Source organism: Phyllobates terribilis, unplaced genomic scaffold (genome assembly GCF_046119375.1).
Source record: "Phyllobates terribilis strain yellow unplaced genomic scaffold, ASM4611937v1 Scaffold_4__5_contigs__length_816908805, whole genome shotgun sequence".
NCBI classification, from domain to species: domain Eukaryota; kingdom Metazoa; phylum Chordata; class Amphibia; order Anura; family Dendrobatidae; genus Phyllobates; species Phyllobates terribilis.
The window spans coordinates 30,360,985-30,429,311 of NW_027362764.1; the positions used below are offsets into that span (position 1 = coordinate 30,360,985).

The window sequence follows — 68,327 nt, forward strand, 5'->3', positions numbered from 1 at the left end:
TACAGGGAGCTCCCCCTAGTGGTGGCTGCAGACAGACTCTTATTATGTATCTCTGTATATAGGGAGCTCACCCTAGTGGTGGCTGCAGACAGGATCTTATCATGTATCTCTGTATACAGGGAGTTTCCCCTCGTGGTGGCTGCAGACAGAATCTTATCATATATCTCTGTATACAAAGAGCTCCCCCTAGTGGTGGCTGCAGGCAGAATCTTATCATGTATCTCTGTATACAGGAAGCTCCTCCTAGTGGTTACTGCAGACAGAATCTTATCATGTATATCTGTATACAGGGAGCTCCCCCTAGTGGTGGCTGCAGACAGAATCTTATCATGTATCTCTGTATACAGGGAGCTCCCCCTAGTGGTGGCAGCAGACAGAATCTTACCATGTATCTCTGTATACAGGGAGCTCCCCCTAGTGGTGGCTGCAGACTGAATCTTATCATGTATCTCTGTATACAGGGAGCTCCCCCTAGTGGTGGCTGCAGATAGAATCTTATCATGTATCTCTGTATACAGGGAGCTCCCCCTAGTGGTGGCAGCAGACAGAATCTTATCAAGTATCTCTGTATACAAAGAGCTCCCCCTAGTGGTGGCTGCAGGCAGAATCTAATCATGTATCTCTGTATACAGGAAGCTCCTCCTAGTGGTGGCTGCAGACAGAATCTTATCATGTATATCTGTATACAGGGAGCTACCCCTAGTGGTGGCTGCAGACAGAATCTTATCATGTATCTCTGTTTACAGGGAGCTCCCCCTAGTGGTGGCTGCAGACAGAATCTTACCATGTATCTCTGTATACAGCGAGCTCCCCCTAGTGGTGGCTGCAGACTGAATCTTATCATGTATCCCTGTATACAGGGAGCTCCCCCTAGTGGTGGCTGCAGACTGAATCTTATCATGTATCTCTGTATACACGGAGCTCCGCCTAGTGGTGGCTGCAGACAGAATCTTATCATGTATCTCTGTATACAGGTAGCTCCCCCTAGTGGTGGCTGCAGAGAGAATCTTATCATGTATCTCTGTATACAGGGAACTCCTCCTAGTGGTGGCTGCAGACAGGATCTTATCATGTATCTCTGTGTACAGGGAGCTCCCCATAGTGGTGGCTGCAGACAGGATCTAATCATGTATCTCTATAGAGGGAGCTCCCCCTAGTGGTGACTGCAGACAGAATCTTATCATGTATCTCTGTGTACAGGGAGCTCCCCCTAGTGGTGGCTGCAGACAGAATATTATCATGTATCTCTGTATACAGGGAACTCCCCCTAATGGTGGCTGCAGACAGAATCTCATCATGTATCTCTGCATACAGGGAGCTCCTCCTAGTGGTTGCTGCAGACAGAATCTTACCATGTATCTCTGTATACAGGGAGCTGCTCCTAGTGGTGGCTGCAGACAGAATCTTATCCTGTATCTCTGCATACAGGGAGCTCCCCCTAGTGATGGCTGCAGAGGGGATCTTATCTTGTATCTCTGTATACAGGGAGCTCCCCCTAGTGGTGGCTGCAAACAGAATCTTATCATGTATCTCTGTATACAGGGAGCTCCCCCCCTAGTGGTGGCTGCAGACAGAAACTTATCCTGTTTCTATGTATACAGGGAGCTTCCCCTAGTGGTGGCTGCAGACAGAATCTTATCCTGTATCTCTGTATACAGGGAGCTCCCCCTAGTGGTGGCTGCAGACAGAATCTTATTATGTATCTCTGTATACAGGGAACTCCCCCTAGTGGTGGCTGCAGACAGGATCTTATCATGTATCTCTGTATACAGGGAGCTCCCCCTAGTGGTGGCTGCAGACAGGATCTTATCATGTATCTCTGTATACAGGGAGCTCCCCCTAGTGGTGGCTGCAGACAGAATCTTTTCATGTATCTCTGTATACAGGGAGCTCCCCCCTAGTGGTGGCTGCAGACAGGATCTTATCATGTATCTCTGTATACAGGGAGCTCCCCCCTATTGGTGGCTGCAGACAGGATCTTATCATGTATCTCTGTGTACAGGGAGCTCCCCATAGTGGTGGCTGCAGACAGGATCTAATCATGCATCTCTATAGAGGGAGCTCCCCCTAGTGGTGACTGCAGACAGAATCTTATCATGTATCTCTGTGTACAGGGAGCTCCCCCTAGTGGTGGCTGCAGACAGAATATTATCATGTATCTCTGTATACAGGGAGCTCCTCCTAGTGGTTGCTGCAGACAGAATCTTACCATGTATCTCTGTATACAGGGAGCTCCTCCTAGTGGTGGCTGCAGAGAGAATCTTATCCTGTATGTCTGCATACAGGGAGCTCCCCCTAGTGATGGCTGCAGAGGGGATCTTATCTTGTACCTCTGCATACAGGGAGCTCCCCATAGTGATGGCTGCAGAGGGGATCTTATCTTGTATCTCTGTATACAGGGAGCTCCCCCTAGTGGTGGCTGCAAACAGAATCTTATCATGTATCTCTGTATACAGGTAGCTCCCCCCTAGTGGTGGCTGCAGACAGAATCTTATCCTGTTTCTATGTATACAGGGAGCTTCCCCTAGTGGTGGCTGCAGACAGAATCTTATCCTGTATCTCTGTATACAGGGAGCTCCCCCTAGTGGTGGCTGCAGACAGAATCTTATTATGTATCTCTGTATACAGGGAGCTCCCCCTAGTGGTGGCTGCAGACAGGATCTTATCATGTATCTCTGTATACAGGGAGCTCCCCCTAGTGGTGGCTGCAGACAGGATCTCATCATGTATCTCTGTATACAGGGAGCTCCCCCTAGTGGTGGCTGCAGACAGAATCTTTTCATGTATCTCTGTATACAGGGAGCTCCCCCCTAGTGGTGGCTGCAGACAGAATCTTATCATGTATCTCTGTATACAGGGAGCTCCACCTAGTGGTGGCTTCAGACAGACTCTTATCATATATCTCTGCATACAGGGAGCTCCCCCTAGTGGTGGCTGCAGACAGAATCTTATCATGTATCTCTGTATACAGGGAGCTCCCCCTAGTGGTGACTGCAGACAGGATCTTATCATGTATCTCTGTATACAGGGAGCTCCCCCTCGTGGTGGCTACAGATAGGATCTTATCCTGTATCTCTGTGTACAGGGAGCTCCCCCTAGTGGTGGTTGCAGACAGACTCTTATCATGTATCTCTGTATACAGAGAGCTCCCCCTAGAGGTGGCTGCAGACAGACTCTTATCATATATCTCTGGATACAGGGAGCTCCCCCTAGTGGTGGCTGCAGACAGAATCTTATCATGTATCTCTGTATACAGGGAGCTCCCCCTAGTGGTGACTGCAGACAGGATCTTATCATGTATCTCTGTATACAGGGAGCTCCCCCTCGTGGTGGCTGCAGACAGGATCTTATCCTGTATCTCTGTATACAGGGAGCTCCCCCTAGTGGTGGCTGCAGACAGACTCTTATTATGTATCTCTGTATACAGGGAGCTCCACCTAGTGGTGACTGCAGACAGAATCTTATCCTGTATCTCTGTATAAAGGGAGCTCCCCCTCGTGGTGGCTGCAGACAGGATCTTATCATGTATCTCTGCATACAGGGAGCTCCCCCTAGTGGTGGCTGCAGACAGAATCTTATCATATATCTCTGTATACAAAGAGCTCCCCCTAGTGGTGGCTGTAGGCAGAATCTTATCATGTATCTCTGTATACAGGAAGCTCCTCCTAGTGGTGGCTGCAGACAGAATTTTATCATGTATATCTGTATACAGGGAGCTCCCCCTAGTGGTGGCTGCCGATAGAATCTTATCATGTATCTCTGTGTACAGGGAGCTCCCCCTAGTGGTGGCAGCAGACAGAATCTTACCATGTATCTCTGTATACAGGGAGCTCCCCCTAGTGGTGGCTGCAGACTGAATCTTATCATGTATCTCTGTATACAGGGAGCTCCCCCTAGTGGTGGCTGCAGATAGAATCTTATCATGTATCCCTGTATACAGGGAGCTCCTCCTAGTGGTGGCTGCAGACAGGATCTTATCATGTATCTCTATAGAGGGAGCTCCCCCTAGTGGTGACTGCGGACTGAATCTTATCATGTATCTCTGTATACAGGGAGCTCCCCCTCGTGGTGGCTGCAGACTGAATCTTATCATGTATCTCTGTGTACAGGGAGCTCCCCCTAGTGGTGGCTGCAGACAGGATCTTATCATGTATCTCTATAGAGGGAGCTCCCCCTAGTGGTGACTGCGAACTGAATCCTATCATGTATCTCTGTATACAGGGAGCTCCCCCTAGTGATGGCTGCAGACTGAATCTTATCATGTATCTCTGTATACACGGAGCTCCGCCTAGTGGTGGCTGCAGACAGAATCTTATCATGTATCTCTGTATACAGGTAGCTCCCCCTAGTGGTGGCTGCAGAGAGAATCTTATCATGTATCTCTGTATACAGGGAGCTCCTCCTATTGGTGGCTGCAGACAGGATCTTATCATGTATCTCTGTGTACAGGGAGCTCCCCCTAGTGGTGGCTGCAGACAGAATATTATCATGTATCTCTGTGTACAGGGAGCTCCCCCTAGTGGTGGCTGCAGACAGGATCTAATCATGTATCTCTATAGAGGGAGCTCCCCCTAGTGGTGACTGCAGACAGAATCTTATCAGGTATCTCTGTGTACAGGGAGCTCCCCCTAGTGGTGGCTGCAGAAAGAATATTATCATGTATCTCTGTATACAGGGAACTCCCCCTGATGGTGGCTGCAGACAGAATCTCATCATGTATCTCTGCATACAGGGAGCTCCTCCTAGTGGTTGCTGCAGACAGAATCTTACCATGTATCTCTGTATACAGGGAGCTCCTCCTAGTGGTGGCTGCAGACAGAATCTTATCCTGTATCTCTGCATAAAGGGAGCTCCCCCTAGTGATGGCTGCAGAGGGGATCTTATCTTGTATCTCTGTATACAGGGAGCTCCCTCTAGTGGTGGCTGCAAACAGAATCTTATCATGTATCTCTGTATACAGGGAGCTCTCCCTAGTGGTGGCTGCAGACAGAATCTTATCCTGTATCTATGTATACAGGGAGCTTCCCCTAGTGGTGGCTGCAGACAGAATCTTATCCTGTATCTCTGTATACAGGGAACTCCCCCTAGTGGTGGCTGCAGACAGAATCTTATTATGTATCTCTGTATACAGGGAGCTCCCCCTAGTGGTGGCTGCAGACAGGATCTTATCATGTATCTCTGTATACAGGGAGCTCCCCCTAGTGGTGACTGCAGACAGGATCTTATTCTGTATCTCTGTATACAGGGAGCTCCCCCTCGTGGTGGCTGCAGACAGGATCTTATCCTGTATCTCTGTGTACAGGGAGCTCCCCCTAGTGGTGGCTGCAGACAGACTCTTATCATGTATCTCTGTATACAGAGAGCTCCCCCTAGAGGTGGCTGCAGACAGACTCTTATCATATATCTCTGCATACAGGGAGCTCCCCCTAGTGGTGGCTGCAGACAGAATCTTATCCTGTATCTCTGTATACAGGGAGCTCCCCCTCGTGGTGGCTGCAGACAGGATCTTATCCTGTATCTCTGTGTACAGGGAGCTCCCCATAGTGGTGGCTGCAGACAGACTCTTATCATGTATCTCTGTATACAGAGAGCTCCCCCTAGAGGTGGCTGCAGACAGACTCTTATCATATATCTCTGCATACAGGGAGCTCCCCCTAGTGGTGGCTGCAGACAGAATCTTATCATGTATCTCTGTATACAGGGAGCTCCCCCTAGTGGTGACTGCAGACAGGATCTTATCATGTATCTCTGTATACAGGGAGCTCCCCCTCGTGGTGGCTGCAGACAGGATCTTATCCTGTATCTCTGTATACAGGGAGCTCCCCCTAGTGGTGGCTGCAGACAGACTCTTATTATGTATCTCTGTATACAGGGAGCTCCACCTAGTGGTGACTGCAGACAGAATCTTATCCTGTATCTCTGTATAAAGGGAGCTCCCCCTCGTGGTGGCTGCAGACAGGATCTTATCATGTATCTCTGCATACAGGGAGCTCCCCCTAGTGGTGGCTGCAGACAGAATCTTATCATATATCTCTGTATACAAAGCGCTCCCCCTAGTGGTGGCTGCAGGCAGATTCTTATCATGTATCTCTGTATACAGGAAGCTCCTCCTAGTGGTGGCTGCAGACAGAATCTTATCATGTATATCTGTATACAGGGAGCTCCCCCAAGTGGTGGCTGCCGATAGAATCTTATCATGTATCTCTGTATACAGGGAGCTCCCCCTAGTGGTGGCTGCAGACTGAATCTTATCATGTATCTCTGTATGCAGGGAGCTCCCCCTAGTGGTGGCTGCAGATAGAATCTTATCATGTATCCCTGTATACAGGGAGCTCCTCCTAGTGGTGGCTGCAGACAGGATCTTATCATGTATCTCTATAGAGGGAGCTCCCCCTAGTGGTGACTGCGGACTGAATCTTATCATGTATCTCTGTATACAGGGAGCTCCCCCTCGTGGTGGCTGCAGACTGAATCTTACCATGTATCTCTGTGTACAGGGAGCTCCCCCTAGTGGTGGCTGCAGACAGGATCTTATCATGTATCTCTATAGAGGGAGCTCCCCCTAGTGGTGACTGCGGACTGAATCTTATCATGTATCTCTGTATACAGGGAGCTCCCCCTAGTGATGGCTGCAGACTGAATCTTATCATGTATCTCTGTATACACGGAGCTCCGCCTAGTGGTGGCTGCAGACAGAATCTTATCATGTATCTCTGTATACAGGTAGCTCCCCCTAGTGGTGGCTGCAGACAGAATCTTATCATGTATCTCTGTATACAGGGAGCTCCTCCTAGTGGTGGCTGCAGACAGGATCTTATCATATATCTCTGTGTACAGGGAGCTCCCCCTAGTGGTGGCTGCAGACAGAATATTATCATGTATCTCTGTGTACAGGGAGCTCCCCCTAGTGGTGGCTGCAGACAGGATCTAATCATGTATCTCTATAGAGGGAGCTCCCCCTAGTGGTGACTGCAGACAGAATTTTATCAGGTATCTCTGTGTACAGGGAGCTCCCCCTAGTGGTGGCTGCAGACAGGATCTTATCATGTATCTCTATAGAGGGAGCTCCCCCTAGTGGTGACTGCGGACTGAATCTTATCATGTATCTCTGTATACAGGGAGCTCCCCCTAGTGATGGCTGCAAACAGAATCTTATCATGTATCTCTGTATACACGGAGCTCTCCCTAGTGGTGGCTGCAGACAGAATCTTATCCTGTATCTATGTATACAGGGAGCTTCCCCTAGTGGTGGCTGCAGACAGAATCTTATCCTGTATCTCTGTATACAGGGAGCTCCTCCTAGTGGTGGCTGCAGACAGGATCTTATCATATATCTCTGTGTACAGGGAGCTCCCCCTAGTGGTGGCTGCAGACAGAATATTATCATGTATCTCTGTGTACAGGGAGCTCTCCCTAGTGGTGGCTGCAGACAGGATCTAATCATGTATCTCTATAGAGGGAGCTCCCCCTAGTGGTGACTGTAGACAGAATCTTATCAGGTATCTCTGTGTACAGGGAGCTCCCCCTAGTGGTGGCTGCAGAAAGAATATTATCATGTATCTCTGTATACAGGGAACACCCCCTAATGGTGGCTGCAGACAGAATCTCATCATGTATCTCTGTATACAGGGAGCTCCTCCTAGTGGTGGCTGCAGACAGAATCTTATCCTGTATCTCTGCATACAGGGAGCTCCCCCTAGTGATGGCTGCAGAGGGGATCTTATCTTGTATCTCTGTATACAGGGAGCTCCCTCTAGTGGTGGCTGCAAACAGAATCTTATCATGTATCTCTGTATACAGGGAGCTCCCCCTAGTGGTGGCTGCAGACAGAATCGTATCCTGTATCTATGTATACAGGGAGCTTCCCCTAGTGGTGGCTGCAGACAGAATCTTATCCTGTATCTCTGTATACAGGGAACTCCCCCTAGTGGTGGCTGCAGACAGAATCTTATTATGTATCTCTGTATACAGGGAGCTCCCCCTAGTGGTGGCTGCAGACAGGATCTTATCATGTATCTCTGTATACAGGGAGCTACCCCTAGTGGTGGCTGCAGACAGAATCTTTTCATGTATCTCTGTATACAGGGAGCTCCCCCTAGTGGTGGCTGCAGACAGGATCTTGTCATGTATCTCTGTATACAGGGAGCTTCCCCTAGTGGTGGCTGCAGACAGGATCTTATCATGTATCTCTGTATACAGGGAGCTCCCCCTAGTGGTGGCTGCAAACAGAATCTTATCTTGTATCTCTGTATACAGGGAGCTCCCCCTAGTGGTGGCTGCAGACAGAATCTTATCCTGTATCTCTGTATACAGGGAGCTCCCCCTAGTGGTGGCTGCAGATAGACTCTTATTATGTATCTCTGTATACAGAGAGCTCCCCCTAGTGGTGGCTGCAGACAGAATTTTATCTGTATCTCTGTATGCAGGGAGCTCCCCCTAGTGATGACTGCAGACAGAATCTTATCATGTATCTCTGTATACAGGGAGCTCCCCCTAGTGGTGGCTGCTGACAGAATCTTATCATGTATCTCTGTATACAGGGAGCTCCTCCAAGTGGTGGCTGCAGACAGAATCTTATCATGTATCTCTGTATACAGGGAGCTCCCTGTAGTGGTGTCTGCAGACAGAATCTTATCTTGTATCTCTGTATACAGCGAGCTCCCCCTAGTGGTGTCTACAGACAGGATCTTATCATGTATCTCTGTATACAGGGAGCTCCCCCTAGTGGTGGCTGTAGAAAGAATCTTATCATGTATCTCTGTATACAGGGAGCTCCCCCTAGTGGTGGCTGCAGACGAAATCTTATCATGTATCTCTGTATACAGGGAGCTCCCCCTAGTGGTGGCTGCAGACAGAATCTTATCATGTATCTCTGTATTCAGTGAGCTCCCCCTAGTGGTGGCTGCAGACAGATTCTTATCATGTATCTCTGTATACAGGGAGCTCCCCCTAGTGGTGGCTGCAGACAGATTCTTATCATGTATCTCTGGATACAGGGAGCTCCCCCTAGTGTTGGCTGCAGACAGAATCTTATCATGTTTCTCTGTATACAGAGAGCTCCTCCTAGTGGTGGCTGCAGACAGAATCATATCAGTTATAGATTCATGTCGTCTTAAGCTCTATCAGAAAAGCAAAACTCCAAGTCCTATGAATATGTCAGGATGTAAAGTGACTGCAGGCGGTAGCCATGACCGAGCTGCTGCTCTATATCCTCTGGCACTGTAAAGGAAAATTGTGTCCCAGTCCCAATGTGCCATCATGTGTGGGCTGGATCACACTCACTTGTAAGCCGCAAACTTTCGGCGTCTCCAGGCCTCCATCTTCAGGAGCCACCGCATATAAATCAAGGGACACCCAGTTCGTTTCAATAACCAAAAGTTTACTGGTCAGCTGATGTTCATCAGATTCCAACATTGGGCAGCACACTTCCCGTTCATTGTTTCCTTAGCACAGCACGCCCTCAGTATTGCTATCCGCTCCTCGTGGACTATGACCTGACCCCAGACTGTTCCAGGTTGGCTTTCAGGTCTTTGGATGTTTGACGTGGAGTTTTTTCCACCATTTGCACCAACCTTCGAAGACATCTCTTGTCAATTTTCCTCTTTCCCCCACGTCCAGGGAGGTTCTTGACGGTTTCATGCTGGGAAAACTTCTTAATAACATTGCACACTGTTGAAACTGGGATACCAAGGTCTTTGGAGATGGCCTTACACCTTTTGGAAGTTTTGTTTTTGCTAATAATAGCAGTTCTGATGTCCTCAGACAGCTCCTTTGTCTTCACCATTGTGACAAAGGAACAGGGCCTACCATGTGGCTTTCTAAAACACTGAAGTCATCATTCTTTTTTTCTGGAGATTATGCACTTAAACTGCATGGAGGCCAATGATGAGCAGGACTGTACCGCTCACATTTCGGAGGTCTCAGGGCTGGCAGGTCGGGCCGTCCATCTAGTACCCAAATTATTATTTATGGGGCCAGTGCACATAACAGGTTGTAGCATTCGAACAACAGAAGTAATGCAATAATTTATTCTCACTCGTGTTGGATTTAAGCCAAGGGGAAAAATGTACAATGCAGATGTGTGACCTCCGCTTCCAAAACTTCAAGTTCACATTTATAAATACCTTGAGCTTGTAACCCCCGGGGATTTCTGCCAAACATTTGTGGGAAGCGGAAAAGTTTTCCTACTCTACAACGAGAGGGCACAGGATGGTCTGATACGGGCGCGGCTGGCAGCCGGTCATGAGGATCGCAGCGTCCTCTTCACATGACAGATGAAGCATGAGCTCAGAAGAAAACAATTTCGGTCCTAAAAATCAAAATAAAAAGTCCCAAATCCCATAAATGTAACAACTTGAGTCAATAATTAATTTTTATTTAATTTTATATTAAATTCCAGAAGAAAAAAAAAGTGCAAAACTGTTTATTGTCACACAGAGTGGCATAATTAATTATGAAGCCAAACGGTGGCACATATAGCGAAACAATGAGCAGGGAGCGCCACACTGTGCACACCTGCGGAGAGCCACCGGCTGCACACTGGTGTTTTTTGCCAACATAGTGTTAAAAAATGTAACACTTTTGCGACATTATTTATTTCTATAGCACCATTGATTCCATGCACAGAATCACATCATGCCCAGACAGTGCTCTGTAGTGCCCAAACTGTCTATTATGATGCTCATATAGTGCCAAACATTGGCCATATAGTGCCCACAATGGGAAACATTGGCCATATAGTGCTCACAGTAGAAAACATTGGCCATATAGTGCCCACAGTGGCAAACATTGGCCATATAGTGCCCACAGTGGTAAACACTGGCCATATAGTTCCCACAGTAGCAAACATTGGCCATATAGTGCCCACAGTAGAAAACATTGGCCATATAGTGCCCACAGTGGCAAACATTGGCCATATAGTGCCCACAGTGGCAAACACTGGCCATATAGTTCCCACAGTAGCAAACATTGGCCATATAGTGCCCACAGTAGAAAACATTGGCCATACAGTGCCCAAAGTGGCAAACACTGGCCATATAGTGCCCACAGTAGAAAACATTGGCCATATAGTGCTCACAGTAGAAAACATTGGCCATATAGTGCCCACAGTGGCAAACATTGGCCATATAGTGCCCACAGTAGAAAACATTGGCCATATAGTGCCCACAGTAGCAAACATTGGCCATATAGTGCTCACAGTAGAAAACATTGGCCATATAGTGCCCACAGTAGAAAACATTGGCCATATAGTGCCCACAGTAGAAAACATTGGCCATATAGTGCCCAAAGTAGAAAACACTGGCCATATAGAGCCCACAGTGGCAAACATTGTCAGTATAGTGCCCACAGTAGCAAACACTGGCCATATAGTGCTCACAGTAGCAAACATTGGCCATATAGTGCTCACAGTGGCAAACATTGGCCATATAGTGCCCACAGTAGCAAACACTGGCCATATAGTGCTCACAGTAGCAAACATTGGCCATATAGTGCCCACAGTGGCAAACATTGGCCATATAGTGCCCACAGTGGCAAACACTGGCCATATAGTGCCCACAGTAGCAAACATTGGCCATATAGTGCCCACAGTAGAAAACATTGGCCATATAGTGCCCACAGTAGCAAACATTGGCCATATAGTGCCCACAGTAGAAAACATTGGCCATATAGTGCTCACAGTGGCAAACATTGGCCATATAGTGCTCACAGTAGAAAACATTGGCCATATAGTGCCCACAGTAGCAAACATTGGCCATATAGTGCCCACAGTAGCAAACATTGGCCATATAGTGCCCACAGTAGAAAACATTGGCCATATAGTGCCCACAGTAGCAAACATTGGCCATATAGTGCCCACAGTGGCAAACATTGGCCATATAGTGCTCACAGTAGAAAACACTGGCCATATAGTGCCCACAGTAGCAAACATTGGCCATATAGTGCCCACAGTAGAAAACATTGGCCATATAGTGCCCACAGTGGGAAACATTGGCCATATAGTGCCCACAGTAGCAAACATAGGCCATATAGTGCCCACAGTAGCAAACATTGGCCATATAGTGCCCACAGTAGCAAACATTGGCCATATAGTGCCCACAGTGGCAAACATTGGCCATATAGTGCCCACAGTAGCAAACATTGGCCATATAGTGCCCACAGTGGCAAACATTGGCCATATAGTGCCCACAGTGGCAAACATTGGCCATATAGTTCCCACAGTAGCAAACATTGGCCATATAGTGCTCACAGTAGAAAACATTGGCCATATAGTGCTCACAGTAGAAAACATTGGCCATATAGTGCCCACAGTAGCAAACATTGGCCATATAGTGCCCACAGTGGCAAACACTGGCCATATAGTTCCCACAGTAGCAAACATTGGCCATATAGTGCCCACAGTAGAAAACATTGGCCATATAGTGCCCACAGTGGCAAACATTGGCCATATAGTGCCCACAGTGGCAAACACTGGCCATATAGTTCCCACAGTAGCAAACATTGGCCATATAGTGCCCACAGCAGAAAACATTGGCCATACAGTGCCCAAAGTGGCAAACACTGGCCATATAGTGCCCACAGTAGCAAACATTGGCCATATAGTGCCCACAGTAGCAAACATTGGCCATATAGTGCCCAAAGTAGCAAACATTGGCCATATAGTGCTCACAGTAGAAAACATTGGCCATATAGTGCTCACAGTAGAAAACATTGGCCATATAGTGCCCACAGTGGCAAACATTGGCCATATAGTGCCCACAGTAGAAAACATTGGCCATATAGTGCCCACAGTAGCAAACATTGGCCATATAGTGCTCACAGTAGAAAACATTGGCCATATAGTGCTCACAGTAGAAAACATTGGCCATATAGTGCTCACAGTAGAAAACATTGGCCATATAGTGCCCACAGTAGAAAACATTGGCCATATAGTGCTCACAGTAGAAAACATTGGCCATATAGTGCTCACAGTGGCAAACATTGGCCATATAGTGCCCACAGTAGAAAACATTGGCCATATAGTGCCCACAGTAGCAAACATTGGCCATATAGTGCTCACAGTAGAAAACATTGGCCATATAGTGCCCACAGTAGCAAACATTGGCCATATAGTGCCCAAAGTAGAAAACACTGGCCATATAGTGCCCACAGTAGAAAACATTGGCCATATAGTGCCCACAGTGGCAAACATTGGCCGTATAGTGCCCACAGTAGCAAACATTGGCCATATAGTGCCCACAGTAGCAAACATTGGCCATATAGTGCTCACAGTAGAAAACATTGGCCATATAGTGCCCACAGTAGAAAACACTGGCCATATAGAACCCACAGTAGAAAACATTGGCCATATAGTGCCCACAGTAGAAAACACTGGCCATATAGAACCCACAGTAGAAAACATTGGCCATATAGTGCTCACAGTGACAAACATTGGCCATATAGTGCTCACAGTAGAAAACATTGGCCATATAGTGCCCACAGTAGCAAACATTGGCCATATAGTGCTCACAGTAGAAAACATTGGCCATATAGTGCCCACAGTAGCAAACATTGGCCATATAGTGCCCAAAGTAGAAAACACTGGCCATATAGAGCCCACAGTAGAAAACATTGGCCATATAGTGCTCACAGTGGGAAACACTGGCCATATAGTGCTCACAGTGACAAACATTGGCCATATAGTGCCCACAGTAACAAACATTGGCCATATAGTGCTCACAGTGGGAAATACTGGCCATATAGTGCCCAAAGTAGAAAACACTGGCCATATAGAGCCCACAGTAGAAAACATTGGCCATATAGTGCTCACAGTGGGAAACATTGGCCATATAGTGCTCACAGTGACAAACATTGGCCATATAGTGCCCACAGTAGCAAACATCGGCCGTATAGTGCCCACAGTAGCAAACACTGGCCATATAGTGCTCACAGTAGCAAACACTGGCCATATAGTGCCCACAGTGGCAAACATTGGCCATATAGTGCCCACAGAGGCAAACATCGGCCATATAGTGCCCACAGTAGCAAACACTGGCCATATAGTGCTTACAGTAGCAAACATTGGCCATATAGTGCCCACAGTGGCAAACATTGACCATATAGTGCCCACAGTGGCAAACACTGGCCATATAGTTCCCACAGTAGCAAACATTGGCCATATAGTGCCCACAGTAGAAAACATTGGCCATATAGTGCCCACAGTAGCAAACATTGGCCATATAGTGCCCACAGTAGAAAACATTGGCCATATAGTGCTCACAGTAGAAAACATTGGCCATATAGTGCTCACAGTAGAAAAAAATGGCCATATAGTGCCCACAGTGGCAAACATTGGCCATATAGTGCCCACAGTAGAAAACATTGGCCATATAGTGCTCACAGTGGGAAACATTGGCCATATAGTGCTCACAGTAGAAAACATTGGCCAAATAGTGCCCACAGTAGCAAACATTGGCCATATAGTGCTCACAGTAGAAAACATTGGCCAAATAGTGCCCACAGTAGCAAACATTGGCCATATAGTGCTCACAGTAGAAAACATTGGCCATATAGTGCCCAAAGTAGAAAACACTGGCCATATAGAGCCCACAGTGGCAAACACTGGCCATATAGTGCTCACAGTGGCAAACATTGGCCATATAGTGCTCACAGTGGCAAACATAGGCCATATAGTGCCCACAGTAGAAAACATTGGCCATATAGTGCCCACAGTAGAAAACATTGGCCATATAGTGCCCACAGTGGCAAACATAGGCCATATAGTGCTCACAGTAGAAAACATTGGCCATATAGTGCTCACAGTGGCAAACATAGGCCATATAGTGCTCACAGTAGAAAACATTGGCCATATAGTGCCCACAGTAGAAAACATTGGCCATATAGTGCCCACAGTGGCAAACATAGGCCATATAGTGCTCACAGTAGAAAACATTGGCCATATAGTGCCCACAGTAGCAAACATTGGCCATATAGTGCCCACAGTGGCAAACACTGGCCATATAGTGCTCACAGTGTGAAACATTAGCCATATAGTGCCCACAGTGACAAACATTGACCTGATTTGCCTTATAATGCCCTCACAGCGATGTTCTGTTCCTGTTTATATAAAGCAAAACACTGCCTAATAGTGCTGAGCCAGTGCCATACATCCTCCAGGGTGCGCGCGCCTATAGCGCTCCCCATCCAACTGCTCCTTGGGAACGCAGGAGAGTGATGCTTCCCCCTGCTGGCCATATTGGGTAAGACATGACTTACAATATCTGGCTGTACAATTCTGCAGATTTGTCCCTAAAGCTTCACCAGAAGAAGAGAGAGGAGAGAACCTGACATCTCTTCAGTTCCAATGCATATGAGATGCTTGCATCATTCTGGCAACAGTCTTATTTCTGCACATTTCACCTATAGTCCCCACTTTATTCCAGGTGCAATAATCAGATGTTAATGCACAATCTGTGTCAAAAATTTAAGTTTTTATCGAGTAACTTGGCAAATATTTTTTTTCTTTCTATTTTATTCTGAAATCACATCCAGAGCTGTTTGCAAAAATTTCCTGGAACCACCTTAAGGTTTTATCTTTGCTCCATAGCCTTTATACCGACATAAATGTATCTCTCCCCTGAGCATCCAGCAGAATTGTGAATGCAGCTCTGGACAGGACCAGATTATAGAACATAAAGTACCTGAAGATCAATACACGGTCAGTCTTGCCGATCAATGGTTTGGAGTAAGATGCGTCAAAGGTGCCATTTTATGTTTTTATAAAGTATGCCGATTTTCCACCATCACCAAAAATGTATGGCAGTCATGCCAGTTATGCCAGTTTGGGACTCAAGTGCAATTTTTGCGTAATTTACACCACTTTTGTGGCATAAATTATGATGAATGTTTTGGCCATGCTCTTACGGTCAAGCCCTGTTTGATGAATCAGTCCTTGTCTTTTCTCATATTTACCTCCCACATACAGTCATGGCCAAAAGTGTTGGTATCCTTGAAATTATTCCAGAAAATGAAGTATTTCTCCCAGAAAATTATTGCAATTCCACATGTTTTGTTATTCACAGGTTTATTTCCTTTGTGTGTATTCAAACAGCACCAAAAAAAACAGAGAAAAAAAAGGCAAATTGGACAGAAATTCAAAAAACTTCAAAAATGGGCCGAACAAAATTGTTGGCACCTTTCCAAAATTGTGCGTAAACAACTTTGTTTCCACCATGTGATGCTCGTTCAAACTCACCTGTGACAAGTAACCGGTGTGGGCAATATGAAAATCACACCTGAAACCAGATAACAAGGGGAGAAGTTGCCCACTCTTTGCATTGTGTGTCTGTGCCACACTAAGCTTGGAGAATAGAAAGAGGAGAAGAGAACTGTCTGAGGACTTGAGGACCAAAATTATTGAAAAATATCAACAACCTCAAGGTTACAAGTCCATCTCCAGAGATCTTGATGTTCCTTTGTTCACGGTGCGCAACATAATCAAGAAGTTTACAGCCCATGGCACTGTAGCTAATGTCGCTGGACGAGGATGGCAGAGAAACATCGATGAAAGGTTGCAACGCAGGATAGTCCGGATCGTGGATAAGCAGCCCCAATCAAGCCCAAAGAAATTCAAGCTGTCCTGCAGCCTCAGGGTGCATCAGTGTCAGCATGAACTATCCAGCATGAATTAAATGAAACGTTATGGCAGGAGACTCAGGAGGACCCCACTGCTGACACAGAGACAAAAAAGTTAGACTGCAGTGTGTCAAAATGTATGTGAGTAACCAAAATCCTTCTGGGAAAGCATCTTGTGGACAGATGAGACCAAGATAGAGCTTTTTGGTAAAGCACATCATTCTACTGTTTACCAAAAACGGAATGAGGCCTACAAAGAAAAGAACACAGTACCTACAGTGAGATATGGTGGAGGATCACAGATGTTTTGGGGCTGTTATGCTGCCTCTGGCACTGGGTGCTTTGACTGTGTGCAAGGCATCATGAAATCTGAAGATTACCAAAGGATTTTGGGTGGCAATGTAATGCCCAGTGTCAGAAAGCTGGGTGTGCGTCCTAGGTCATATGTCTTCCAGCAAGAAAATGATCCCAACCATACTTCAAGAAGCCTCCATAAATGGATGGAAACCAGGGGTGGGTTAAGAGCAGCCAGGGTCCCGGGCAGTTTAGAAGGCGTGGGCCCCCCGTCACCCTGGTACCTGATGTATCACGTGACATGTCACATGATCCCCCTTTGATAAATCATGTGATAGTTCATGTGAGTAACGTACAGGTGCTCTGGTGCAGATCTGTAGACGGAAAAAGATTGCGCCGCGCTGTGCGAGACTTGCAAATTTTTTCGTTGTGTTCAGGGCTATACATAACATAGCGCTATACAAAATAGAGCAGGGTGGGAGATTAATTTTCCCAAGGGGCCACATAAGAGACCATGACTGTTGTGGAGGCCGAATCAAAAGGCTGAAATTAATTCTGCTCAATATTAATATATTAATTATAATTATTTTTTTACATTAATTGTGGCGCATTGAGAATGGGGTCCCCGCGCGTGCGCCATGAATTGCAGCTCCTGTGCATGTGCTCAGTCAGTGAAGCTGTGAGCTCAACACAGCTTCACTGCGCATGCGCAGAAGCCACAATTCACGGCGCACACGCGGGCACCCCATTCTCAATGCACAAGCGCTTTATCCATTACCTGCGCTTGTGCAGTGGGGGAAAAAGAACGCTGGTAAACACATTGAAACTGCGCGTGGAATAAACATTCAAATTCAATGGCCGGCGACTAGGCTGACTGAATACCGAAAGGAACACCCCTATGCCTGAACGAACAAGTAAAATTATAAGTATATAAAGTGACTTTATTAGGCCATTATAGCAGTGATTTGCATGGGAAAAGCATGTTAGTGATGCACATTGCATCACTACCATGGACCTGGGGACAGTAAGTTATAGAAGTGACATGACAGGTTCCCTTTAAGTATGCTGACATCCCCCTATATAGAGTATGAGCCCCCACATACAGCATAAGCCCCCACAAAGCCCTCTACAAACAGTATGAGTTTCCACATAATGCTCCTATATACAGTATCAGCCCCATGTAGCCTCCTAGACACAGCATGAGGCTGCACATAGCCTCCTAGATTCAGCATGAGGCCGCACGTAGCCTCCTAGATACAGCATGAGGCCGCACGTAGCCTCATAGATACAGCATAAGGCCGCACGTAGCCTCCTAGACACAGCATGAGGCCGCATGTAGCCTCCTAGATACAGCATGAGACCGCACGTAGCCTCATAGATACAGCATAAGGCCGCACGTAGCCTCCTAGACACAGCATGAGGCCGCATGTAGCCTCCTAGATACAGCATGAGACCGCACGTAGCCTCCTAGATACAGCATGAAGCTGCACGTAGCAATCTATATACAGCATGAAGCCGCACGAAGCCAACTATACACAGCAGGAGGCCGCATGGCCCTCCCCAGATACAGCATGAGGCCGCAAGGCGCTCCCCAGATACAGGAAGAGGCCGCATGCAGTCATGCACACACGCAGTCAGACACCAACAGGCACATATGCACATGCAGTCACGTTTACACATGCAGACTTGCACGTATAAGGGTTGCAGAAATGTGCACACACACAAACATATACAGACATATGCAAAGACACATACATACACGCATAAATATATTTGAAACACAAAAATACATATAAACAGACATATCACACATACATAGATAACACAATGATATCTGCATACACACACACCGTGTCACACACACACACACATCACTCACCATCCCCCTGCTTAGCTCCCGTCGTCCAGTTCCTCTCCTATGGTAAGTAGCAGTGCACGGCGGGCCAGCACACAAGGAAGTTAACAGGTGCAGTGCTGGCCCGGCCGAAGAAGAAGCAGAGGCCCTGCGCAGCTGCTGGAGGACCGGCCAGCCTCTGCCTGCCGGGATATGTGCGCCGCATTGGTGCCACACATATTATAATGAGGGCAATCTTGCCATGGGCCCCCCTGGAGCTTAGGGCTCTGGGCGGTAGCCCAGATTGCCCTCATTATAATCCGCCTATGATGGAAACAAAGCGCTGGAGAGTTCTGAAGTGGCAGCAATGAGTCCGGATCTAAATCCCATCGATCACCTGTGGAGAGATCTTACAATTGCTTTTGGAAGAAGGGTTTGTGTGACATTATGTCCAATTTGCCTTTTTTTTTCAGTTTTTTTTGTGCTGTTCCAATACACACAAAGGAAATAAACCTGTGCATAACAAAATGTGTAATTGCAATAATTTTTTGGGAGAAATACTTCATTTTCGGGAACAATTTCAAGGGTGCCAAAACTTTCGGCCATGACTGTATATCAATATGATACCATCTATATGTATATGAATGGGCACTATCAGGTGAATTCAATTATTCGTGCTCATATTCCACCACCTATGACCCCCACATACTTGTTTCATGCCCAGAACAATAGCTGGGCACATAACCACATACCGCTAAGAAGGAGCCTCATCTTTGGCCACATAGAGCTAAATAGTGCTCAAATTCTGCTATTATCTGCTCACATAGAGCCAGATGGCGCCCAATAGTGCAACACCACTGCACAGTGCTAACATAATGCCAAATGTTGCCTGGAAAGCGCCATAGCGTGACTAGATAAATATAAGACTGACGTGCCGTCAAAAACCTGGACCCCCCCAATGCGCAGAGTTCCAGGAGCTACATTCCTGCTCTGTGATAATTGTCCTCCAGGGGGTCCTCCACACCGTGTACCCACTCTGCCCTCCTGAAGGGAGGCACAGTGTGTGAGCAAAGCTTCGGGCTTACATTGATTAGGGGGTAAGTGGCTCAAAATCATTGCTGTAGAGAACTCGTCCCTCCTGAACGCTGTGACTTTGAACGTATCTAGGGAGTATAAAGTTTCTGGATAAAATGAGTTTCCTCTGAAATGATTCCTAAAGTTGGATCTGAAATTAAAGACTATTTTCGGAATCCTATATGACTCAGATCCACCTCCACATTATAAGACGTCTCCAAGGGTGTAACCAAAATGACACGGAAAACATAAGGATACAAAACTGCAAGAAATGTACATAAAAAAAAAAGATTGTCCTCCTGGGGGTAGAAAAGAACGAGGACAAACCTCGAGGAGGTCCAACGTGAAGTCAAGTCTGGACTCTTGGGCGTTCTTCCAGGTCTCCATCTATCATGGGTCTGAGGTATCTATAAGGATGGAATAGTCTGCGGTGAATCAGTCGAGGAGCCGAGGAATCCTCCTCCATCTCCGTCAGTATCTAGAAATAGCTCAGACACATCACAGCGAAAACCGAGAGACAATGGAAAAAGTAACCAGTGCGATGACTCGCTGCTGGCAAAGGCCCTGCCAATAGCCAAAAGGGACAACTGTTTTATATAAAAACTTCTCCTACTATAGATAAGAAGGTCTACAAGAACATTACAGTAATTTTTTGTTTTTTTACTTCAGGTTTTTACTTTTTTTTTTTATTATAGGCAATGGACTTCACATTGATAATTTATCTAAATTCTCCAATTTATTCAACATGCATCTCTCTCAACTATTCCAACATCTCCGTAGGTTGGGTCACTGAAGGCATGAGATCCTCAGTGGTCTAACATTTCTTCATCCTCCTATGCAGATACGAGATCCTCCATGGTTCAACATTTCTCCATCCTCGCTCCCAGGTATGAGATCCTCAATGGTCCTACATTTCTCCATCCTCCCTCCCAGGTACGAGATCAATGGACCAACATTTCTCGATCCTCCTTCCCAGGTAAGAGATCCTCAATGGGCCAACATTTTTCCATCCTCCTTCCCAGGTGTGAGATCTTCAATGGTCCAATATTTCTCCATCCTCCCTCTCAGGTACAAGATCCTGAGTGGACCAACATTTCTTTATCCTCCTAGCAGGTACAAGATCTTCAATGATCCAAGATTTCTCCATCCTCCCTCCCAGGTATGAGATCCTCAATGGTCCAACATTTCTTCATCCTCCCTCCCAGGTATGAGATCCTCAATGGTCCAACATTCCTCCATCCTCTGACCCAGGTACGAGATTCTCAATGGACCAACATTTCTTCATCCTCCTCCCAGGTATGAGATCCTCAATGGTCCAACATTTTTCCATCCTCCCTCCCAGGTACGAGATCCCCAATGATCCAACATTTCTTCATCCTCCTTCCCAGGTACGAGATCCTCAATGGACCAACAGCTCTCCAACCTCCCTCCCAGGTACGAGATCCTCAATGGTCCTACATTTCTCCATCCTCCTTCCCAGGTATGAGATCCTCAGTGGTCCAACATTTCTCCATCCTCCTTCCCAGGTATGAGATCCTCAATGGTCCAACATTTCTCCATCCTCCCTCCCAGGTGCGAGATCCTCAATGGTCCAACATTTCTCCATCCTCCCTCCCAGTTATGAAATACTCAATGGTCCAATATTTCTCCATCCTCCCGCAGGTTTGCGATTCTCAATGGTCCAACATTCTTCCATCCTCCGACCCAGGTACGAGATCCTCAATGGACCAACATTTCTTCATCCTCCTCCCAGGTACGAGATCCTCAATGGTCTAACATTTCTTCAGTCTCCTTCCCTGTTCCCTGAGATACTCAATGGTCCTACATTTCTCCATCCTCCCTCCTAGTATAGGTCCTCAATGGTCCAACATTTCTTCCTCATCCCTCCCAGGAATGAGATCCTCAATGGACCGACAGCTCTCCAACCTCCCACCCAGGTTCGAGATCCTCAATGGACCGACAGCTCTCCAACCTCCCACCCAGGTTCGAGATCCTCAATGGTCTTACGTTTCTCCATCCTCCCTCCTAGGTATTAGATCCTCAGTGGTCCAACATTTCTTCATCCCCCTTTCCAGGTACGAAAACTTTTGTGAAGAACCCAAAAGGGTCGAGAAACTGAAGAGTCACAGTTCAGATCTAGATGATGAATCCTGCACATAGCTACAAAGACTTTTTGCAAATTTTACATTTCGGTTTGCAAATTTCTGCCCTATTATTTATGAATAAAATACCAATTATCTTGATTATAGGAATGTTTTGTTTGTCACAGTTGATTAACAAGGATGTTTTTGCCTCGTCTTTCCTTTGAGGAACAGGATCTCCATCATCGCTCGATTCTCTCGAGGTGTCACCATCCCCTGATCAGAAATCAAAAATACCAGTTAGCCATTGAAAATGATTTGCAGCATTGTCACACAATGTGTCAGGAAATATATCGTGCTATCAGCTAGCGAAAACCAGTTCTACATTCCCAGCATTTCCATTGTTTCTGCATTTATCATGTGGGGTCACATCCACGCCCATTTCTGAGGAGTGTGAGAATTGATCCAACAATGACTTTCCCTCGCGGGAGATATTTGCAACATTTAGGTCCATTTCAATCATACGAAACTCAACATTAAAATATATATATAACTAGTAATTAAATATTCCAAACAATTAATGAATCTAATAAAAAATTAGAAAATGCATAAAAAATTAAATATTTTTATCTTCCCAAAAAGAGTCATGAAATGTGTATGGGACATAGAAAATAAATGTAAAAATTTTATGTGTGAAACTTACAAAAAATCCTGACATAAAAAAAGTCCTCTTTTTTGGAACGATAGTTCTACCTAATATTTTGCATGCTGGTCAGAAGACCGTCCCCTTACAGAGGTTTCACTGTATAATGTACATGTAAAGTGCTTAAAGGGGTTGTCCAATCTGCAACATTTATGGCATAAAAGTGGATCGAACCGCTGAACCGCATCAATCTTAAGGAAGGGAGAGGTGGTCTGACGTGTGCGGCTCCCTCCATTCTATGAGAGCTCTGAAAATGTACGAGTGGGCGAATGTCAAGATAGATACGGACACATTTACGGTATTTCCTATCAGTTAGTCATAATGTCCCGATGGGAATACGCATTAAAAAATAACTAAAAAAAACAAACATATTTGTGCAGAATTTATCAGAATGGGAACTTTTGAAATCACCTTTTCTTGTGACTTTGTTGCTGTTATTTGCGCTATTTTTTTTATTAAGGTTTAATGTGATACATTTAGTGCCTCGATAGATACAGCGCTTCTCTCTAGAGGTGATTTTTACATTTTTACTCCACGCCTCCACTTTTTCAAAAAGTCACAATTCACAAATCAGACTTAAACCTTATCTGCGCTGCTCACCACAACTACTGTTCTTTCTTTAAAAAAGTGTCGAGAACAAGATAAAATAGCAAAAAGTTGCAAATGTCTGCAGAAATGAAGCATGAATACATATATATATACATATATGTATGTATATATATATACATGCAAATATATATATATATATATATATATATATGAAATAAAAAATATGCCTACATGAAAAAAATAATATATATAGATATTATGGTACATGAAAAAAATATATGTATCCATAAAAATATGTATACATGAAAAAAAAAATATATATATACATAAAAATATATACATATACATGAAAAAAATATATATACATGAAAAATATATAAATACTGTATATACATGAAAAAAGATATATATATATATATATATATACATTCGTTAAAAAATATATACATGAAAAATATATATACATGAAAATAAAATATGCATGAAAAAAATATATATACATAAAAAAATGTATATACATGGAATAAAATATATATATATATACGTGAAAAAAAAAATATACCGGTATATGAATAAAAAAATATAATTGAAAAAAAAAAAAAAATATATATATATATATATATGTATATATATATATATAGATAGATAGATAGATAGATAGATAGATAGATAGATAGATGGGAAAAAAATATATGTAAAGCGCCATGGAATTAATGGCGCTATAATAATAAATAATTATATATATATAAATATATATATATATACACACACACACACATGGAAAATAAATAAATGCATAAATATATATATATATATATATATATCTTTGTGTGTGTGTAATATGGTATATATATGTATATATATAGTGTATAAAACTCTAAAAATATATACAAGGTAAACAATATTTTCTGAAAAGAGACAGAACAGCAAAACAAGACAAACTGTTATCTTCTTGGAGCAAAAAAAAAGTTACAAAAGTTTTCTTTTAAAAAAAAGTTTTGTAAAATGAATGCGCAAAGAACAGAAAAATAAATAAACAAAAAAACCCAAACGATTGTGTATGAACAACGCTACAACCCCCTGAGCTGCAGCCCGCAGTGCAGCGTCCTATGGGGCTGGAATGTGCTGCTGTACAGTGAGGGATCAGGGCACTGAATGCATTTTTTTTCTCTATTTTTTTTTTTTTTTAACTGAGAGAAAGACAGGAGGGAAAGAAGAATTGATGGAAAGTGCTGGGAGAACTTGGCAGCCGGTGGTGGCAGTTTTTTTTTTTTTTTTTTTTTTTTTTTTTTTTTTTACAAGGGCCTCTATGTAAATGTTCCTTCCTTCTTTTGTGGAACACCCCTTTCCTCCGACCCAGACCACCCAACCCCTATAAATAACACAACACTATAACTTTTCCCTCACATTCCTTCTTCCACTTTCTAAGGCGCAAACAAAAACTTTATCCATTAGAAAAATTTTATTTTTATTTATTTATTTTTATTTATTTTTTTTCATTTTGAAAAAAATAAAAAAGTTTTTTTTTTTTCCTAATTAGATAAAAAATAAATAAATAATAATTTAAAAAATGGCCAGCGAATTCAAGAAGAAAGCGTTCTGGAGGGCGGTGATCGCCGAGTTCTTAGCTATGATTCTGTTTGTTTTTATTAGTATTGGCGCCGCTCTTGGGGTCAATTTTCCCATCCAAGACAAAAGCAATGAGACGGCCGGCCGGACACAAGACATCGTGAAGGTGTCTCTAGCTTTCGGGTTGTCCATTGCCACCATGGCGCAGAGTGTGGGGCACATCAGTGGTGCCCACCTGAACCCCGCGGTGACCCTGGGCTGCCTCCTCAGCTGTCAGATCAGCATCCTGAAGGCGGTCATGTACATCATCGCGCAGTGCCTGGGCGCCGTGGTCGCCACCGCCATCCTGTCCGGCATCACCAGCAACCTTGAGGGAAACTCTCTAGGGCTGAACGGGGTAAGTTGTTCTTCACCTCCCGACATTCATGAAATAACGTCACGTTTTCCATCGTTTCATGTTATTTTGTGCTGGTTTATAGGATCTCTTGTATTGTAATATTTTCTATCGTTATGTTGTAACATTTTCTATATAATGTTTCTGCAGAAGTAACAGTAACAAATGTCCGGGTGTAACAGAGCGGAGACTGTAGATTGTAACTGCTCAGTACCCTATCCTGATGGTTTTACATAGGACTGCAGGTGAACCTGTCACTAGTGATGACAATTCATGACATTAGAGGGCGGCTGTATTCTGAAGCTTTTATCACGTTTTTAGGTTCAGATGTTGGACAAAAAGGAAATTGCTTCCGTCATGTGGCAAAGCGGAATCCTTATATAATGACACGCCGTATGTCATGTATTGTACCGACACAGCAGAGCTGAGCGTGTCACTGAGCACTGCTTCTGCTCGTATTGCCATATGCTATAGGTGGTGTTACATAGGACTGCAGGTGACATCTACTACATTATCTGTACTCAGAGAGTTATCACTGTGTTATCTGTGGTGTTACATAGGACTGCAGCTGACATCTACTATATTATCTGTACTCAGAGAGTCATCACTGTGTTATCTGTGGTGTTACATAGGACTGCAGGTGACATCTACTACATTATCTGTACTCAGAGAGCTATCACTGTGTTATCTGTGGTATTACATAGGACTGCAGGTGACATCTATTCCATTATCTGTACTCAGAGAGTTATCACTGTGTTATCTGTGGTGTTACATAGGACTGCAGGTGACATCTATTCCATTATCTGTACTCAGAGAGATATCACTGTGTTATCTGTGGTGTTACATAGGACTGCAGGTGACATCTACTACATTATCTGTACTCAGAGAGTTATCACTGTGTTATCTGTGGTGTTACATAGGACTGCAGGTGATATCTACTACATTATCTGTACTCAGAGAGTTATCACTGTGTTATCTGTGGTGTTACATAGGACTGCAGGTGACATCTACTACATTATCTGTACTCAGAGAGTTATCACTGTGTTATCTGTGGTGTTACATAGGACTGCAGGTGACATCTACTACATTATCTGTACTCAGAGAGTTATCACTGTGTTATCTGTGGTGTTACATAGGACTGCAGGTGACATCTACTACATTATCTGTACTCAGGGAATTATCACTGTGTTATCTGTGGTGTTACATAGGACTGCAGGTGACATCTACTACATTATCTGTACTCAGAGAGTTATCACTGTGTTATCTGTGGTGTTACATAGGACTGCAGGTGACATCTACTACACTATCTGTACTCAGAGAGTTATCACTGTGTTATCTGTGGTGTTACATAGGACTGCAGGTGACATCTACTACATTATTTGTACTCAGAGAGTTACCACTGTGTTATCTGTGGTGTTACATAGGACTGCAGGTGACATCTACTACATTATCTGTACTCAGAGAGTTATCACTGTGTTATCTGTGGTGTTACATAGGACTGCAGGTGACATCTACTACATTATCTGTACTCAGAGAGATATCACTGTGTTATCTGTGGTGTTACATAGGACTGCAGGTGACATCTACTACATTATCTGTACTCAGAGAGTTATCACTGTGTTATCTGTGGTGTTACATAGGACTGCAGGTGACATCTACTACACTATCTGTACTCAGAGAGTTATCACTGTGTTATCTGTGGTGTTACATAGGACTGCAGGTGACATCTACTACATTATTTGTACTCAGAGAGTTACCACTGTGTTATCTGTGGTGTTACATAGGACTGCAGGTGACATCTACTACATTATCTGTACTCAGAGAGTCATCACTGTGCTATCTGTGGTGTTACATAGGACTGCAGGTGACATCTACTACATTATCTGTCCTCAGAGAGTTATCACTGTGTTATCTGTGGTGTTACATAGGACTGCAGGTGACATCTACTACATTATCTGTACTCAGAGAGTTATCACTGTGTTATCTGTGGTGTTACATAGGACTGCAGATGACATCTACTACATTATCTATACTCTGGGGGTTATCACTGTGTTATCTGTGGTGTTACATAGGACTGCAGGTGACATCCACTACATTATCTGTACTCAGAGAGTAATCACTGTGTTATCTGTGGTGTTACATAGGACTGCAGGTGACATCTACTACAGTATCTGTACTCAGAGAGTTATCACTGTGTTATCTGTGGTCTTACATAGGACTGCAGGTGACATAGACACTATCTGTGCCCAGTTATCACTGTGTTACATAGGACTGCAGGTGACATCTACACTATCTGTGCCCAGTTATCACTGTGTTACATAGGACTGCAGGTGACATCAACACTATCTGTTCCCATGTATCACTGTGTTACATAGGACTGCAGGTGACATCAACACTATCTGTTCCCATGTATCACTGTGTTACATAGGACTGCAGGTGACATCTACACTATCTGTACCCTGTTATCACTGTGTTACATAGGACTGCAAGTGACATCGACACTATCTGTGCCCAGGTATCACTGTGTTACATAGGACTGCAGGTGACATCGACACTATCTGTGCCCAGGTATCACTGTGTTACATAGGACTGCAGGTGACATCTACACTATCTGTGCCCATGTATCACTGTTATATAGGACTGCAGGTGACATCTACACTATCTGTGCCCAGGTATCACTGTGTTACATAGGACTGCAGGTGACATCGACACTATCTGTGCCCAGGTATCACTGTGTTACATAGGACTGCAGGTGACATCGACACTATCTGTGCCCAGGTATCACTGTGTTACATAGGACTGCAGGTGACATCGACACTATCTGTGCCCTGTTATCACTGTGTTACATAGGACTGCAGGTGACATCGACACTATCTGTGCCCAGGTATCACTGTGTTACATAGGACTGCAGGTGACATCGACACTATCTGTGCCCTGTTATCACTGTGTTACATAGGACTGCAGGTGACATCGACACTATCTGTGCCCAGTTATCACTGTTACATAGGACTGCAGGTGACATCGACACTATCTGTGCCCAGGTATGACTGTGTTACATAGGACTGCAGGTGACATCGACACTATCTGTGCCCTGTTATCACTGTGTTACATAGGACTGCAGGTGACATTGGCACTATCTGTGCCCTGTTATCACTGTGTTACATAGGACTGCAGGTGACATCGACACTATCTGTGCCCTGTTATCACTGTGTTACATAGGACTGCAGGTGACATCGACACTATCTGTGCCCTGTTATCACTGTGTTACATAGGACTGCAGGTGACATCGACACTATCTGTGCCCAGGTATCACTGTGTTACATAGGACTGCAGGTGACATCTACACTATCTGTATCCAGGTATCACTGTGTTAAATAGGACTGCAGGTGACATCGACACTATCTGTGCCCTGTTATCACTGTGTTACATAGGACTGCAGGTGACATCGACACTATCTGTGCCCAGGTATCACTGTGTTACATAGGACTGCAGGTGACATCGACACTATCTGTGCCCAGGTATCACTGTGTTACATAGGACTGCAGGTGACATCTACACTATCTGTGCCCATGTATCACTGTTACATAGGACTGCAGGTGACATCTACACTATCTGTGCCCAGGTATCACTGTGTTACATAGGACTGCAGGTGACATAGACACTATCTGTGCCCAGGTATCACTGTTACATAGGACTGCAGGTGACATCTACACTATCTGTGCCCAGGTATCACTGTGTTACATAGGACTGCAGGTGACATCGACACTATCTGTGCCCAGGTATCACTGTTACATAGGACTGCAGATGACATCGACACTATCTGTGCCCAGGTATCACTGTGTTACATAGGACTGCAGGTGACATCGACACTATCTGTGCCCTGTTATCACTGTGTTACATAGGACTGCAGGTGACATCGACACTATCTGTGCCCAGGTATCACTGTGTTACATAGGACTGCAGGTGACATCGACACTATCTGTGCCCAGGTATCACTGTGTTACATAGGACTGCAGGTGACATCGATACTATCTGTGCCCTGTTATCACTGTGTTACATAGGACTGCAGGTGACATCGACACTATCTGTGCCCAGGTATCACTGTGTTACATAGGACTGCAGGTGACATCGACACTATCTGTGCCCAGGTATCACTGTGTTACATAGGACTGCAGGTGACATCTACACTATCTGTGCCCAGGTATAACTGTGTTACATAGGACTGCAGGTGACATCGACACTATCTGTGCCCTGTTATCACTGTGTTACATAGGACTGCAGGTGACATCGACACTATCTGTGCCCTGTTATCACTGTGTTACATAGGACTGCAGGTGACATCGACACTATCTGTGCCCAGGTATCACTGTGTTACATAGGACTGCAGGTGACATCGACACTATCTGTGCCCAGGTATCACTGCGTTACATAGGACTGCAGGTGACATCTACACTATCTGTGCCCAGGTATCACTGTGTTACATAGGACTGCAGGTGACATCGACACTATCTGTGCCCAGGTATCACTGCGTTACATAGGACTGCAGGTGACATCTACACTATCTGTGTCCAGGTATCACTGTGTTACATAGGACTGCAGGTGACATCTACACTATCTGTGTCCAGGTATCACTGTGTTACATAGGACTGCAGGTGACATCTACACTATCTGTGCCCAGGTATGACTGTACTGGACCCGGGAGCTGACGCTTCGGAGCCTCGGACTCTGGTGATGTTGATGGGAGACTCCGCAGGCAGGTTACACAGTGATACATCTGTATATAGCTGTGGATTCTTAGGTCTCTGGATTCTAGAGGGAGAATAAAAGAGATTTTTTTTCTTCCTATAAAATGACTAAAAATTAATGATAAACAATTATAATATTGTCAGTTTTATTTTTATTTTTTTTTATAATAATCATCACAAATCAGCAAATAACACAGAGATATTTGGTTTCCCTGTAATGATAACGACCCGCACAACACAGCGATCAGATTATTTACGGGGATTGGTAAATGGCGTAAAAAAAATGGCGTGATTGATATTTTTTCTCTATTAAACCCAGAAAAAAAGTAATAAAAATGTAACGCTGAGGTCGTGTTCACACGTAGCGTAAATGCTGCGTTTTTTCTACTGCTGTTTTTTGCAGATGTTCGCACCACACGACGCAATAACAATCTTCTCTTATTATTGGTGTTTGCTGCGTTTCTTTTATGCGTTTCCCCTCATATTTGATGCGATATGGAGCAGAGTTTATAACACTTTTTTAATACTACAGAAAAGCTTTAATTCTGGACTTAAAAATGCAACAATGTATTTTTTTCAGGCTCCACATAGAAGCCTATAGAGAAAAAAAGCACCAAAACCGCAGAGTTCAGGGGCGTCTTCAGACCGCAGAGTTCAGGGGCGTCTTCAGACCGCAGAGTTCAGCGGCGTCTTCAGACCGCAGAGTTCAGGGGCGTCTTCAGACCGCAGAGTTCAGGGGCGTCTTCAGACCGCAGAGTTTAGGGGCGTCTTCAGACCGCAGAGTTCAGGGGCGTCTTCAGACCGCAGAGTTCAGCAGCGTCTTCAGACCGCAGAGTTCAGCGGCGTCTTCAGACCGCAGAGTTCAGGGGCGTCTTCAGACCGCAGAGTTCAGGGGCGTCTTCAGACCGCAGAGTTTAGGGGCGTCTTCAGACCGCAGAGTTCAGGGGCGTCTTCAGACCGCAGAGTTCAGCGGCGTCTTCAGACCGCAGAGTTCAGGGGCGTCTTCAGACCGCAGAGTTCAGGGGCGTCTTCAGACCGCAGAGTTCAGGGGCGTCTTCAGACCGCAGAGTTCAGGGGCGTCTTCAGACCGCAGAGTTCAGGGGCGTCTTCAGACCGCAGAGTTCAGGGGCGTCTTCAGACCGCAGAGTTCAGGGGCGTCTTCAGACCGCAGAGTTCAGGGGCGTCTTCAGACCGCAGAGTTCAGGGGCGTCTTCAGACCGCAGAGTTTAGGGGCGTCTTCAGACCGCAGAGTTCAGGGGCGTCTTCAGACCGCAGAGTTCAGCGGCGTCTTCAGACCGCAGAGTTCAGCGGCGTCTTCAGACCGCAGAGTTCAGGGGCGTCTTCAGACCGCAGAGTTCAGGGGCGTCTTCAGACCGCAGAGTTCAGGGGCGTCTTCAGACCGCAGAGTTCAGGGGCGTCTTCAGACCGCAGAGTTCAGGGGCGTCTTCAGACCGCAGAGTTCAGGGGCGTCTTCAGACCGCAGAATTCAGGGGCATCTTCAGACCGCAGAATTCAGGGGCGTCTTCAGACAGCAGAGTTCAGCAGAGTCTTCAGACCGCAGAGGACGGAGATTTCATGGAATCGCATCCACTTTGCTTGGACATTTAGGTGGTGTTCACATGTAGAGTAAACACTGCGTATTTTCTGCTGCTTTTTTTGCACTGAAATTCTGCTGTGCTTTACTGTCCGAGCAAAGTGGATGTGATTCCATAAGAACGGCGCCCCCTGTGGTCTGAAGACGCCACTGAACTCTGCGGTTTTGCTGCTTATTTTTCTCTCTTGTCTTCTATGCGGAGCCTAAAAAACTCATAAAAAAACCTGCAGATCCTTTATTAAATGCAGAATCAAAGCTTTTCTATATATAAACAGCACTTAAAGGAACCTGTCAGCAGGTTTACCCCAAATGAGATACGGCCACCACCCCTCAGCTCTGATATACCCCAATCTATAGTGCTGTATATAAGCCCCCAATCTGACCTGCAAGACAAGAAAGGAGGACGGCATCTCAAGAACAGAGGAGGCGCCGGATCGAGACCAGCGAGGCCCCTCGGACCGGACCGCCCCCCAAGGGAGGATAATAAAAGCTCTTCTTCGTGTCTTGCAGGTCGGACCGGGGGCTTATATACAGCACTATAGATTGGGGTATATCAGGGCTGAAGGGTGGTGGCCGTATCTCATATGAGTGCGGCTTCACAACATCTAACACCTGTTCACACTTGCTTCAACTGTTCATGATGCTGGTGTGTTTTTGCTTCTTAGCAATTTCTGTGGTGTTACATAGGACTGCTGATAACATCCACTGCACGATCTGTACTCCTGCAATCATAGTGTGGCTATAGACATTGTCTTCTCTCACCTGTCACCTGCAGTCCTATGTAACACCATAGATAACACAGTGATAACTCTAAGTACAGATAATGTAGTAGATGTCACCTGCAGTCCTATGTAACATCACAGATAAAACACAGTGCTAACTCTCTGAGTACAGATAATGTAGTAGATGTCACCTGCAGTCCTATGTAACATCACAGATAAAACACAGTGCTAACTCTCTGAGTACAGATAATGTAGTAGATATCACCTGCAGTCCTATGTAACACCACAGATAACACAGTGATAACTCTCTGAGTACAGATAATGTAGCAGATATCACCTGCAGTCCTATGTAACACCACAGATAACACAGTGATAACTCTCTGAGTACAGATAATGTAGCAGATATCACCTGCAGTCCTATGTAACACCACAGATAACACAGTGATAACTCTCTGAGTACAGATAATGTAGTAGATGTCACCTGCAGTCCTATGTAACACCACAGATAACACAGTGATAACTCTCTGAGTACAGATAATGTAGTAGATGTCACCTGCAGTCCTATGTAACACCACAGATAACACAGTGATAACTCTCTGAGTACAGATAATGTAGTAGATGTCACCTGCAGTCCTATGTAACACCACAGATAACACAGTGATAACTCTCTGAGTACAGATAATGTAGTAGATATCACCTGCAGTCCTATGTAACACCACAGATAATACAGTGATAACTCTCTGAGTACAGATAATGTAGTAGATGTCACCTGCAGTCCTATGTAACACCACAGATAACACTTATGTATATTACTCACATGCATACATACATACAGTGGGGAAAATAGGTATTTGATTCTCTACTGATTTTGCAACTTTTCCCACCTACAGAGAATGGGGAGGTCTGTAAATTTTTATCGTAGGTCACTTCAACTGTGAGAGACAGAATCTAAAAACAAAACCCAGAAAATCACATTGTCGGATTTTTACAGAATTAAATTGCATTTTATTGCATGAAATAAGTATTTGATCATAGTTACATAGTTTGTAAAGCCGAATAAAGACTTGCGTCCATCAAGTTCGACCTGTTAGTTCTGTAATTGCTAAAGTTGATCCAGAGGAGGGCAAAAACCCCAAATGATTTGGCCAATCTTCACCTGAGGAAAAATTCCCTCCCGACTCTGAAACCAGCAGTCAGAATAAATCCCTGTATCAACCTACTATTTTGTTTTATTTTTAAGTATATGCTGAAATCTGCCTGGTATCTAGAAAAGCATCCAGTCCCCGCTTGAACTGGTGTAGTGAATCCGACATTACCGTCTCCTCACTCAGTGAATTCCATATTCTCACTGCTCTTACCGTAAAGAACCCCTTCCTATGCTGGTGCTGAAACCTTTTCTCTTCCAGTCTTAGTGAATGCCCTCTTGTTACCGTAATATCCCTCCTTTTGAACAAATCCTGGGCAAGGTCTGTATACTGTCCCCTAACATATTTGTACACATTTAATATGTCCCCCCTCAACCTTCTCTTTTCCAGGCTGAATAGTCCTAGTTTTGCCAACCTCTCTGGGTATTGCAGTCCCTCCATTCCCCTTATTAATTTTGTTGCCCTCCTTTGTACCTTTTCAAGCTCATTTATATCCTTTCTATATATTGGGGCCCATAACTGAGCACAGTATTCCAAGTGTGGTCTGACCAGTGCTTTGTACAGTGGAAGAACAATGTTCTCATCCTTTGCAGCTATACCTCTTCTGATACATCCCATTACCCTGTTTGCCCTTACAGCAGCCTCCAATTTAGTTTGCTATCAATCAAGATGCCCAAGTCCTTCTCCATCTCTGAATTCCCCAATGATTTCCCATTCAGTGAGTACTGGTGACTTCCATTTTTCCTTCCCATATGTATGACCTTACATTTCTCCTCGTTAAACCTCATTTGCCATTTAATGCTCCACCTACCCAGCTTATCCAAATCCCTCTGTAGGTCTGCACTGTCCTCTTTTGTATTAATTGTTTTACATAACTTTGTGTCATCTGCAAATATTGATATTTTACTATTTATCCCGTTGACTATGTCGTTAATAAAGATATTAAATAACATTGGGCCTAGTACAGACCCCTGTGGTACCCCACTAGTGACGCTTACCCAATCTGAGTATATTCCATTTATAACCACCCTCTGCCTTCTATCCTTTAGCCAGTTAGCTACCCACTTGCAGACATTTTCCCCCAGCCCCATCATTCTCATTTTGTATACCAACCTATTATGTGGCACGCTATCGAATGCTTTTGAGAAGTCGAGATACACGACATCCACTGGTTCCCCCTGATCTACTCGAGAGCTAACCTCCTCGTAGAAGTCAATCAGGTTTGTTTGGCAGGAGCGATTCCTCATGAATCCATGTTGGTTCGGGGTTAATAGATTATTAGCATCAAGATGCTCCGTAATTGCCTCATTAATAAAGCCTTCAAAAATTTTGCCCACAACGGACGTCAGACTCACCGGCCGATAGTTTCCGGCGTCACTTTTCGCTCCCTTTTTGAATATTGGCACTACATTCGCCTGTCGCCAATCAAGTGGTACAGACCCAGTCTCAACAGAGTCCTTAAATATAAGATATAACGGTCTGTCTATCACATTACTTAGTTCCCTTAGTACCCGTGGGTGTATGCCATCAGGTCCTGGTGATTGGTTTATTTTAATGTTACTGAGGCGTTTCTGTACCCCAGCTTGGGTTAGATTTGTCATACTTAGTGGAGGATTAAGTTTGTCACTTCTCATTTCTCCTGTTAGTTCTTTTTCCTTTGTGAAAGTTGACGAAAAAAATTTATTTAATAGATTAGCTTTATCCTCATCTTTCTCTATGATTTTCCCTTCATCACTTTTTATCGGTCCAATATTATTCGATTTAATCCTTTTACTATTTATATACATAAAGAACAGTTTGGGATTTGATCTACTTTCCCTAGCAATACGTCTCTCTGTTTCCTCCTTCGCTATTTTTATTTGTTTTTTGCAGGTTCTCGTTTTTTCCTTGTAACACATTAGTGCCTCCTTACTGTTTTCCTGTTTTAATCTCTTGAATGCCTCTTTTTTGCTATTTAACGCCCCTTTTACGTTCTTGTTCAACCATATTGGTTTCCTCTTATTTCGGGCCCTTTTACTCCCATACGGTATATACCTCTCGCACTGAGTATTCAGAATTCTTTTGAAGGTTTCCCATTTACTATTCGTATTCCTTTGATTAAGAACTTTGTCCCAGTCTATAAGTTGAAGGCTTTCTTTCAGCTGATCAAACTTCGCCCTCCTAAAGTTTAATGTTTTTGTTGTTCCCTTATTAATAACCCTACTGAAGGGCATTTTGAAATTGATAATATTATGATCGCTATTACCTAGGTGCCCCCCTATCTGTACCTCAGTTATTCTATCAGGCCTATTAGTCAATATTAAGTCCAACACGGCCTTCCCTCTCGTTGGTTCCTGCACTAGTTGGGAGAGATAATTATCCTTGATATTTGTCAAGAACCTTTTTCCTTTCTGCGATCTACAGGTTTCTGTTTCCCAGTCAATATCCGGGTAGTTGAAGTCCCCCATTACAATCACTTCATTATGTTTTGCTACTTTGTCTATTTGTCCTAATAGCAGATTCTCATTCTCCTCTGTTATATTAGGTGGCTTATAGCAGACCCCCAGTAATATTTTATTATTATTTTTTGTTCCCTCTATCTCTACCCACATGGACTCGACCCCCTCTTCTCCCTCTCCTATATCTTCCCTTAGTCTGGGTTTTAGACATGACTTTACATATAAGCAGACTCCTCCGCCCTTCCCCTGTTTCCGGTCCCTTCTAAATAAACTATAATCTGTTAAATTTACCGCCCAGTCGTAGCTATCGTCTAGCCAAGTCTCTGTTATACCTACGATGTCATACCTCTCCTCCGATATAAGCGCCCGCAGCTCATCCGCCTTATTGGTCAGGCTTCTTGCGTTGGTCAGCATGCAAGATAAAACTTTGGGGTTATTTAGCATCCTATTCTTCTCTAACGATCTAACTGTACTATCCCCACCCCCCTCTCCACCCTCATTATATTCACTTCTCCCCTTCCCCCTTGCTTGCCTCACATCTCACCTATTTCCTTGGTTTCCCCCCCCCGTCTCTAGTTTAAAAACTCCTCCAACCTATTAGCCATCTTCTTCCCCAGCACCGCTGCACCCTCCCCATTGAGGTGCAGCCCGTCCCTACGGTAGAGCCTGTAGCCGACAGCGAAGTCGGCCCAGTTCTCCATGAACCCAAACCCTTCTGCCTTGCACCAACTCTTTAGCCACTTATTCACCTCCCTAACCTCCCGTTGGCGCTCCTGTGTGGCTCGCGGGATTGGTAGTATTTCTGAGAAAACTACCTTGGAGGTCCTTGTCCTAAGCTTCCTACCTAGATCCCTGAAATCATTTTTAAGGACCCTCCATCTACCACTCACTTTGTCATTGGTGCCAATGTGGACCATGACCGCTGGGTCTTCGCCAGCCCCACCCAGTAACCTGTCAACCCGATCCGCGATGTGCCGGACTCGAGCGCCAGGGAGGCAGCACACCGTTCGGCGATCCCGGTCTTTGTGACAGATTGCCCTGTCTGTCCCCCTAATAATAGAGTCACCCACTACCAGGACCTGTCTAGCCTGCCCTACACTTCCCCCCTCCCCCTCATTACTGGAGCATACACTCCCCCGGCGGTCAGAGGATCTGTCGTGCTCCAATAATGCCGGTTCTGGACCAGCCTTCCTATACTTCTTCCCTCTATCCCTTCTAACTGTTACCCAGCTCCCTGCCTGTTCAGCCTGCGCTTCCCCACTAAGCTCCACCCCCAGTGTTGACCCATTGAGTGTCTGCTCGGTGAGCAGCAAACTCCGTTCCATGTTGTCGATGCTCCTCAGTACCGCTATCTGAGCACTTAGATCCAGGATTTGGGCTTCCAAGTGCACGATATGCTCACATCTCTCGCAGCAGTATGGATCCCTGAGCGGTAGCTCAGGGAATGCATACATTGCGCAAGATGTACACTGCACGGCTCCGGCCAACATGGACGTCATTCTAAATATGGGGATACAGTCAGTATATATGTACAAGTACAAAACACAATTATTTATATATAGGTGTATGGACGGGGATCAATTAGATCATCTAACAACCTGCAAGAATTCTGGCTCTCACAGACCTGTTAGTTTTTCTTTAAGAAGCCCTCCTACTCTGCACTCATTACCTGTATTAATTGCACCAGTTTGAACTCGTTACCTGTATAAAAGACACCTGTCCCCACACTCAATCACACTCCAACCTCTCCACCATGGCCAAGACCAAAGAGCTGTCTAAGGACACCAGGAACAAAACTGTAGACGTGCACAAGGCTGAGATGGGCTACAGGATAATAGGCAAGCAGCTTGGTGAGAAGGCAACAACTGTTGGCCCAATTATTAGAAAATGGAAGAAACACAAGATGACGGTCAATCGTCCTCGGTCTGGGGCTCCATGAAAGATCTCACCTCGTGGGGTAAGGATGATTCTGAGAAAGGTCAGAAATCAGCCCAGGACTACATGGAGGACCTGGTCAATGACCTGAAGAGAGCGGGAACCACAGTCTCAAACATTACCGTTAGTAACACACTACGCCGTCATGGAGTAAAATCCTGCAGGGCACACAAGGTCCTCCTGCTCATGCCAGCACATGTCCAGACCTGTTTGAAGTTCCCCAATGACCTTCTGGGTGATCCAGAGGAGACATGGGAGAAGGTCATGTGGTCAGATGAGACCAAGATAGATCTTTTTGATATCCGCTCCACTCGCCGTGTTTGGAGGAAGAAGAAAGATGAGTACATCCCCAAGAACACCGTCCCAACCGTGAAGCATGGTGGAGGAAACATCATACTTTGGGTGTGCTTTTCTGCAAAGGGGACAGGATGACTGCACCGTATTGATGGGAGGATGGATGGTGTCATGTATAGCGAGATTTTGTCCAACAACCTCCTTCCCTCAGTAAGAGCATTGAAGATGGGTCGTGACTGGGTCTTCCAGCATGACAATGACCTGAAGTACACAGACAGGGCAACTAAGGAGTGGCTGTGTAAGAAGCATTTCAAGGTCCTGGAGTGGCCCAGCCAGTCTCCAGACCTGAACCCAATAGAAAATCTTTGGAGGGAGCTGAAACTCAATGTTGCCCAGCAACAGCCCCGAAACCTGAAAGATCTGGAGAAGATCTGTATGGAGGAGGGGGCCAAAATCCCTGCCGCAGACTGTGCAAACCTGGTCAAGAACCACAGGAAACCTCTGACCTCTGTAACTGCAAACAAAGGTTTCTGGACCAAATATTAAGTTCTGTTTTTCTATTGTATCAAATACTTATTTAATACAATAAAATGCAAATTAATTATGTAAAAATCCTACAATGTGATTTTCTGGATTTTCTTTAGATTCTGTCTCTCACAGGTGAAGTGACCTATGATAAAAATTACAGATCTCTCCATTCTTTGTAGGTGGGAAAACCTGCAAAATCAGCAGAGTATAAAATACTTATTTTCCCCACTGTACATAGGTCTGGCTATGTGCTCGGCGCTGACGCCTGTACTCTCTGTTATCAGCAGCCGTCCTCTCACTGGTGCAGATAACACCTTGTGGTCAAGGCTGCGGCGCTCACATCGCACTTATTAGTATTCCTGTCATCTGCTCGCTGTGTGCCGTTCTCTAGGGAAGAATTTCAGGCTTTGCTCCACCACGGATGATTAGTGCAGCCATGTACACACATCCGGGGGTCTTCCACCCCTGTTTGGGGGTCCAATAATAGGATGATTTACAATCTAGTCCCAGATATTTATCTACAGATCATTGGCAGATCCAGTTTCTGGGTGACAGCCTCCGGCTTGTATAGGGGCTGTTCCTCCCCTCTTCTGGGCTCCTGACTGGGCAGCACATATACACCTGTGCCATTCAGGAGCCTAGAAAAGCCGGGTGACTCCCGAGTGAATTCTAATTCCAGCCACGTTACTTATTGCCCAGCTTTCCCAGGAACAAGTAAAAGAATGAAAGTGGTGACGACAATCCAGTGACTTGTACTTACTAGTGTGAGAATTAGAAGCAGCAGAGCTGATGTTGACTCCCGCACCCTGCCATGCTGTTCATATGGTGTTACATAGGACTACAGGTGAACTGACTGCACTAGCTGTCCTTAATGAGATCTCACAAAGCACAAGTAATGCAGCTCCACACAGCTAACACACTCGGCTCTACTACATCGTTTCGGTGTAGCAAAGTATTGTTCGGAAGAATGACATTGAGTATAGATAATGTAGTAGATGTCACCTGCAGTCCTATGTAACACCACAGATAGCACAGTGATAACTCTCTGAGTACAGATAATGTAGTAGATGTCACCTGCAGTCCTATGTAACACCACAGATAACACAGTGATAACTGTCTGAGTACAGATAATGTAGTAGATGTCACCTGCAGTCCTATGTAACACCACAGATAACACAGTGATAACTCTCTGAGTACAGATAATGTAGTAGATGTCACCTGCAGTCCTATGTAACACCACAGATAACACAGTGATAACTCTCTGAGTACAGATAATGTAGTAGATGTCACATGCAGTCCTATGTAACACCACAGATAACACAGTGATAACTCTGAGTACAGATAATGTAGTAGATGTCACCTGCAGTCCTATGTAACACCACAGATAACACAGTGATAGCTCTCTGAGTACAGATAATGTAGTAGATGTCACCTGCAGTCCTATGTAACACCACAGATAACACAGTGATATCTCTCTGAGTACAGATAATGTAGTAGATGTCACCTGCAGTCCTATGTAACACCACAGATAACACAGTGATAACTCTCTGAGTACAGATAATGTAGTAGATGTCACCTGCAGTCCTATGTAACATCACTCAATGACATTGAGGAGATGAATACTTTTCCTGATCTAATGATTCTCACAGCTGAGAGTTTGTTACATTGTATCAGTGCAGGTTGAATGGATCAGTTTGGGGTCCAGGCTCTTTTTCACGAGGCGCACTGTCTAGACTGGATACAACTGTAACAAACCCTCAGCTGTGGGAAGGATAAGCTTTGTGGTGGATGTAAGTGGGATTGCGACCGTCATTGGCTGGCACTGACCCATTGTATGAATGGATTACACTAGGACCCATCCCTCTATAGAAGCCCACAGCCGGGGGTCCGCCGAGCCCCTCTATTCTACTCCCACTTGATTGTGGCGGTCTTCTTCTGACCACTGGTAGGTATCCATATTCACTGGGACTTTCTGTCCGAGTTGTCAGGGATTGCAGGGGTCTGTGCGTCCGCCATACTCTGGAGAAGCAGATGTTGCCGAGTCTGCAGCAAACAAGTGGTTGGGATTAATTTCTCGCGTCTGTCGTTCACCACCCACGGGAGATCCATCGCCCACAACTGTTTCCTATTGTCTCATAACATTGCGGCTGACGGGTGTTGGAACAGTTTCCACATAGACTTGGCAGATCTTCCAGAGGTTGTATTGGTGTGGTGGATGGTGACGGTGGCACTGGCTGCCCATAATTACACAGTGCACATGGAAATCCTCCAGGAGAACCATCAGTAAAAATTACAGGCAAAATACCAATGTCAAGTCAGAAGGAACTTTAGTACCTGACCAAGAAGCAGCTAACTACAGACACTCATCTGTGGACCGGTCTGTCCTGACTTTTTGTATCTCATCAGCACAAAGTAAAAATTCTGCCATTGTGTGGGGGTCTGTGGGGAGTCTCTGGGGTACAGACTATTTCAGACGTCTTAGAACTTTTTTTCTTCTACTACTCGTCTGATCACTAATTAAGCAACACGGTATCCGGTAGATCCCCAGATTCCTGATAGGTGCTGATGAGGTGTAACAAGACCAAACAGATCTGTGTTTAGATGAATGTCTGAGATTAGCAGATCCTTTGGTCACATTCTTATGGCGGACATGCAAAATAAATTAATGTTGGTCAAACCAAAGCCCGGACAGTCTAATGTTTGTTTGGGAGTATTCCGACTCTTCCAATGGCAGATATTAGGGAAAAAAATTGGGCATATTGGATTTTAACATGTCCAGTGTTTTATTCTCAATGGAGATGAGATGCCAGAGTAGAGATGGGGGAATAAATGCGCAGGACCCTGGTCCAGGTCAGTGTTCCATGGTTGCCAGACGGGAGCCCAGCAGACCACCTCCTGCTTGCTGGTATCCCACCTCGTTGTGTGAGTAGCCAGACTGGCACGACATGGTAAGTCCGTCATGCTGCAATGATGTCACTCTAAGCCGAAGAATCCAAAACAAGGAGCCAGGGATGCAGGCAGGTAGGAGGTGGTCTGCTGTGCTCCTGTCCAGAGGCCACAAAATACTGACCTAGGCACTGAACCTATTTACACCAGAAGAATCAGTCAATGGCTAAAGGTGATGATAAACCTCAGATTGCTGTAGTCTCTAGCTCATTCAGCCAAAAGCTGTCACTCCTTATTCTTCAATGCATATGCACACTCAGCCAAGTGCATGCATATTCAATAGGAGAAGGGGAAAAGCTGTTGACTCCACAGACTTCTCCCTCCTCTGACTCCACAGACTTCTCCCTCCTCTGACTCCACAGACTTCTCCTTCCTCTGACTCCACAGACTTCTCCCTCCTCTGACTCCACAGACTTCTCCCTCCTCTGACTCCACAGACTTCTCCCTCCTCTGACTCCACAGACTTCTCCCTCCTCTGACTCCACAGACTTCTCCCTCCTCTGACTCCACAGACTTCTCCCTCCTCTGACTCCACAGACTTCTCCTTCCTCTGACTCCACAGACTTCTCCCTCCTCTGACTCCACAGACTTCTCCCTCCTCTGACTCCACAGACTTCTCCCTCCTCTGACTCCACAGACTTCTCCCTCCTCTGACTCCACAGACTTCTCCCTCCTCTGACTCCACAGACTTCTCCCTCCTCTGACTCCACAGACTTCTCCTTCTTCTGACTCCACAGACTTCTCTCTCCTCTGGTTCCACAGACTTCTTCCTCCTCTGGTTCCACAGACTTCTCCCTCCTCTGACTCCACAGACTTCTCCCTCCTCTGACTCCACAGACTTCTCCCTCCTCTGACTCCACAGACTTCTCCCTCCTCTGACTCCACAGACTTCTCCCTCCTCTGATTCCACAGACTTCTCCCTCCTCTGACTCCACAGACTTCTCCCTCCTCTGGTTCCACAGACTTCTCCCTCCTCTGACTCCACAGACTTCTCCCTTCTCTGACTCCACAGACTTCTCCTTCTTCTGACTCCACAGACTTCTCTCTCCTCTGGTTCCACAGACTTCTTCCTCCTCTGGTTCCACAGACTACTCCCTCCTCTGACTCTACAGACTTCTCTCTCCTCCGACTCCACAGACTTCTCCCTCCTCTGACTTCACAGACTTCTCCTTCCTCTGACTCCACAGACTTCTCCCTCCTCTGACTTCACAGACTTCTCCTTCCTCTGACTCCACAGACTTCTCCCTCCTCTGACTCCACAGACTTCTCCCTCCTCTGACTCTACAGACTTCTCCCTCCTCTGACTCCACAGACTTCTCCCTCCTCTGACTCCACAGACTTCTCCCTCCTCTGACTCCACAGACTTCTCCCTCCTCTGACTCCACAGACTTCTCCCTCCTCTGACTCCACAGACTTCTCCCTCCTCTGACTCCACAGACTTCTCCCTCCTCTGACTCCACAGACTTCTCCTTCTTCTGACTCCACAGACTTCTCTCTCCTCTGGTTCCACAGACTTCTTCCTCCTCTGGTTCCACAGACTTCTCCCTCCTCTGACTCCACAGACTTCTCCCTCCTCTGACTCCACAGACTTCTCCCTCCTCTGACTCCACAGACTTCTCCCTCCTCTGACTCCACAGACTTCTCCCTCCTCTGATTCCACAGACTTCTCCCTCCTCTGACTCCACAGACTTCTCCCTCCTCTGGTTCCACAGACTTCTCCCTCCTCTGACTCCACAGACTTCTCCCTTCTCTGACTCCACAGACTTCTCCTTCTTCTGACTCCACAGACTTCTCTCTCCTCTGGTTCCACAGACTTCTTCCTCCTCTGGTTCCACAGACTACTCCCTCCTCTGACTCTACAGACTTCTCTCTCCTCCGACTCCACAGACTTCTCCCTCCTCTGACTTCACAGACTTCTCCTTCCTCTGACTCCACAGACTTCTCCCTCCTCTGACTTCACAGACTTCTCCTTCCTCTGACTCCACAGACTTCTCCCTCCTCTGACTCCACAGACTTCTCCCTCCTCTGACTCTACAGACTTCTCCCTCCTCTGACTGTACAGACTTCTCTCTCCTCTGACTCCACAGACTTCTCTCTCCTCTGGTTCCACAGACTTCTTCCTCCTCTGGTTCCACAGACTACTCCCTCCTCTGACTCTACAGACTTCTCTCTCCTCCGACTCCACAGACTTCTCCCTCCTCTGACTTCACAGACTTCTCCTTCCTCTGACTCCACAGACTTCTCCCTCCTCTGACTTCACAGACTTCTCCTTCCTCTGACTCCACAGACTTCTCCCTCCTCTGACTCCACAGACTTCTCCCTCCTCTGACTCTACAGACTTCTCCCTCCTCTGACTCCACAGACTTCTCCCTCCTCTGACTCCACAGACTTCTCCCTCCTCTGATTCCACAGACTTCTCTCTCCTCTGACTCTACAGACTTCTCCTTCCTCTGACTCCACAGACTTCTCCCTCCTCTGACTCTACAGACTTCTCCCTCCTCTGACTCCACAGACTTCTCCCTCCTCTGACTCCACAGACTTCTCCCTCCTCTGACTCCACAGACTTCTCCCTCCTCTGACTCCACAGACTTCTCCCTCCTCTGACTGTACAGACTTCTCCCTCCTCTGACTGTACAGACTTCTCTCTCCTCTGACTCCACAGACTTCTCCCTCCTCTGACTCCACAGACTTCTCCCTCCTCTGACTCCACAGACTTCTCCCTCCTCTGACTCCACAGACTTCTCCCTCCTCTGACTCCACAGACTTCTCCCTCCTCTGACTCCACAGACTTCTCCCTCCTCTGACTCCACAGACTTCTCCCTCCTCTGACTCCACAGACTTCTCCTTCTTCTGACTCCACAGACTTCTCTCTCCTCTGGTTCCACAGACTTCTTCCTCCTCTGGTTCCACAGACTTCTCCCTCCTCTGACTCCACAGACTTCTCCCTCCTCTGACTCCACAGACTTCTCCCTCCTCTGACTCCACAGACTTCTCCCTCCTCTGACTCCACAGACTTCTCCCTCCTCTGATTCCACAGACTTCTCCCTCCTCTGACTCCACAGACTTCTCCCTCCTCTGGTTCCACAGACTTCTCCCTCCTCTGACTCCACAGACTTCTCCCTTCTCTGACTCCACAGACTTCTCCTTCTTCTGACTCCACAGACTTCTCTCTCCTCTGGTTCCACAGACTTCTTCCTCCTCTGGTTCCACAGACTACTCCCTCCTCTGACTCTACAGACTTCTCTCTCCTCCGACTCCACAGACTTCTCCCTCCTCTGACTTCACAGACTTCTCCTTCCTCTGACTCCACAGACTTCTCCCTCCTCTGACTTCACAGACTTCTCCTTCCTCTGACTCCACAGACTTCTCCCTCCTCTGACTCCACAGACTTCTCCCTCCTCTGACTCTACAGACTTCTCCCTCCTCTGACTGTACAGACTTCTCTCTCCTCTGACTCCACAGACTTCTCTCTCCTCTGGTTCCACAGACTTCTTCCTCCTCTGGTTCCACAGACTACTCCCTCCTCTGACTCTACAGACTTCTCTCTCCTCCGACTCCACAGACTTCTCCCTCCTCTGACTTCACAGACTTCTCCTTCCTCTGACTCCACAGACTTCTCCCTCCTCTGACTTCACAGACTTCTCCTTCCTCTGACTCCACAGACTTCTCCCTCCTCTGACTCCACAGACTTCTCCCTCCTCTGACTCTACAGACTTCTCCCTCCTCTGACTCCACAGACTTCTCCCTCCTCTGACTCCACAGACTTCTCCCTCCTCTGATTCCACAGACTTCTCTCTCCTCTGACTCTACAGACTTCTCCTTCCTCTGACTCCACAGACTTCTCCCTCCTCTGACTCTACAGACTTCTCCCTCCTCTGGCTCCACAGACTTCTCCCTCCTCTGACTCCACAGACTTCTCCCTCCTCTGACTCCACAGACTTCTCCCTCCTCTGACTCCACAGACTTCTCCCTCCTCTGACTCCACAGACTTCTCCCTCCTCTGACTGTACAGACTTCTCCCTCCTCTGACTGTACAGACTTCTCTCTCCTCTGACTCCACAGACTTCTCCCTCCTCTGACTCCACAGACTTCTCCCTCCTCTGACTCCACAGACTTCTCCCTCCTCTGACTCCACAGACTTCTCCCTCCTCTGACTCCACAGACTTCTCCCTCCTCTGACTCCACAGACTTCTCCCTCCTCTGACTCCACAGACTTCTCCCTCCTCTGATTCCACAGACTTCTCTCTCCTCTGACTCTACAAACATCTCCCTCCTCTGACTTCACAGATTTCTCCCTCCTCTGACTCCACAGACTTCTCCCTCCTCTGACTCCACAGACTTCTTCTTCTGACTCCACAGACTTCTCTCTCCTCTGGTTCCACAGACTTCTTCCTCCTCTGGTTCCACAGACTTCTCCCTCCTCTGACTCTACAGACTTCTCTCTCCTCCGACTCCACAGACTTCTCCCTCCTCTGACTTCACAGACTTCTCCTTCCTCTGACTCCACAGACTTCTCCCTCCTCTGACTTCACAGACTTCTCCTTCCTCTGACTCCACAGACTTCTCCCTCCTCTGACTCCACAGACTTCTCCCTCCTCTGACTCTACAGACTTCTCCCTCCTCTGACTCCACAGACTTCTCCCTCCTCTGACTCCACAGACTTCTCCCTCCTCTGGTTCCACAGACTTCTCTCTCCTCTGACTCTACAGACTTCTCCTTCCTCTGACTCCACAGACTTCTCCCTCCTCTGACTCTACAGACTTCTCCCTCCTCTGACTCCACAGACTTCTCCCTCCTCTGACTCCACAGACTTCTCCCTCCTCTGACTCCACAGACTTCCCCTTGAACAATGGATGGGTTATTTTATAAACCAATATGTCCAATTCTTCCATACTACTGACATCTGCTGTCAGGGGGGAGTTTCTTACGTTTTCAGGAACTCTGCAGCCTCCATTCTCCATAAACCCCCCAACTTTAGTATATAAGGGAGGAACTGCCCAGAGGGTAGTACAACCCCTCTCTCTTAGAGGGTAAGTTGTTTCCAGCTTCTATGTTTTTTAGACTTGGTGTGTTGTGGTGAACCGTCATTGAGGAATGTGGCCTGTTCTCATTTTTGGAGGCCCCTTCATCTCTACATATAGAGGCCCAGGCTGTGTTTATGCTGCACTTGACAGTTTCTAGATTGCGCTCTGGAAATTGCACAGGTGTTTTCTCTCATCCTGGAGGTCAGAGACACAAACTTCAGGGATTTTACCATTACTGATAAGGTTCCTCACGGAGATACTGTAAGTCATGTGCTATGAGGGTTTCTGAATCAGCTAAGAGTTTATTTTATTCCAATATAAAGTTATAATAAAACTAAACATTTCAACATAAAAAAATGTAAAAGAGAATTTATTTTTGCATCTGAGCTCTAAATATCTCCCAGACTTCTCTCGTGCTGCACGTACTCTCTGTAATGCTTTCCCTGGGACCGTCAGGCTGATTCTTAGTTTCAGGTGCACTTTTGATGGATAACTGGATACAACCATGACCCCACACAGGCAGATCTAATTACCCATAACCCTTCACTCTTTACCCTTCTTTGTGCCTTAGCTCTATATATATGCTATATACACATTACAGCAGTGTTGGCAGTGGTGACGAGATGGGCTGGCTTGGACTGGCACCTTGGTGAAAACTGGTTTTATTACATGCACCATTTGGCAAATGTTTGCATCTACAGTACAGACCAAAAGTTTGGACACAGCTTCTCATTTAAAGATTTTTCTGTATTTTCATGACTATGAAAATTGTCCATTCACACTGAAGGCATCAAAACTATGAATTAACACATGTGGAATTATATACTTAACAAAAAAGTGTGAAACAACTGAAAATATGTCTTATATTCTAGGTTCTTCAAAGTAGCCACCTTTTGCTTTGATGACTGCTTTGCACACTCTTGGCATTCTCTTGATGAGCTTCAAGAGGTAGTCACCGGAAATGGTCTTCCAACAATCTTGAAGGAGTTCCCAGAGATGCTTAGCTCTTGTTGGCCCTTTTGCCTTCACTCTGCGGTCCAGCTCACCCCAAACCATCTCGATTGGGTTCAGGTCTGGTGACTGTGGAGGCCAGGTCATCTGGCGTAGCCCCCCATCACTCTCCTTCTTGGTCAAATAGCCCTTACACAGCCTGGAGGCCCCTTTAACACATACCACGATTCATGATGCACAGATACCGCAGAGAAATATATATATATATATATATAGTGCAATGCAAAGATTTCACTTCTTACATTACATGAGTGATATCTATTGTAAATTCCACAATAGCTCAGAAACCGGCGAATCGCTCCACACAGAATACTGGCCCCCATAAAATGCTCCATACAGAATACTGGCCCCCATATAAGGCTTTATCTATCTATCTATCTATCTATCTATCTATCTATCTATCTATCTATCTATCTATTATCTATCTATTATCTATCTATTATCTATCTATCATCTATTATCTATCTATCTATTATCTATCTATTATCTATCACCTATCTATCTATCTATCATCTATTATCTATCTATTATCTATCATCTATCTATCTATCATCTATTATCTATCATCTATCTATTATCTATCTATTATCTATTATCTATCTATCATCTATCTATTATCTATCTATCTATCTACTATCTATCTATCTATCTATTATCTATCTATCTATCATCTATCTATCTATCATCTATCTATTATCTATCTATCTATCTACTATCTATCTATCTATCTATTATCTATCTATCATCTATCTATCTATCTATTATCTATCTATCTATCATCTATCTATCATCTATCTATCTATCTATCTATCTATCTATGTATTATCTATCTATTATCTATCTATCTATCATCTATCTATCTATCTATTATCTATCTATCATCTATCTATCTATCTACTATCTATCTATCTATCTATTATCTATCTATCTATCATCTATCTATCATCTATCTATCTATGTATTATCTATCTATTATCTATCTATCTATCTATTATCTATCTATGTATCATCTATCTATCTATCTACTATCTATCTATCTATCTATTATCTATCTATCTATCATCTATCTATCATCTATCTATCATCTATCTATCTATCTATCTATGTATTATCTATCTATCTATCTATCTATCATCTATCTATCTATCTATTATCTATCTATCTATCATCTATCTATCTATCTATCTATCATCTATTATCTATCTATCTATCATCTATCTATCTATCATCTATTATCTATCTATCATCTATCTATCTATCATCTATCTATTATCTATCTATCATCTATTATCTATCTATCTATCTATCATCTATCTATCATCTATCTATCTATCTATCTATTATCTATCTATTATCTATCTATCTATCATCTATCTATCTATCTATTATCTATCTATCTATCATCTATCTATCTATCTATCTATCTATCTATCTATTATCTATCTATCTATCTATCTATCTATCTATTATCTATCTATCTATCTATCATCTATCTATCTATCTATCTATCTATCTATCTATTATCTATCTATTATCTATCATCTATCTATCTATCTATCTATCTATCTATCATCTATCTATCTATCTGTCCCTCCATCCATAGATACATTGTTACTTTGTGCTCATGTTACATTTAGTGACCTGGGCTCAGATACAAATACATTTTCCCCCCAGAAACATTGGATAAAGTTGCGGCCGGTAATGTCTGCCGTCAGGTTCTGGCTGAGCGCTTGATGGGTGAATGGCCTTTAATCTGTGATACTTGTGATAAATGGCGGACAGAATCCCTATAGCTGGCGACGCTTTGTGAGGGTTAGCGGAGGAATGCAGAGCGAGGCTGCCATGAATAGAGGCCTTCAGTCTCCAGCCTCTCGCTGTGCCGGGACGTTGGCCATGGTGTGTATGCGTCCGATCACGCCCGCCCTGGTGATGAAAGAGGGGCTTATCCGGATTCTGTCCTCGTGCTCCATATAAACAACAGGAGCGACGACTCTAAATAAAACCCCTCCCCGGTGAAATCATGAGACCCTCATTTAATGCACAAAACCCCATTGAACATAGATGTGCGTTTCCATCTCGGCGGTGGAAAATTCACTCGGAATTAAAAAAAAAAATTCTATTCAAGGAAAATACAACAGAAAAAAATACCCAAAAGTGGAGATAAGCATTTGGATGCAGTCGCTATGGCGTCCTCGGCCGCTTACACAGGAGGGGCCGCACATTCCTAATATTACGGGGAGATTTTCAGTGTTATTGTGATATTCACGCCGCAGAATCGTGCACAGTAAAAAAAATATATAAAAGGCTGATTATTAATGACCTGGGTACAGGCAGATCACATAATGGACGCCATGGTGACGGAATTCTGCAGTCATCCAGCCGCCCGATAAACGGTGTGTAATATCTGAGACGCCGTCATCTGTCTGCAGCACCGCGGCCCCCAGGGGCGGGAGCGTAAATGGCGAATACCGGCCACAGGGTCGGAGCAGATGTGACTCATTACAGAGATGGCGCTCGTACGAGAATCTAATAATTACTGAAACCTAAGAATCGATGATGAAGATATAAAGTGCAAAGGAATATAATGGCGCCATATAAGCGAGCAAAATACATGGAAACATAGAGCAGGATGCCAGGCGCGCGTCAGGGTAACGAGGACTCCTAGTGATGGAGTTATACTGGCCCCAGGTTACACTACATGGAAGGTCAATAGTAATCTTTCCCAACTGTATTTACCTATGTATTTACTTACTTCTATAGCGCCATCATATTCCGTAGTGCTGTACAGACATCAGAGTCGCTGTCCCCATTGGGGATGGAGATATCTGTGATCAGTGATTTTCACGTCTTATCACATATTCTCTGGGATTTGGGTCTGGACGGTGACTGCTCCGTTCACACACAGGAATATGCTCTGATCTAAACCCTCCATTGTAACTCTGGCAGGATGTTTAGGGTCGTTATCCTCCCGAGTCTCAGGTCTTTTTCAGCCTCTAACAGGTTTTCCTCCAGGATTGTCCTGTATTTAGCTCCATCCATCTTCCCATCACCTCTGACCAGCTTCCCTGCCCCTGCTGAAGAAAAGACTCCCCAAAGTAAGATGCTGCCACCACCATGTGTGACGGTAGGGATGGTGTTTTCAGGGTGATGTGCAGTGTTAGTTTTCTTCCACACCTAGTATTTTGCATTTAGCCCAAAAAAAGTTCTCCTTTGGTCTCATCTGACCAGAGCACCTTTTTCCACATGCTCGCCGTTTCTACATGGCATTTTGCAAACTGCAAATTGGACTTTTTATGGCTTTGAAAAATGTATTTCTTCTTGCTTCTCTTCCAAAAAGGCCAGAGTTGCGGAATATATGACTAATAATTGTCTTGTGGACAGATTCTCCCCCTGAGCTGTGGATCTCTGCAGCTTCTGCAGAGTGACCATGGGCCTCTTGGCTGCTTCTCTCATTAACGCTCTCCTTGTTTGAGATGTCAGATTAGTTTGGCGGCCACATCTTGGTAGGTTTGCTGTTGTGCCATACTCCTTCCATTTGTAGATGATGGATTGATCTGTGCTCCGTGAGATGTTCAGCGCTTGGGCTATTTTTTATAACCTAACCCTGCTTTCCTCTTATCTCTGACACAAACCTCTGAGGTCTTCACAGAACAGCTGTAGTAATACTGAGAAGAAATCACACCCAGGAGGACGCAATGTACTAATTATGTGACTTCTGGAGGCGATTGGTCACTCAGGATTTTATTTAGGGGTCTCAGACTACAGGGGGCTGAATACAATTGCACAAAACAATGTTCAGATTTATATTTATAAAATAATTAGAAAACTTTATATAATATCTTTTACGCGTCACAAATACTTGTTACTTTGTGTTGGTGTCACATAAGATCCAAATAAAATACATTAAGTTTGTGGGAAAACGTGGAAAAAATGTTTAAATGTTCAAGTGGTATGAATACTTTTTCAAGGTACTGAATCTATCTATCTATCTATCTATCTATCATCTATCTATCATCTATCTATTATCTATCTATCATCTATCTATCATCTATCTATTATCTATCTATTATCTATCTATTATCTATCTATTATCTATCATCTATCGATTATCTATCTATTATCTATCTATTATCTATTATCTATCTATCATCTATCTATTATCTATCTATTATCTATTATCTATCTATCATCTATCTATTATCTATCTATTATCTATCGATTATCTACCTATCTATCATCTATCTATTATCTATCTATTATCTATCTATCATCTATCTATTATCTATTATCTATCTATCATCTATCTATTATCTATCTATTATCTATTATCTATCTATCATCTATCTATTATCTATCTATTATCTATCTATTATCTACCTATCTATCATCTATCTATTATCTATCTATTATCTATCTATCATCTATCTATTATCTATTATCTATCTATCATCTATCTATTATCTATTATCTATCTATCATCTATCTATCATCTATCTATTATCTATCTATTATCTATCTATCATCTATCTATTATCTATCTATTATCTATCTATCATCTATCTATTATCTATTATCTATCTATCATCTATCTATCATCTATCTATTATCTATCTATTATCTATCTATCTATCATCTATCTATCATCTATCTATCATCTATCTATTATCTATCTATCATCTATCTATTATCTATCTATTATCTATCTATTATCTATCATCTATCTATCATCTATCTATTATCTATCTATTATCTATCTATCATCTATCTATTATCTATCTATTATCTATCTATCTATCATCTACCTATCATCTATCTATCATCTATCTATTATCTATCTATCATCTATCTATTATCTATCTATTATCTATTATCCATCTATCTATCTATTATCTATTATCTATCTATCATCTATCTATTATCTATCTATCTATTATCTATCTATTATCTATCTATCTATCATCTACCTATCATCTATCTATCATCTATCTATTATCTATCTATCATCTATCTATTATCTATCTATCATCTATCTATTATCTATCTATTATCTATTATCCATCTATCTATCTATTATCTATCATCTATCTATCTATCTATCTGTCTATCTATCTATCTATCTATCTATCTATTATCTATCTATCTGTCTATCCATCTGTATCATGCCCAGAAATGCATTATAGTTGTAAAATAAACTGTGCAGATAATGTGTACCGGCTCCATGTGAACAATGCTCATTAATCAGCGTCACACAGAATCCGGATCATGTCAATAAACTGTGCACAAAACAGGACAAGTTGAATAATTAGTGTCCAGGTTCATAATACAGAAATATGTAACATATGGTCATAAAGCATCAAATAATGTCTGAGTTCAGATGTCTCACAACTCTGATAGAGCGATCAGGTCAATCGTGATACTCTCTGTTGTATCTAAACTGTCAGATAAAGTCTCTGATGGAAAATCAGCAGCAAACATTCCCCATATGTGATTATTATTAAAATTGTCTTTACCATCTTTTGTTTTTCAGCTAAGTGATGGAGTGACAGCCGGACAGGGTCTGGGGGTGGAGATCATGGTCACTTTCCAGTTGGTGCTGTGTGTAGTTGCTGTCACAGACAGAAGAAGACACGATATTTCAGGATCCGTTCCTCTGGCGATAGGACTGTCTGTAGCTCTAGGACATCTGATTGCGGTAAGAAAACACAAGGTCCATCTATAAACCGAGAAGGCTGCACGAGTGTGTACTATCAGCAGAACAAATACTGCCCCCTATGTACAAGAATATAACTACTATAATACTGCTCCTATATACAAGAATATAACTACTATAATACTGCTCCTATGTACAAGAATATAACTACTATAATACTGCCCCCTATGTACAGGAATATAACTACTATAATACTGCCCCCTATGTACAAGAATATAACTACTATAATACTGCTCCTATATACAAGAATATAGCTACTATAATACTGCCCCCTATGTACAAGAATATAACTACTATAATACTGCCCCTGTGTACAAGAATATAACTACTATAATACTGCCCCCTATGTACAAGAATATAACTACTATAATACTGCCCCTATGTACAAGAATATAACTACTATAATACTGCCCCCTATGTACAGGAATATAACTACTATAATACTGTCCCCTATGTACAAGAATATAACTACTATAATACTGCTCCTATATACAAGAATATAGCTACTATAATACTGCCTCCTATGTACAAGAATATAACTACTATAATACTGCCCCCTATGTACAAGAATATAACTACTATAATACTGCTCCTATGTACAAGAATATAACTACTATAATACTGCTCCATATGTACAAGAATATAACTACTATAATACTGCTCCTATGTACAAGAATATAACTACTATAATACTGCCCCTATGTACAAGAATATAACTACTATAATACTGCCCCTATGTACAAGAATATTACTACTATAATACTGCTCCTATGTACAAAAATATAACTACTATAATACTGCCCCTATATACAAGAATATAACTACTATAATACTGCCCCCTATGTACAAGAATATAACTACTATAATACTGCCCCTATGTACAAGAATATAACTACTATAATACTGCCCCCTATGTACAAGAATATAACTACTATAATACTGCTCCTATTTATAAGAATATAACTACTATAATAGTGCTCCCTATGTACAAGAATATAACTACTATAATACTGCTCCTATGTACAAGAATATAACTACTATAATACTGCCCCTATGTACAAGAATATAACTACTATAATACTGCCCCCTATGTGCAAGAAAATAACTACTATAATACTGCCCCCTATGTACAAGAATATAACTACTATAATACTGCCCCCTATGTACAAGAATATAACTACTATAATACTGCCCCTATGTACAAGAATATAACTACTATAATACTGCCCCCTATGTACAAGAATATAACTACTATAATACTGCTCGTATGTACAAGAATATAACTACTATAATACTGCTCATATGTACAAGAATATAACTACTATAATACTGCCCCCTATGTACAAGAATATAACTACTATAATACTGCCCCCTATGTACAAGAATATAACTAATATAATACTGCCCCCTATGTACAAGAATATAACTACTATAATACTGCCTCCTATGTACAAGAATATAACTACTATAATACTGCTCCTATGTACAAGAATATAACTGCTATAATACTGCTCCTATGTACAAGAATATAACTACTATAATACTGCTCCTATGTACAAGAATATAACTGCTATAATACTGCTCCTATGTACAAGAATATAACTACTATAATACTGCCCCCTATGTACAAGAATATAACTACAATAATACTGCCCCTATGTACAACAATATAACTACTGTAATACTGCCTCCTATGTACAAGAATATAACTACTATAATACTGCACCCTATGTACAAGAATATAACTACTATAATACTGCTCCTATGTACAAGAATATAACTACTATAATACTGCTCCTATGTACAAGAATATAACTACAATAATACTGCCCCTATGTACAAAAATATAACTACTGTAATACTGCCTCCTATGTACAAGAATATAACTACTATAATACTGCTCCTATGTACAAGAATATAACTGCTATAATACTGCTCCTATGTACAGGAATATAACTACTATAATACTGCCCCTATGTACAAGAATATAACTACTATAATACTGCTCCTATGTACAAGAATATAACTGCTATAATACTGCTCCTATGTACAGGAATATAACTGCTATAATACTGCTCCTATGTACAAGAATATAACTGCTATAATACTGCTCCTATGTACAGGAATATAACTACTATAATACTGCTCCTATGTACAAGAATATAACTACTATAATACTGCTCCTATGTACAAGAATATAACTGTTATAATACTGCTCCTATGTACAGGAATATAACTACTATAATACTGCTCCTATGTACAAGAATATAACTACAATAATACTGCCCCTATGTACAAGAATATAACTACTATAATACTGCCCCTATGTACAAAAATATAACTACTGTAATACTGCCTCCTATGTACAAGAATATAACTACTATAATACTGCTCCTATGTACAAGAATATAACTACTATAATACTGCCCCTATGTACAAGAATATAACTACTATAATACTGCCCCCTATATACAAGAATATAACTGCTATAATACTGCTCCTATGTACAAGAATATAACTACTATAATACTGCCCCCTATGTACAAGAATATAACTACTATAATACTGCTCCCTATGTACAAGAATATAACTACTATAATACTGCCCCCTATGTACAAGAATATAACTACTATAATACTGCTCCCTATGTACAAGAATATAACTACTATAATACTGCCCCTATGTCCACGATTATAACTATTGATTTGATTGATATCAGTTGATCAGTGCCTCGGTTGCAGATACTGTGACTATAGAATATAATGGGTTTGCGTTATGTCTGAGAATAGCAGGAGCTGATCGCGTACAGGGGCGTCTCAGGCGTAGAATACATCGGTGACATGCGCCTCTCCGGTGGATCCAGCCTGTGGTGTAACATTGCGGTATTTCGTTTATTTCTTTGTTTGCACAGATCGATTACACTGGATGCGGAATGAACCCTGCAAGGTCTTTCGGTTCTGCAGTAATCGCTAAAAACTTCCAGCATCACTGGGTAAGACTCCACCTGCGCTACCGTTATCTCTGACCTTGGGTCCTCTACAGTAACATATGGGACAATCGCCTAAATAGCAATCGCATAATTAGTATACGTTCACCCTGCTCTCTCACGCAGACAATGGACTCAACATAAAGTCAACTAAACTTTTTAACTTTTTTTTTCTAACCAGATATTTTGGGTCGGGCCGATGATCGGAGGAGCAGCCGCCGCCATTATTTATGACTTCATCTTAGCGCCAAGGACCAGCGACCTAACGGACCGCCTAAAAGTGTGGACCAACGGACAGGTGGAAGAGTACGAGTTGGACGGAGACGACAACGCCCGCATGGAGATGAAACCAAAATAAAGAAAAGTAAAAAAGAAATATAACAAAAAACAAACTTCTGGAGACGTCAGTATTATGGACTTATTTGTACAAAAAAAAAAAGAAACAAAAATATTCCAAAATGCGTTTTGTCATTCGCAGTTTTGTTTTTCCGTTTGTTGCTTCTTTTTGCCTGTCGCGGTTTAATTTCCTAAACCTCATGAACACATACGAGACGTACTGTAAGATTTTATACTTCTCATAGGCGATTGCATGCTACGTTACATATGGCTGACGCTGCAGTACCAATAGAGGGCCACTAATCTGGGGTGAGGGCGGGAGGAAACAGAAAATTATTTTGGGGGTATAACTAATAAAAATGCGCTTATATAGATATTTGCTCAATCACAAGATATATTAGGAGCTGGGAATCTGATATCACTTGATTTAGTAGAATCACAGATTAAAAACATCACACAACAGCGCCCCCACTGAGAGAAATGGTCAAAAAGGGTATTACACACAAAAAAATTAAAATTGATCTTCATTTAAGTCATAAGATTGGAAAACAACAAGCTGATCCTATGTATCTGTAGAGCTAGCAAAGAAAACAGACACAAACTGTTATTGGGGTTTGATTTGATTAAATCGGGTTTTTATATTAATTTTATTTTTTTATATATTTTTGGTAATTTTTTTATTTTTATTTTGCACAACCCGATCTGTATTAAAACATTTTTAAATCTTGCAATTTTCATAGTGGTCACTGGGTTCAATCTAGACTCAAACTTGTTGTTTTTGGAAGTTTACATGAACATTAGCAGCAACAGACTGACGAAGACCTTATCATTAGTATTGAAGCATCTAATGAGAGTGTAAAAAGGGTATTATGAACAGAGGGGGAGGAGGTGAGCTGTGACATCACCTATTGTGAAAGATGGATCTTGTGTTATCTATTGTATATAGAGGTGTTATCAGTCATTGTACAGGAGGAGGAGGAGGTGAGCTGTGATATCACCTATTGTGAAAGGTGGATCCTGTGTTATATACTGTATATAGAGGTGTTATCAGTCATTGTACAGGAGGAGGAGGTGAGCTGTGACATCTCCTTTTGTAAATGGTGGATCCTGTATTATTATCTGTACATAGAGGTGATATCAGTCATTGTACAGGAGGAGGAGGAGGTGAGCTGTGACATCACCTATTGTGAATGGTGGATCCTGTGTTATCTACTGTACATAGAGGTGATATCAGTCATTGTACAGGAGGTGTAGGAGGTGAGCTGTGACATCACCTATTGTGAATGGTGGATCCTGTGTTATCTATTGTATATAGAGGTGTTATCAGTCATTGTACAGGAGGAGGAGGTGAGCTGTGACATCATCTATTGTGAATGGTGGATCCTGTGTTATCAGCTGTATATAGAGGTGTTATCAGTCATTGTACAGGAGGAGGAGGAGGTGAGCTGTGATATCACCTATTGTGAATGGTGGATCCTGTGTTATCTACTGTATATAGAGGTGTTATCAGTCATTGTACAGGAGGAGGAGGATGTGAGCTGTGATATCTCCTTTTGTAAATGGTGGATCCTGTATTATTATCTGTACATAGAGGTGATATCAGTCATTGTACAGGAGGAGGAGGAGGTGAGCTGTGACATCACCTATTGTGAATGGTGGATCCTGTGTTATCTACTGTACATAGAGGTGATATCAGTCATTGTACAGGAGGAGGAGGAGGTGAGCTGTGATATCACCTATTGTGAATGGGGGATCCTGTGTTATCTACTAGAGGTGTTATCAGTCATTGTACAGGAGGAGGAGGTGAGCTGTGACATCACCTATTGTGAATGGTGGATCCTGTGTTATCAGCTGTATATAGAGGTGTTATCAGTCATTGTACAGGAGGAGGAGGTGAGCTGTGACATCACCTATTGTGAATGGTGGATCTTGTGTTATCTACTGTATATAGAGATGTTATCAGTCATTGTACAGGAGGAGGTGAGCTGTGACATCACCTATTGTGAATGGTGGATCCTGTGTTATCAGCTGTATATAGAGGTGTTATCAGTCATTGTACAGGAGGAGGAGGAGGTGAGCTGTGACATCACCTATTGTGAATGGTGGATCCTGTGTTATCTACAGTATATAGAGGTGTTATCAGTCATTGTACAAGAGAAGGAGGTGAGCTGTGACATCACCTATTGTGAATGGTGGATCCTGTGTTATCAGCTGTATATAGAGGTGTTATCAGTCATTGTACAGGAGGAGGAGGTGAGCTGTGACATCACCTATTGTGAATGGTGGATCCTGTGTTATCAGCTGTATATAGATGTGTTATCAGTCATTGTACAGGAGGAGGAGGAGGTGAGCTGTGACATCATCTATTGTGAATGGTGGATCCTGTGTCATCAGCTGTATATAGAGGTGTTATCAGTCATTGTACAGGAGGAGGAGGAGGTGAGCTGTGACGTGACCGGTTGTAAATGATCCATCCTGTGTTATTATCTGTACATGGCGGTGTCATTTTAATACTGTCTGTGATGATAATGAAACTTTTGAAAAGTTTTTTGGAAGAAACAGGAACTATGAGTATAAAATTGCCCCAGTGATCAGTGTGAAAACTGCTAGAATTTTGTTTTTATACAGATTATGGTAGTAAAAAAAAAATACTTTGAACACAAAAGCCTGATTGACACAACAGGTCGAGCTCTGATGATACGTTCTGTGTAATGGCAGTCAGCTACATTTCACATTTTGGATGCGGCTTTGGCTGTGACTGGAGTAAATTAATTTTTTTTGCTCATTTTACTTGAATTATTGCCCAAAAGTGGAGATATGAGATAAGGATGGACCGGTGCAGAATGTGAGAAGCAATGAGAGAGACGTCTCTGAATTTGGGCAGGATAAGAAAAATCAGGAAGTCTAAAAAAAAAACTTGTACATTTTCTTATAGAGTTACTGGAAATAAAACGCATAGATACAATATCTATAAAAACGACATTAGTTATAACATCGGACTGCTTGTAGACTAATCACCAGCCGCCCGCCGTAGAAAGAACGTGTAGAACTTTCTTTACTTCCATTATTTGTGATTTCGGAGTAACCTTTTACGTTCCAGGATACTGGTGTGAACATGACCATAAACTTCTCAGGATGAGGCTGCAGTTGTCGGATGGTCGCTGCTCAGCCCCAGCGGCTGGAGGTCCTAGGACTGCTGGATGTAGGAGGCGTCCTCCGCCGCGGAGCCGCCATGTTCTGTTATTATCCCTCACGTCAGTATTGTACATATATTGGGGAACGATTTCTGAATAAAATCAGCTTCTACTAACAGAGCCGCCTCTCGCTTATTCTCATTGGATGAAAGGATGGCGGCGACCGGGCGGACACTTAAAGGGGGAGAACACTTAAATGGGGAGGACACTTAAATGGGGAGGACACTTAAACGGGGGCAGACACTTAAATGGGGAGGACACTTAAATGGGGAGGGCACTTAAACGAGGCGGACACTTAAATGGGGAGGACACTTAAATGGGGAGGGCACTTAAATGGGGAGGACACTTAAACGAGGGCAGACACTTAAATGGGGAGGACACTTAAATGGGGAGGACACTTAAATGGGGAGGACACGTAAACGAGGCGGACACTTAAAGGAGTGGACACTTAAATGGGGAGGACACTTAAATGGGGAGGGCACTTAAATGGGGAGGACACTTAAATGGGGAGGACACTTAAACGGGGGCAGACACTTAAATGGGGAGGACACTTAAATGGGGAGGGCACTTAAATGGGGAGGACACTTAAATGGGGAGGACACTTAAATGGGGAGGACACTTAAATGGGGAGGACACTTAAACGGGGGCAGACACTTAAATGGGGAGGACACTTAAATGGGGAGGGCACTTAAATGGGGAGGACACTTAAACGGGGGCAGACACTTAAATGGGGAGGACACTTAAATGGGGAGGGCACTTAAATGGGGGCAGACACTTAAATGGGGAGGACACTTAAATGGGGAGGGCACTTAAATGGGGAGGACACTTAAACGGGGGCAGACACTTAAATGGGGAGGACACTTAAATGGGGAGGACACTTAAATGGGGAGGGCACTTAAACGGGGGCAGACACTTAAATGGGGAGGACACTTAAATGGGGAGGACACTTAAACGGGGGCAGACACTTAAATGGGGAGGACACTTAAATGGGGAGGGCACTTAAACGGGGGCAGACACTTAAATGGGGGGGACACTTAAATGGGGAGGGCACTTAAATGGGGAGGGCACTTAAATGAGGAGGACACTTAAATGGGGAGGGCACTTAAATGGGGAGGACACTTAAATGGGGAGGGCACTTAAATGGGGAAGATACTTAAAGGAGTGGACACTTAAATGGGGAGGACACTTAAACGGGGGCAGACACTTAAATGGGGAGGACACTTAAATGGGGAGGACACTTAAACAGGGGCAGACACTTAAATGGGGAGGACACTTAAACGGGGGCAGACACTTAAATGGGGGGGACACTTAAATGGGGAGGGCACTTAAATGAGGAGGACACTTAAATGGGGAGGGCACTTAAATGGGGAGGACACTTAAATGGGGAGGGCACTTAAATGGGGAGGACACTTAAAGGAGTGGACACTTAAATGGGGAGGACACTTAAATGGGGAGGACACTTAAACGGGGCGGACACTTAAAGGGGTGGACACTTAAATGGGGAGGACACTTAAATGGAGAGGGCACTTAAATGGGGAGGACACTTAAATGGGGAGGGCACTTAAATGGGGAGGGCACTAAAATGGGGAGGACAGTTAAATGGGGAGGGCACTTAAACGGGGGCAGACACTTAAATGGGGAGGACACTTAAACGGGGGCAGACACTTAAATGGGGAGGACACTTAAATGGGGAGGACACTTAAACGGGGGCAGACACTTAAATGGGGAGGACACTTAAATGGGGAGGACACTTAAACGGGGGCAGACACTTAAATGGGGGGACACTTAAATGGGGAGGGCACTTAAATGGGGAGGGCACTGAAATGAGGAGGACACTTAAATGGGGAGGGCACTTAAATGGGGAGGACACTTAAATGGGGAGGGCACTTAAATGGGGAGGACACTTAAAGGAGTGGACACTTAAATGGGGAGGACACTTAAACGGGGCGGACACTTAAAGGGGTGGACACTTAAATGGGGAGGACACTTAAATGGAGAGGGCACTTAAATGGGGAGGGCACTAAAATGGGGAGGACAGTTAAATGGGGAGGGCACTTAAACGGGGGCAGACACTTAAATGGGGAGGACACTTAAATGGGGAGGACACTTAAACGGGGGCAGACACTTAAATGGGGAGGACACTTAAATGGGGAGGACACTTAAACGGGGGCAGACACTTAAATGGGGAGGATACTTAAATGGGGAGTACACTTAAACGGGGGCAGACACTTAAATGGGGGGGACACTTAAATGGGGAGGGCACTTAAATGAGGAGGACACTTAAATGGGGAGGGCACTTAAATGGGGAGGGCACTTAAATGACGAGGGCACTTAAATGGGGAGGGCACTAAAATGGGGAGGACAGTTAAATGGGGAGGACACTTAAATGGGGAGGACACTTAAATGGGGAGGACACTTAAATGGGGAGGGCACTTAAATGGGGAGGGCACTTAAATGAGGAGGGCACTAAAATGGGGAGGACAGTTAAATGGGGAGGGCACTTAAATGGGGAGGACAGTTAAATGGGGAGGACACTTAAAGGGGTGGACACTTAAAGGGGGAGGACACTTAAATGGGGAGGGCACTTAAATGGGGAGGACACTTAAAGGAGTGGACACTTTAATGGGGAGGACACTTAAACGGGGCAGACACTTAAAGGAGTGGACACTTAAATGGGGAGGACACTTAAATGGGGAGGACACTTAAATGGGGATGACACTTAAATGGGGAGGGCACTTAAATGGGGAGGGCACTTAAAGGAGTGGACACTTAAATGGGGAGGACACTTAAATGGGGAGGGCACTTAAATGGGGAGGACACTTAAATGGGGAGGACACTTAAAGGGGTGGACACAAATGGGGAGGACACTTAAAGGGGTGGACACTTAAATGGGGAGGACACTTAAATGGGGAGGACACTTAAACGGGGGCAGACACTTAAATGGGGGGGACACTTAAATGGGGAGAGCACTTAAATGGGGAGGCCACTTAAATGAGGAGGACACTTAAATGGGGAGGGCACTTAAATGGGGAGGACACTTAAATGGAGAGGGTACTTAAATGGGGAGGACACTTAAAGGAGTGGACACTTAAATGGGGAGGACACTTAAATGGGGAGGGCACTTAAATGGGGAGGACACTTAAAGGAGTGGACACTTAAATGGGGAGGATACTTAAATGGGGAGGGCACTTAAATGGGGAGGACACTTAAATGGGGAGGACACTTAAACGGGGCGGACACTTAAAGGAGTGGACACTTAAATGGGGAGGACACTTAAATGGGGAGGGCACTTAAATGGGGATGACACTTAAATGGGGAGGGCACTTAAATGGGGAGGGCACTTAAATGGGGAGGACACTTAAATGGGGAGGGCACTTAAATGGGGATGACACTTAAATGGGGAGGGCACTTAAATGGGGAGGGCACTAAAATGGGGACGACAGTTAAATGGGGAGGACAGTTAAATGGGGAGGACACTTAAAGGGGTGGACCCTTAAAGGGGCGGACACTTAAATGGGGAGGACACTTAAATGGGGAGGGCACTAAAATGGGGAGGGCACTTAAATGGGGAGGACACTTAAATGGGGAGAACACTTAAAGGGGTGGACACAAATGGGGAGGACACTTAAAGGGGTGGACACTTAAATGGAGAGGACACTTAAATGGGGAGGACACTTAAAGGGGAGGACACTTAAAGGGGGCGGACAGTTAAAGGGGGAGTACACTTAAAGGGGGCGGACTCTTAAAGGGGGAGGACATTTAAAGGGGGTGGACACTTAAGGGGGGCAGACACTTAAAGGGGACAGAAACTTAAAAGGGGCAGATTACTTAAAGGGGGCAGACACTGGTGAAGAAGAAATAAACAGGGTTTGAACCCTTCTTACATAATCTGATGGTGTGAAATAATGTGAAAAGGTCAATATTAAATCACCGGGGGCAAAATACACAGGACCCAGAAGTGCGGACGCCGGCAGTAAGAGGAGGTCATCCGGCTCCCAGGCTGCAGCCACAGACTGCGGTGGACGATGGAGTGGGATCTGCGAGTCGATTCGCCTCAACACATAGATATAATCACAATATGCGGTGTCGCCCCTGTATGTGGTGGTGATACATGTCCTGGCTGCACCAATTATATGTCCACGGTCCACCCCTGATACGGATGTGTAGGTGTGTATCTATGGATGTGTATGTAGCTGATACAGTATGTATGTATATCTGTATATATAGTAGGTGTGTGTATATACAGGGGCATGTAAAAGTTTGGGCACCTCTGGTCAAAATCCCTGTTATTGTGACAGTGAAGCAAGTTGATGAAATAATCTCTAAAAGGCCTAAAGTTACAGATGTCACATTTCCTTTGTATTTTAGGCAAATACATATATTTTCATCTTTTACATTTTAAATATTACAAAAAGGAAAATGGGCCGATGCAAAATTTTGGGCGCCCTGCATGTTTAGTACCTAGTAGCGCCCCCTTTTGCAAGTATCACAGCTTGTAAACGCTTTTTGTAGTCAGACAAAAGTCTTTCAGTTCTAGTTTGAGGGATTTTCATCCATGTTCCTTGGAATATTCTCCCAGTTCTGTGAGATTCCTGGGTCGTCTTGCATGCTTTGCTATTTTGAGGTCTAGCCACAGATTTTCAATGATGTTCAGATCAGGGGACTGTGAGGGCCATTGTAAAACCTTCAGCTTGCACCTTTTGAGGTCATCCATTGTGGATTTTGATGTGTGTTTAGGATCATTATCCATTTGTAGAAGCCATCTTCTTTTCAGCTTCAGCTTTCTTACAGATGGTGTTATGTTTGCATCAAGAATTTGTTGAGATTTCATTGAATCCATTCTTCCCTCTACCCATGAAATCTTCACCGTGCCACTGACTGCAACACAACCCCAAAGCATGATTGATCCTCCCCCATGCTTAATGGTTGGTGGGATGTTCTTTTCCTGAAATTCTGTGTCCTTTTTCCTCTACACATAGCTTTGATCATTGTGGCCAAAGAGTTCTATTTTTCCTCATCGGTCCACAGGACTTGTTTCCAAAGTGCATCAGGCTTGTTTAGATGTTCTTTTGCATACTTCTGACACTGAATTTTATGGTGAGGCTGCAGGAGAGGTTTTCCTCTGATGACTCTTCCATGAAGGCCATATTTGTGCAGGTGTTTCTGAACAGTAGAACAACGTACCACAACTCCAGAGTCTGCTAAATCTTTCTGAAGGTCTTTTGCAGTCAACCGGGGTTCTGATTTCCCTCTCTAGCAATCCTACGAGCAGCTCTCACTGACATTTTGCTTGGTCTTCTAGACCTTATCTTGACCTCCACTGTTCCTGGTAACTGCCATTTCTTAATTACATTTCGAACTGAGGAAAGGGCAACTTGAAAACGCTTTGCTATCTTCTTATAGCTTCTCCTGCATTGTGGCCTCCACAATTTTCAGAGTATTTGGCAGCGGCTTAGAAGACCCCATGGCTGCTGTTTTATGCCACAAGGTTAGAGGAGGCTGGGATTTATAAAGCTGGGAAATTTGCATCACCGGCCTTTCCTAACGATGATGGTGAACAACCATAACCCTAACAGACTAATTAAGGTCTGAAATTGGTCAAAGTTATCTGAGCGCACAAATCTCCAAGGGTGCCCAAACTTTTGCATCAGCCCATTTTCCTTTTAGTAATTTTTAAAATGTAAAAAATGACAATATATATATATATTTTTTGCCTAAAATACAAAGGAAATGTGTCCTCTGTAACTTTAGGACTTTTAGATCATTTCATCTTCAACTTGCTTAACTGTTCACAATAACAGTAATTTTGACCAGGGGTGCCCAAACTTTTCCATGCCATTGTATCTGTATATACAGCAGGTGTGTGTATATAGATGTGTATATACAGTAGGTGTGTGTATATAGATGTGTATATACAGTAGGTGTGTGTATATAGATGTGTATATACAGTAGGTGTGTGTACATAGATGTGTGTATACAGTAGGTGTGTGTATATAGATGTGTATATACAGTAGGTGTGTGTATATAGATGTGTATATACAGTAGGTGTGTGTATATAGATGTGTATATACAGTAGGTGTGTGTATATAGATGTGTATATACAGTAGGTGTGTGTATATAGATGTGTATATACAGTAGGTGTGTGTACATAGATGTGTATATACAGAAGGTGTGTGTATATAGATGTGTGTATACAGTAGGTGTGTGTATATAGATGTGTATATACAGAAGGTGTGTGTATATAGATGTGTGTACACAGTAGGTGTGTGTATATAGATGTGTGTATACAGTAGATGTGTGTACATAGATGTGTATATACAGTAGGTGTGTGTATATAGATGTGTATATACAGTAGGTGTGTGTATATAGATGTGTGTATACAGTAGGTGTGTGTATATAGATGTGTATATACAGTAGGTGTGTGTATATAGATGTGTATATACAGTAGGTGTGTGTATATAGATGAGTATATACAGTAGGTGTGTGTATATAGATGAGTATATACAGTAGGTGTGTGTATATAGATGTGTATATACAGTAGGTGTGTGTATATACATGAGTATATACAGTAGGTGTGTGTATATAGATGTGTGTATACAGTAGGTGTGTGTACATAGATGTGTATATACAGTAGGTGTGTGTATATAGATGAGTATATACAGTAGGTGTGTGTATATAGATGAGTATATACAGTAGGTGTGTGTATATAGATGAGTATATACAGTAGGTGTGTGTATATAGATGTGTATATACAGTAGGTGTGTGTATATACATGAGTATATACAGTAGGTGTGTGTATATACATGAGTATATACAGTAGGTGTGTGTATATAGATGTGTATATACAGTAGGTGTGTGTATATAGATGTGTGTATACAGTATATACAGTAGGTGTGTGTATATAGATGAGTATATACAGAAGGTGTGTGTATATAGATGTGTATATACAGTAGGTGTGTGTATATAGATGTGTATATACAGTAGGTGTGTGTATATAGATCTGTATATACAGTAGGTGTGTGTATATAGATGAGTATATACAGTAGGTGTGTGTATATAGATGAGTATATACAGTAGGTGTGTGTATATAGATGTGTATATACAGTAGGTGTGTGTATATAGATGAGTATATACAGTAGGTGTGTGTATATAGATGTGTATATACAGTAGGTGTGTGTATATAGATGTGTATATACAGTAGGTGTGTGTATATAGATGAGTATATACAGTAGGTGTGTGTATACAGATGTGTGTATATACAGTAGGTGTGTGTATATAGATGTGTATATACAGTAGGTGTGTGTATATAGATGAGTATATACAGTAGGTGTGTGTATACAGATGTGTGTATATACAGTAGGTGTGTGTATATAGATGTGTGTATACAGTAGGTGTGTGTATATAGATGAGTATATACAGTAGGTGTGTGTATATAGATGTGTATATACAGTAGGTGTGTGTATATAGATGTGTATATACAGTAGGTGTGTGTATATAGATGTGTGTATATACAGTAGGTGTGTGTATATAGATGTGTGTATATACAGTAGGTGTGTGTATATAGATGTGTATATACAGTAGGTGTGTGTATATAGATGAGTATATACAGTAGGTGTGTGTATATAGATGTGTGTATACAGTAGGTGTGTGTATATAGATGTGTATATACAGTAGGTGTGTCTATATAGATGTGTATATACAGTAGGTGTGTGTATATAGATGTGTATATACAGTAGGTGTGTGTATATAGATGTGTGTATACAGTAGGTGTGTGTATATAGATGTGTATATACAGTAGGTGTGTGTATATAGATGTGTGTATACAGTAGGTGTGTGTATATAGATGTGTGTATACAGTAGGTGTGTGTACATAGATGTGTATATACAGTAGGTGTGTGTATATAGATGTGTATATACAGTAGGTGTGTGTATATAGATGTGTATATACAGTAGGTGTGTGTATATAGATGAGTATATACAGTAGGTGTGTGTATATAGATGTGTGTATACAGTAGGTGTGTGTATATAGATGTGTATATACAGTAGGTGTGTGCATATAGATGAGTATATACAGTAGGTGTGTGTATATAGATGTGTATATACAGTAGGTGTGTGTATATAGATGTGTATATACAGTAGGTGTGTGTATATAGATGTGTATATACAGTAGGTGTGTGTATATAGATGTGTATATACAGTAGGTGTGTGTATATAGATGTGTATATACAGTAGGTGTGTGTATATAGATGTGTATATACAGTAGGTGTGTGTATATAGATGTGTATATACAGTAGGTGTGTGTATATAGATGTGTATATACAGTAGGTGTGTGTATATAGATGTGTATATACAGTAGGTGTGTGTATATAGATGTGTATATACAGTAGGTGTGTGTATATAGATGTGTATATACAGTAGGTGTGTGTATATAGATGTGTATATACAGTAGGTGTGTGTATATAGATGTGTATATACAGTAGGTGTGTGTATATAGATGTGTATATACAGTAGGTGTGTGTATATAGATGTGTATATACAGTAGGTGTGTGTATATAGATGGTGGTATATACAGTAGGTGTGTGTATATAGATGTGTATACCCCCCCCCCTA

General features: G+C 43.6%; 1 protein-coding gene across 1 annotated transcript; it reads left to right on the plus strand.

The window, feature by feature from the left end:
• Nucleotides 1-24,533: 24,533 nt before the first annotated feature.
• AQP1 (aquaporin 1 (Colton blood group)) lies at nt 24,534-59,835 on the plus strand. Its single transcript, XM_073677211.1, has 4 exons — nt 24,534-25,112; nt 53,019-53,183; nt 56,113-56,193; nt 56,369-59,835. Exons 1-4 carry the CDS (start codon nt 24,717-24,719, stop codon nt 56,543-56,545), a joined length of 819 nt encoding a protein of 272 aa, XP_073533312.1. The 5' UTR covers nt 24,534-24,716; the 3' UTR covers nt 56,546-59,835.
• Nucleotides 59,836-68,327: the final 8,492 nt, after the last annotated feature.

Excerpts from the sequence above, each read along its gene's own strand:
- AQP1 (XM_073677211.1), top strand. The coding sequence starts at position 24,717 with ATGGCCAGCGAATTCAAGAAGAAAGCGTTCTGGAGGGCGGTGATCGCC. Across the intron at positions 25,113-53,018 it reads ACTCTCTAGGGCTGAACGGG|CTAAGTGATGGAGTGACAGC; the intron begins GTAAGTTGTTCT and ends TTTGTTTTTCAG. Across the intron at positions 56,194-56,368 it reads AAAACTTCCAGCATCACTGG|ATATTTTGGGTCGGGCCGAT; the intron begins GTAAGACTCCAC and ends TTTTCTAACCAG.